Source organism: Durio zibethinus, chromosome 14 (assembly GCF_047325235.1).
Source record: "Durio zibethinus cultivar Kanyao isolate XHJ-2024 chromosome 14, ASM4732523v1, whole genome shotgun sequence".
Lineage (NCBI taxonomy): Eukaryota > Viridiplantae > Streptophyta > Magnoliopsida > Malvales > Malvaceae > Durio > Durio zibethinus.
Window position 1 is genome coordinate 22,021,233 of NC_143175.1, and position 60,222 is coordinate 22,081,454.

The 60,222-nt window shown below is 31.9% G+C and overlaps 5 protein-coding genes and 3 pseudogenes across 13 annotated transcripts; 4 read left to right on the forward strand and 4 right to left on the reverse strand.

The window, feature by feature from the left end:
• The first annotated feature begins 3,631 nt into the window (after nt 1–3,631).
• LOC111295284 (chalcone synthase 2 pseudogene) lies at nt 3,632–4,585 on the forward strand (annotated as a pseudogene).
• Nucleotides 4,586–6,195: 1,610 nt separating this feature from the next.
• On the reverse strand, nt 6,196–6,850 carry LOC111295285 (uncharacterized). The gene has a single exon (XM_022888719.2). The coding sequence runs from the start codon at nt 6,763–6,765 to the stop codon at nt 6,457–6,459; it is 309 nt and encodes a 102-aa protein (XP_022744454.1). The 5' UTR covers nt 6,766–6,850; the 3' UTR covers nt 6,196–6,456.
• A 997-nt stretch (nt 6,851–7,847) lies between these two features.
• On the reverse strand, nt 7,848–10,677 carry LOC111293833 (Pentatricopeptide repeat (PPR) superfamily protein). 2 transcript variants are annotated; one of them, XM_089743836.1, is made up of 2 exons: nt 10,053–10,677; nt 7,848–9,422 (listed from the first exon to the last, which is right to left on the reverse strand). In XM_089743836.1, the coding sequence occupies exons 1-2, from the start codon at nt 10,546–10,548 to the stop codon at nt 7,984–7,986; spliced, it is 1,935 nt and encodes a 644-aa protein (XP_089599962.1). In that variant the 5' UTR covers nt 10,549–10,677; the 3' UTR covers nt 7,848–7,983. The 2 variants fall into 2 exon arrangements, with proteins under 2 accessions (XP_089599962.1, XP_022742551.2); XM_022886816.2 differs by having other exon boundaries at nt 7,848–9,428; nt 10,053–10,675.
• Nucleotides 10,678–10,721: 44 nt separating this feature from the next.
• LOC111294877 (uncharacterized) lies at nt 10,722–14,032 on the reverse strand (annotated as a pseudogene). The gene is made up of 3 exons (XR_016327709.1): nt 13,445–14,032; nt 11,337–11,593; nt 10,722–11,274 (listed from the first exon to the last, which is right to left on the reverse strand). The product of XR_016327709.1 is annotated as an uncharacterized LOC111294877 (transcript).
• Nucleotides 14,033–14,514: 482 nt separating this feature from the next.
• Nucleotides 14,515–19,940, reverse strand: LOC111293834 (transcription factor bHLH48-like). Its single transcript, XM_022886817.2, has 7 exons — nt 19,063–19,940; nt 18,823–18,951; nt 18,669–18,734; nt 16,922–16,990; nt 16,238–16,309; nt 15,213–15,420; nt 14,515–14,839 (listed from the first exon to the last, which is right to left on the reverse strand). Exons 1-7 carry the CDS (start codon nt 19,558–19,560, stop codon nt 14,802–14,804), a joined length of 1,080 nt encoding a protein of 359 aa, XP_022742552.2. The 5' UTR covers nt 19,561–19,940; the 3' UTR covers nt 14,515–14,801.
• A 17,049-nt stretch (nt 19,941–36,989) lies between these two features.
• On the forward strand, nt 36,990–44,468 carry LOC111294954 (uncharacterized; annotated as a pseudogene). Its single transcript, XR_016327710.1, has 14 exons — nt 36,990–37,111; nt 37,901–38,004; nt 38,126–38,276; nt 38,761–38,883; nt 39,483–39,593; nt 39,816–39,878; nt 39,974–40,100; nt 40,282–40,358; nt 41,046–41,253; nt 42,283–42,410; nt 42,736–42,827; nt 42,976–43,097; nt 43,571–43,738; nt 44,072–44,468. The product of XR_016327710.1 is annotated as an uncharacterized LOC111294954 (transcript).
• A 142-nt stretch (nt 44,469–44,610) lies between these two features.
• LOC111294580 (OVARIAN TUMOR DOMAIN-containing deubiquitinating enzyme 4-like) lies at nt 44,611–48,562 on the forward strand. 6 transcript variants are annotated; one of them, XM_089743838.1, is made up of 9 exons: nt 44,644–44,788; nt 44,894–44,989; nt 45,473–45,620; nt 46,224–46,646; nt 46,724–46,822; nt 46,942–47,063; nt 47,394–47,434; nt 47,883–47,981; nt 48,224–48,562. In XM_089743838.1, the coding sequence occupies exons 4-9, from the start codon at nt 46,235–46,237 to the stop codon at nt 48,393–48,395; spliced, it is 945 nt and encodes a 314-aa protein (XP_089599964.1). In that variant the 5' UTR covers nt 44,644–44,788; nt 44,894–44,989; nt 45,473–45,620; nt 46,224–46,234; the 3' UTR covers nt 48,396–48,562. The 6 variants fall into 6 exon arrangements, with proteins under 6 accessions (XP_089599966.1, XP_089599967.1, XP_089599964.1 ...); XM_089743839.1 differs by having other exon boundaries at nt 44,748–44,788; nt 45,591–45,620; XM_089743840.1 differs by lacking the exon at nt 45,473–45,620 and having other exon boundaries at nt 44,611–44,788.
• Nucleotides 48,563–50,322: 1,760 nt separating this feature from the next.
• LOC111294579 (receptor protein kinase-like protein ZAR1) lies at nt 50,323–54,751 on the forward strand. The gene is made up of 2 exons (XM_022887971.2): nt 50,323–52,000; nt 53,955–54,751. Exons 1-2 carry the CDS (start codon nt 50,698–50,700, stop codon nt 54,590–54,592), a joined length of 1,941 nt encoding a protein of 646 aa, XP_022743706.2. The 5' UTR covers nt 50,323–50,697; the 3' UTR covers nt 54,593–54,751.
• Nucleotides 54,752–60,222: the final 5,471 nt, after the last annotated feature.

The window sequence follows — 60,222 nt, forward strand, 5'->3', positions numbered from 1 at the left end:
TTTTTTTTTAATCAATGCTGTTTGGGACCCAAGATTGAAATTCAATTCCCAACCCTTTTTTAATGAAGACAAATGCCAGTAGATCACATGCTGGAATCAAATACTAGTTCGATTTCTAATTGTGGTATTACTTTGTAAGTAATTAAAGAAACCAGAAATGGTGGGCATTAACTACTTGTCTGAACTGAAGAACAAAAACAGAATCCTTTTTAGAAGATTGCTTGCATTGAATTTCATCAAGTTTTCTTAATGAAGTGATGGCACGTTATTAGTAAATAAACACTAGCATTTAACAATTACTTTTAGTAAATAAACACTGGCATTTACGTTATTAGTAAAAATAACTTAGCATAAAATAATTAATATTTCTTTGAATTCAAGAGTAGTTATTTTTAGATAAAAATTTAATAATTTATTATAATTAAGTAGGTAATTATAATTTTTTTATATTTTTAATCCGATTTCTTTATTATATAATTACGTATTTATATTCCAATTAAGGAAGAACATAAATTAATTGTTAGTGTTTTGTCTCTTTTGAATTGTAGTTACATTTATCTTTTTATATTTACTATTTTGGTTTATTTTTTACTTTTGGTATATTAAACAAATTTCTTTTATCTTATTGTTTATAATTTAATAATAATCTCTTATATTTGAAATTAATAGAAATATATAATAGAAAAGATAAAATCTTTCTTTGTTTATTCAAAATTCAAAAATAATAAATTATCATTTTTATTTTAAATGTTTTCTTGCCAAATCGTCTCTTAGAATTTAGGTATGATAATATTGTTTATTATATGAAATATAGATAATTTTAGACCAATTAAATCTAAGAAATTTGGCTAGATAAATTTATTTCAGTTAATCAAATTAAACTAATTTGATTAAAATATAAGTTTTTTTTTTTTTTAAATTCATATTGCATGTTTGATTATTTTTAATTTGTTACTATATTTTGACCAAATTATTCACAATTTTATCTAATAGTTAAGTCATAAATCTTGATTTAAGCCTACAATCATATTACATTTTTTCTTTTAAAAAATGGAAGATAAACATTTAACATGCAATAATTTAATATATAAGTACGTAATCACAATTTAGTCGCCACTTTTATTTTGGCAAATTTGAATTTTGAATAGTATTTATGTTGGTCTTAAAATGTTAAATTTAATTATCAATAATGTGAATTTATTTGATTTTTATTAAAAAAATTGAATTCAAAATCATATAAATAATAATCTTTAACTCCATTAATTTGATGGTAAATATTAATTATTAGGCTATTTTTCTTTTACTTTCATTGAAATTTCAAATTAAAATATACGAATTTATTATTAAAAAATTTAAAAGAAAAATAAAATTAAGATTTTCGACCTATAAATAACATGTCAAATGTGTAAATTTTAATTTTTTCACAAAAATAATATATACTTTTAAGAGTTTATGTAATTGTGAATAAAATATTAATTTTTTATTGAGTTTTGTATGTAATTTTATTTTTATAATACAACAAAATTCATTAAAATTATTTTTTTTCAAAACTTGCTTAATATTTATTTGGATTCTTTCATAATAATTTATATATGGATGATTTTTTAATTTTTGATTATAAATTATAAATGATTACGAATGTTATTTATTTATTTATATATAATATAAAATTAGTATAAATTAAAATTTTAAATTATAAAAAATATAATAAAAAATTTCATGCATGACACGAATAAAAAAAACTAAATTTATTTAAAATAAGGTAATAATTAATTACAAAATTAATCAGCCAACCATAATTAAAAGACAGATTCCTCTCATATTTCGAAGCTAAGTGAAATTGGATCAATTGGTCCAACCATTATTAAAGGACCCACCATGTTTTTTTTCTACCACCGACATCATCGAAACCTTTTCCTCTCAATCATATGTTCATTTAATTGACTGATGGACGCTCTTCAAATCTTATCTCGAAGCACTATACTAAAGAATTTATGCTTATTTTAATTTAACTGAAAATAAAAAAATTAAAAAAAAAATCTTTCGGCTGCAAGTTAGATCTAAATTCCCTTTTATACTATTGTTAAGAGGCACGTTCACTTGATCACGAGCTTCTATTACCACATAATAATAATAATAATTATTATTATTATTATTATCACAAAAAAAGATTTAAAATAATTTTCGATTTTTTTTTTGAGGGTATATATATATGGTAATATAGGGGATAAATCCCCAAGCCGCAAATCATGTTATTAATGAAACATTCAATTGGTTTAATGGAACCACCTAAAATAATTCCAGCTAATTAATTTATTCCTCTTTTCTTGATTTCTTCTATTAATCGCCTATTAATTTCATTTAAAAATATCACCCAACCACTCTTTCATGCCTATTGTTATTGTTAGGATATAAATGATATATCAATACTCATAAATTATTCAGGTTCAATTTGAAAAAAATTCAAATTCGATTCGATTATTATCGAGTCGAACTTGAGCTCAAGTAGTTCGATTTATCGATCGAGTCGAATTCGAGTATTCTTATATCCGACTCCAGTAGCTCAAAGCCTAATCAAGTTTTTATATTTAAATATATTTTTATTATTTTTATTAATAAAATATTTCAAATTCAAGTTCGAACTCGAGCATAAATAATTAAATTCTTGTCAAATATATGAATCGAGTTTATTTTTACATATTAATCAAACTTAATCGAGCGAGTTCTAATAGTTCGAATTTGATTACGAATTGAGTTCAAGCTTGAAAAATAAAACTCGATCGAATTCAAGTCGAGTATCGAGCCACGAGTTTTGAGTCAAGTTCGAATTCAAACTTTTCACTATATCAACTCAACTCAACTCAACTCGATTATACCTTTACTTGCTGCTATTTCGTGCGTATTTTTTTACAATATATTTTCAAAAGATAAATTCTTTTTAGTTATAAAATATTATAACTTTCACATTATCATTTTATTAAGAAAATAACAATTTATTTGGATAGCAACCTAATAAAATTTATTTTAAAAATATAAAATATTAATTAATTTAAAAGTTTGTTTCACAAAGATACAATTATGAAAAAATAAATTTATTAAACTTTTATTATTTCTTTCCCAAACATTATTTTCTCTAATAACAAGAAACACAAAATATCATCTATCTATTGTCTCGTTTTGTAATTTTCTTTTTGACTTTTCACTGCAACCCGCAACTTGTAACGCATCTGAAGCGCACTGCATATGGGGCCCCATATTCTGCCTGCCGGAAAAACAACATGATTTGGATTCCCTTTCTGATCTGCTACACAGTGGAAAAGGCAAGCTTTCCGAAAAGGACACGAAGACATACCTTGTCTTTTAAATCAATTTATTTCCAGCACCGAAGAGCATGTTATTTATAATTATGTGTTATAGATTATAATTATGGTTTTTTATTACTATTAGTGTATTCAAATGCAACACATTGATCATAAAATACAAATCAAATTATATAATTTCATTATCTTTTCCTGAATTAATAAACTTTTTATTCAAAATAAACTTTTTATAAAATAATTTATAATTCCTGAATTATATAATTTATTTGTACTAGGAGTCCATACCAACAAGGATTTAAAAGTGAGTTCTTGGACTTAATTAGCCAATGCTTTGATTAATATGTGCTTTAGATGTAGCTAATCTAGTTGACATATTAAAAGGAAATTCATATGGGTAGTGTGGAGATTAAATTCATATAAATTAAAGTAATGGTTTTGGTTGGTTATTCATATAAACATTACTTCTACACGATGACAGAAGAAATATTGAAGGAAAATCCAAGCATGTGTACCTACATCGCAAGACTCTCGCCAAGAAATGACCGTGGTGGATGTACCTGAACTATAGGCAAACAAGCAGCAGAAAAAGCTATCAAAGAATGGGAGCAGCCTAAATCCAAGTTTAGATCACGATTTATCAACAAGCTTGCTTTACTGATGGCACAGCACTTCGTCTCGCCAAGGACTTTAGCTAAGAACAACAAATCAGCCCTTGTTCATGTGGTCTGTTCCGAACTCATAGCTCTCTAGCTATTTCCATGCCGTACGAACCTGGGCTATGTGGTTGCGTCAGCGCTTTTTGCTGATGGCGCTGGAGCTGCTATCGTGGGCCTGATCCGGACACGGTCATTGAACGTCCATATTCCAACTTGTTTCCGCTTGTTAGACAACTCTACCTGATTCAGAGGGATATATTTACGTGGAGTTGGCCTAACTTAACAGTTATCTAAAGATATACCCACATTGATCTCAAACAAGGTAGAGAAGAGCATTGCTGAAGCATTTTCCCCAGTTGGGGTGGTCCCCATGTTGGGACTCAATCTGCTATGTTAATCACCCTGGTGGCCGGGCTATTCTTGACCAATTGGAAGCAAGACTAAGTCTCAAAAAACACAACCTGAGGGCATCTCGTCAAGTGCCGAGTATAGCAACATGTCAAGTGCGAGCTTTTTCTGTATCGGAAGAGATGAGAAACAAGTCTGTCAAGAAGGAAAACCCACCACAGCTGAGGGGTTAGAGTGGGGTGTTCTTTGGGGTTCAAGCCAGGCCTTACAGTCGACTGTTTAGACTGTTGTGCTGCATAGTATCCACATAAAACCATCTCATTCAGTCAAGGGAGAGAGGATGCATGCTTCAAATGTTATGTTTATGGTCAAACTGAAGCGTTTGACGATTAAATAATCACTTAGCCTTCATTTTAGGTTACTTTTCATCTTCCTTTTCTCCTCCTCGTTCCTTGTTAATTATATCTTTATGAACTTTCCTTCGTATGGCTCGGAATTACTCAGACATCTTCGCACATGCTTTATTCAATGAATTCTGCTTCACCGAGAGAGGAACAAAAACTAAAAAGGGGAGCAAGTGGATTAAACAAGGGGCGGGGAGAAGAATTTGGGCGGTGGCCTCGGCCTGAGCACCATGTTGTAGGAGCAGAACCCTATATTGCTTGGGTTGGTGCTCGTTAAAACACTCTAGGGAAAATTATGGGCTCCAGGACAGTGGCCTAACACTAGCTAATACTACCACTTGAGTTGTTTCCCATATATCTTACTCATATTATTATTCACAGGAAAAAGCATATATCAGCCACATGTTTGCCGACGATAAACAGGGCAAAAATATCTGCAATAAAATAACTGAAAGGCGCAAATGTTCCGTTGATTTTACAAACATAAACAGGGACGATACTTTACTTGGGATAATACATATATCAAAAACATGTACCAATGATCTCAAGCAAGGAGAGGTCTCAATGACAACTGCGTTAAGAATTGGTATCAACAACTATGAGTAAAACCTAGGTTATGTGATGAAAAATAAAGAAAATACCTTAGCTGCAGGACCATACTTAAAGAAAATTGAAAAATTGGCCAAAACGGGCTGTAGTTGTTAAGTGCTACTTGATTCCCCACTGCAACAGATTTGCAATGGTGCTGGAAACGAATCTGTAGTTTTCTAAACCAGATGGCAAGTGAAAAATGGTTTTAGCCTAGAACATGCAACTTAATCTAGCGAGGTTCCTTCAAAAAATTCAATAGATCCATGTTAAAGCATATTACAATATACCAATTCAAAATTTTCCCTGCTCCCATATTCTCAATCACAATTCTATCAAGAAATAAAGTCTTTTCCTCTGAAAAAGACTTACAGCCATGGCATTAACTATCAGAAATCAGACAAATATGCATAAATTGTTACAAGCGGATGGTTAATGAGAAAATGTTTTAGCCTAGACGATGAACCTTGGCCAAATGGCAAGGATGAGACTGAAGTTTGAGTGTCCTAGACTTTCATCACTAAGCAAACAGTGTTAAAGATGATAGACAATGTGGAAAAGAAACTATAAAACTCACAAGAAAAGGTTGCATTCGAGAAATATTAATCGATTAACAACATCCCCGCTCGCAGAAATAAGATCCTTGGTCAAAACTTTATCAATCAATACAGTCCTTCATTCTGCAATTGAATTGCAATCCTTATACTAACTGTTACATGCTCAACTAATACACAGACAAAGATATAACAATAAAAAGAATCGTGGTTTTTTTGCCCCTACTTTCTGACATAAGCATCACTCACAAAAACCATGGAGAAAGCAGCATACATACTTTCTCAATCTACTAAACAGAGACATCTTAGCACATCACACAATTGGTTAAGCAAACTAAATTCAAAATCCATTAAAGCTCGATAAGTAAATATTAGACTGTAATCCCAAATAAGCCAATGACTTCATCATCATCGATAGCATAAATCCAATTAAAAACCCATAAAATTTAACAACTATAAATCCTTCAACAATTAAAAAAAAACCCATTTTTTATTTGAACTACACATTTTATTAACAACAGAAAAACAAGAGAGTTCCCACAGTCCACACCCAATAGACCCAGATTAAAGTGGATCACCAAACATCTCAGTCAGAAGAAGACGATTCGGCGGCGAGCTTTTCAAGGGCTTTTTGGTGGGCCCAAGTCTCGATAGAAAGATCGGGCTTGGCGTTGAGGCCGACACCAAGGATGACGATGGTGAGGAAGCTTGTGATGTAGCTAGGTAACTCCCAATCTTCCCATTTGCGAGACTGGCCTGGAGGTGGTGGGTTCCTGTTGAAGAGGTAACCATTGGGTCGCTCCTGGTGACCTGGCGTCGCCCATCGGCTGGGACCTGCGTGGGTTGAGAAGGTCCGGGAGAAGAGGCGTTGGCGTAGCGTGCTGGTCAAGGCCATCGTGGTGGCTGAAGCCTTGAAGGTCAGGGAAAGTGAATTTAGGGACTGCGAAAGGTTGGGGGTTTTATTTGGCTAGTGGAAGAACTTCAGCTACACAACGTCGTGTTACTTTGCGGCCTTTTTTTTAACAACAATGCTCCATGTTGGCACTTGGGCTTGCATAGGATGGTCCACGCCAGAGCAGCAGCCCACCGGGCTCATGGGTCCAATTTGATTCAAGGTTAGCCTTTTACATGAATTTTTATTTTTAAAATCCAAGCTTAAGTTGGAGATATTATTATATTGATAAAGATTATATTTTTATTTACTTATAAATATATTTTAAAATATTAATATAATTTTTAATAAAAACATAATATAAATGTTTTTATTGAACTCAGATGAATTCAGTTTTGAACTTAGGTCTCGTCGATCAATTGGGTTCAGTTACAAATGTATCTAACTTCTATCATGTAATCATGTTTTAAGTGACGTAAAATTTTGAATGGTCATAAGTTCAAGTTATTTATATTTTGTTCATCAACTTTTGAGTTCAAGTAATTCTATATTAATAATTTGATAAATATGCTTTATTTATATTTTAATTAAAATTTACAGTGAAAATGAAATAAAAGATATTCAAAGTTCCAAATATTGTGCATAGAATTTGGTGTTGCCTCTCTTCTGATTTTGTTCACAACCATAAGTATCCTCAGGTCACTACCCAAACCAAAACAAGGTTAGCCCTTCTAGTACATCAAACTGTTTTATAGGGCACTCAAACCTTTGATATATGTGGCCATCTCTATATTTGTCACTAGAAAGAATTGCCATCGATTTATAGATGATCTCCACACTACCAGAGTTAGGAAAGGGTATTTGCAATTCTGTAATCTTCTCTAGTTCATTCAACAGAATAGTCGGTCAGTGTTTTTCGATCTCCACGGCTGAAACAATCTTTCCAAGCGCCACGAAGTTGGGAGTTGTTTCCTACTTTTGTTTTGAACATTGTGACCTATTCAACCTGTCTTTCATTTGGTTTTGAATATGGACACTCCTTCAACTATTCTTTCATTGAGAACAGTCTTAAGGTTTTCAAAGTAGGAAGTAGCACTAGAAACCTTTCCAGCGGCTTCTTTTGTACCCAAAAAAAAAAGGAAGTAGCAGCTTAGCAGGGAAGGACACTTATATTGAACGCAGTTGGACAAAAGTGTATTTCCAGTTTTAAACTTTCAGACTTCACCAGTAGTCTCCACAGGAACAAACTCCCCTAAAAATATGGTGGAACCGGTTCTTATCCCTCAAAGACACTTCTCTCAGATAAATCTTGGAAACAAACTTGGCAAAATTATGGCAATCAACACAAATCCGGAGGTTCTTAATCACACGGAGTGGCTCTCCATCAGAAGTAGATATCAGCCCAAAAGTCAAAGCCAATTTCTCGCTGTGGCCTAGGAGTATCTTCTCCTTCTGCTCTTCATCCACATCATGTAAAACACAACTCAAGTCAGGAACATAGCCAGCTTCCTTCAATTTGATTGATAACTCTTTCAGCTTTACAAATACCTCTTCCCTTCTTGGATGTGAACGATCACTTGCATGGAAGGAATGAAGGGTTTGGTCAAACTCAATCCAACTTCTTCCTGGCTCTTTTTTCACAGCTTTCTCCATCATCAAATCCCTCATCATTCTTACATCTTCCCATCTCCCTGCAGAAGCATATAAATTAGATAGAATAACATAGTTCCCAGCATTCTCAGGCTCAATTTCTAGCAGACAACGACCTACAAATTCACCAATGTCAATATTTGAGTGAACCCTACAAGCACCTAGAAGTGAACCCCATAAAGCAGCAGTTGGTTCAAAAGGCATATTTTTTATAAATTCAAAAGCCTCTTCTACTCTACCAGCACGCCCAAGCAAATCTACAACACACCCATAGTGCTCAATGTCAGGCTTGACTCCATCTTTCCCATTAACCATTTGATCAAAGATTTCCAACCCCACATCTTCCATCCCTCCATGGCTGCAACCAGACAGAACCCCTAACAGAGTGACACTGTCAGGTTTGACTTTATTTTCATTTCTCATCAATCTGTAAAGCTCCACTACCTCTCTTCCCATCCCATGTTTGCTGTACCCTACAAGCATTGCATTCCATGAGATAACAGTTCTCTCAGGCATGTTATCAAATATCCGTCTTGAGTAAATGAGGTTCCCACACTTTGAGTACATATCAATCAAAGAATTCTGAATTACCACATAGAAGGGCAGTTTACATCGCAGGACATGGTTGTGAACTTGCTTACCAAGATCTAATGCTGCAAGCCCAGATAATGCAGTTAGAACACTAGCATAAGTAACATAATTTGAACTCATTCCTTCTAAATTCAATCTTCGGAATAGTTCTAATGCCTCTTCATCTAATCCTAATTGAGTGTACCCTGAAATTATGGCAGTGCATGAAACAACATCCCTTTCTGGCAGGCATTCAAAAACCTCTCTAGCTTCATGAATTCTACCAGCTTTGGCATACATGTCAAGAAGTGAGCTCCCAACAAATATATGGGTGTCAAGAGTTCTCTTGATTATAATGGAGTGGATTTGCCTTCCCAGCTCAAAACCACAAGTATCCGTACAAGAAGAAAGTACAGTGGCAAAAGTGAATTCATTCGGTTCTGTATCTGTAGCAATGTTATGCTATAATGAGTAACAAGAAACCAATTCAAAATAAGGTGCCAATCTATTTTAATGCCTCGTAATTGAAAAAAGTTGAACCGTGCCACGTAGAGGAAATAAAAAATCAGCTTCAGTCCAACTCTAAGCCATCACCTATCTACAGGTCATCTTGGCATAATGTCTAAAATTCTCCAAAATAAAAGGTGATTCACAAACAGCAGAAAATAAGTTATATGACCTTTTTTTTTTCATAACTTTTGGAAGGACCCTATTTCTTAAAATATTTGAAGCATATATCTTTTGACAATGTCATCCGGTTTTGAATAGACTTTTGGTGCTTCAGAGGTTGTTAGTACACCCTACAACTGTTTTAGCGACAACTACAAAATATTTTCTACGACAAACCAAATCTTAAACAAGCAGAACAAGAGTTTCAAGACTGTAAATGTTATTGCATATTTGACACTACAAATTTTATAAATCATGTTGTTTCAACAGATTGTAGAGTTTAGTTCCGTATTGCAAAACAAGTCTACATCATGAACATCCCATTTTCTAAAAGTATAGAAGAACTTGCAGAGTAGCAATGCACCTTAAAAAAAGTATAGAATCATGTTAGCCAAAAGTACCTGATCTTAACATCTGTACAAAAAGATCCAACGCTTTAGAGGCAAACCCTCTTTGAGAATAAGCAGAAATCATAGCAGTCCAAGAAACCACATTCCTCTCAGGCATTTCATCAAGCACATGCCTCGCCTCCCTCAAGCAATCACATTTACCATAAAAAATTATCAGCCTAGTTCTGAGGTAAACAGGCGGCAAATATCGAGTTTTGATCATATGGGCATGGACCCTTTGGCCTTCTCTAAACGCCCTTTTGTTTATACAAGCGTTTAATAACATATCATAGCTTTCAAACTTCATTTCAAGGCCTTGAACCGCCATTTCTAGCAAAGCTTCTTTCAGTTGACCGTTGGAGCATAAGGTAGTTAAAAGAATTTGTGGGTCTGGCGGAAAGGTAGTGAGAGTTAGTCGGCGGGTGGTATAGGAGTTGAATAAAAATGAAAATGATGATTTTCTGGGGTAGTAATGGGAAAGGAAGTTGATTTTTTTGAGTAACTTCATCTTCCAAAACTATACGTTGTTAGTAAACTCTTCAATGGAATTTAGTATTGTTTTAAACATAAATAAGATGGGCTTGATTGGCTCAAGCCATGTTCGGTTGGTTTTTTTTTTTTTTAAAACTATCCGTTCCACTCAAAAATTTTAAAATATATATATTAAATAATATTTTTAAATTAAAATTAAATTAAATTATTTTTATTAATTAATTAAATCAAGCCAACTCAGAAAACTTTGAGCAAAAAGGAATTCCCCTCCAATCTTCCTGTCACCGTCTGTAGAAACCACAACGAAATTTGAGCAAAAGAAATATTATACACAGTTGAAGGCCTGAAGTCCCAAGGATTATCCCATTGCACGGTTCTCCAACGAACCATCTCAGATTTACATTCTCAGCATCCAAACCATCAATATGCTCCATGATAACCCCAGCTGTACTGTGATTAACTAGCCCCTGGCATCCAGGCTGATAGTCAACCAACCCGCCAACATAATTTGTCCATCTTTTTTAAGTTAGATTCATTTTAATGAATCTCAAATTACTTAGCAGTCCGTCTTCAGAATTTGCAGTGATGTTTATCAAGTTTAAATTAGAGATCGAAGTCTCTGCCGAGTTTGAGTCTCGCGGGCAGGTTGTCATGTAAATTGGCTCTGCCCTCCCCGACCATGACAGATCATAGTATCTTGTGCTGATGTTTCTGTTTGAGAAAGTAATATCGCTTACATTTCCTGCACAAGATAAATCCCAAGTCAGTGCAGAAACTAGAAAACCAAAAACCAGATAAAATTACCTCAATCATATATCTGAAATCCAAGCCCTCTGTGTGAATCTACAATCGTAATGTTGTCAAAGAACAAATTCTTGAACTCAAACCAACTAGCACTTCCAAGTTTAATTGCTGAAGATTTTGTTCGAATCCAGCGGTTTGTGGCTGTCAAGTTATATAGAAGGGAAGTGTATGTCTTGGGACATATAGCATCATCTCCTCTATCAATTAATATTGAAACATCATGTATTGATGTGTTTTCACATCGAACCATGTGCAAGCTGCATTTATCCAAATTGTTCATCACAATACATTGACAAAGTTAAAAAGCACATGAAGAGATAGACAAACACAATTGATCAAGATGGTTGGTTTTTATAACAAAATTAAATGGATCAATATAGGGCTAGCATGATTGAAAGACAGCAATCAAAGTCTATAACTCTATATACTCCACTAACTAATTAAACAATTAACTAACACATGGTTGTTAGCAACTAATCTGCTGCTATGCTAGCCAGTAGCCACCCTTTAAATCATTCAAATTGTAACTTGGAACCGTGTCTTCAATTGCAAGATGTTTTCCATGGAAAAAATGATAAATATCAGACAAATGATCAATATTCTTTTAAAAAATACTAGTACTACTAACAAAAAGGGTGTAAATTATAGTAGAAAATGCCAATAGGAAAGGAGAAACAGAAACTTCAAGCTTGTATGCCAAGGAAAGTCCAAAGTGAAGTTGCCATCCAGACAAGCAAAAATGGGAAAGCCAGCAGTCATCATCCTTTAGTGGGGTTCTTTCAGAAAAGAGCCATTACTTTGAGGACAATAAGCTAAAATGCGAACACGTGCAATGACAAAACTCTCCCTCTCTCTCTCTCTTTTACTAAAAACCATGGTGTATTTATCTGTATATATATTTATAAAAGGTCTCACATGCATTGTGTCACTGTCAGTCATGGATAGCGAGTACCCATCAAATGGAAGTCTAAGTTGAAATTGAAGAAAATGGATTGGTCCAAAATCATGTAAAGGGAAATGGGAAAACGATAAGCTTCAAAGCCAATATGTTTCTGACACATATGTAAACGTATAAACAGAATGGAGATTGACCCTACATTTAATTAATGGAGTTCGAAAAGATACCCTTTGTTCTTATAATATACTAGTGTTTTTTTGGTTGATAAGATCAAGTCTTAACATTAAGGACAACCACGCTTAATTTTGGTACAATATTTACTTCTACAGAGTATTCAATCCCTAACCCTAACCAAGACAGCCTCATTAACATAGAGAATATTAAATTGTATCTTTGAAGCAGTTTATTATAGTTTTAATTAACACCAATTAGGGACATATATTTTGTAAGTTAGAACATTTTTTTGGGTATAATGTAAAGTTGGTACTTTGCTTTGTGATAAGCAATTATCAACAAAATAAAAGAAAAAATAAAATAGATTCACTTTTATGGAAGTAATCAAATTTTACTTTGTTATAATGTATTAATGCAAGCAATCACTTAATCTTTATCCAGTTTTTTATTTTATTTTCCTCCTAAACACCTTTTTTCTTCATTCTCTATAAAAATATAGTACTACTTAAAGGTACTTTAATAAATTCAAATCCAATTCGACCAAAAAAAATTATAATTTAGAACTCAAAAATATTTAAATTCGAAATGATGCAAATATAAAAAATTTAAACCCTAACTCAATCTCAAACTTGAATAACATTTTAAAATGAATCTAAGAAATAACTTGGCTAAACTGAACTAAACCAATTCCAAATTTAAAAAAAAAAAAAAAATCCTAAATGATTTGAACAAGAATGCAAAATAATCTGATCGAAATTGTCCTATTACCACCTCTAATATTACTAATGCTTTACATAATTACGCTCAATATTGCTATTACTTTGGAACATAAGGGAAAAAAGTGCAATTATATGAATAAAAAAATTAAAAACTTAAAATTTGATTTGCATTGATAACAAGAAGATATTAGTGACTACTGAGACTCAATAAAATCCTATTTGAAATTTTTTAACAGATCAATTAAAAAAAAAGTTGACTAAAAAGAAAACAGCAGGAAAGCAAATTAGAAACAGTTAAGTACAGATTAGAGACTAACCACCGATAAGCCGGCCGCGTGAAGGTAACATTCCAAACTTTAACGTTGGTAGAGTCAAGAAAACCAACCAACCTCGGCCTACGCTCATCGCCCGAGCAAGCCCGTCTGATTCCAACTCACCATCACATTCTTCCTTTGATTAAAATTCACCACAAACTCCAATCCTTCCACCCTCTACCCCTACATTGCTAGCATTCTCAGCCAATATCACATATCATTTGTCCCACTTTTTGGGTAGTCTTCCAATTTGGTCCCACTCAAGACGGTGGAGCCTTTTGTGATGTTGAAAACGACGTTGGATGTGAGGAAGATGGTGGCTATTAGGTAGGTGCCTAGTGGGAAGGTTACGTAGCATCGTTTATTAGTGGAGGTGTGGCAGCTGTCGATAGCTGATTGGATGGCGGATGTATCGTAGTGTTTCCGTCTCCGGTGGCTCCGAAGCCGGTTGCGGACATGGCAGAGTAGGTGGGAGGAATAGGAAAGCGATCAATGTTGTTAGCTGGGGATTTGGAGCTGCTGGAGCACCCATATATTATTTTTTGGGTTGCTTTTTGCTATGGTTAACTGATTACAAAACAACAAGAAATTTGTTTTAAAAAGCTGAAATCTAGTACAAGTAGTTCCATCTTCTCAACATGTAATGCCTAACACAACTATGAAGTTCTCTATTCTTTGGGGCTTTTAATGGGATTAGGAATGGTTTTCAAACTGCCTTTTCATTTCATATTAAACACAACATAAATATATAAATTATTAATATTTCACAAGAGAGGAATTGTCAGATCAGTCACAGCTAAATTCAGCCAAATATAGCAGACTGACTTTTCAACATAACAATAAAGATGGTTGAAATGGAGAGTCAGGTGAGAAGGAATACTTAAGGTTCTACAATCAACAAAAGCCTCTTTATGTCTTCAACATATATAAAAATTAAAAAGATGACAGACAGCATATATACTGAACAAAAGAAGCCGACTTCCATAATAGTTTAATCATACTTTCATTCTATGATTTTACTATATGAATCAACTCAACCTCGCAACTGAAGTATTAGATTGAATGACTCTGAGTTAGTATATATATATATATATATATATATATTTAATAACAGCATACTGACATTTCTTGTCTCCAGTCCTGAGAAATCAAAGGTTTCCTTTGATTTCCAACTGACTGGGGTAAATAGAAGACATGGAAACCCAAAGATAAATGGTGAGGCCTCTCCTCTACTTCCTGCTAATTTCTAATATTTGATATATACAATACTAGCTACCACTTTAACAGTTTTTCCATAAATCTAACCGTTGGAACTTATTCGAACTTCATAGCTCCATTTTCATTTGATTTGAGTGACGTTTCATAGCTCCATTTTCATTTGATTTGAGTGCAACGTCGCTGCAACAAAGTTGCAATAGAAGTTAGTCTCCTTCTCAGTTTAATTGGCATTAGAAGAAAGATACAACTCACGATATGAATCGAAACGGTATGAATTATATCAAACTCGATAAGACGTTTCATGTAGCAGACATCTGGATGCTGACAACAAGACTGAACTTAAAATTTATCAACAGCAGCCTAAAAGCCTGAACTCAAAATTTGTTGGTTGTCCATTGACCATTTGAACTTGAACTAAGGGAATAATTCAATCACTGCTATTTCTTGTTTAAGTTGAAACTTGAAAGTTATCAGTGATTCAAAATGTTGTGGTTTTGCATATTTTCTAATTATATGAAAATTTAAGAAGCATACAAACTCATTTCTCATCTACCTGAATTTGCCGAGGAGTCATAACTTAAAAGAGAGTTCTCTGGAGTAATGTAATTATTGCAGACTTCTTCTCTCCCCCAAACAGCCTGCTGAAGTGCATCAAAATGCCATTGCTGCTGATACTGTTGTCTGTTTCCATTGACCTGAACCTCAGGCCACACCAGAGGCATAACCATGCTGGGGAAATTACTATCCATTAGAGATCCACTCTACACGTATCAAAAGATGATCAGACATGTTAGTGGAAAATTTCAGGTAACTAAAATCAATAGCTATTCTCTTGCCCTAAGAAGAGAAACTTTATGGGTTACCATGTAGATGCTTATAACCAACAAAATCTATTGTACAGTTAGTTTACGGGCTTCTTCTAATTAACAATTTACATGACAAGAAATAGTTCTCAATGGGGTATGTAGTCATTTCACTACAAAAGGGTGATTTAGTAGCAGCATTTTATTACTTTTCATTCAACACATTCTGCTAGCCACTATCGCTAACCATATGAAGACCCATGAGTTTCAATAATTTCTTGGAATCATTGGCCTTCATGGATGGGCCCACTATTCTGATTTTGCATTGAAATGACTACATTTACATTCATCTGACTGGCAACCATTTTTCCCAATCACACAAACAAATGATTGAAAGCATAAATAGGCAGATGGAAGATGGTGGTCCAGACATGATCCACTGCCCTCCAAATATTAATGAGAAGCAGTCCTTTAAGATCCTGGGTAGGAATCGAGTGGAAGAAGCCATAAAATAAAGTGTACACTGATTTAGGCTTTACCAATCCATACTGCCGAGTTCATAAACAACAATCTTGGAACGAAAAAGAAATTTTCACGAAATGTCTGCCAAAAAAGTCCTCTAGAGGAATATAGCTGTAGCTTACTTCCACCAAAGCTATAAAAAGCTAACAACTTTGCAGAGCTACTTGTCACATGAACTGGGAGAATCACCAGAAGAGCTTTCAATTTCCAACGTTAGACTAGACATGTGAGACACTAGGTGTCTGATACTTACTTCTGTTGTGAATATACTATCAAGGTCGAAATCAATTCTTGGGTTCACTGTTGCAAGTCTCATTGATAAGATCTGCAACCAAAGAAACATATTACCAGAATCAGACCACGGGGATGGAAGATACTGCAAGCAAAACCACAGCACAAAGCATACAACAAGACATGCCAGCCTACTGGGATATTTGTTAATTTTGCAAAATTTTCCTAAATGGTTGAGAGGCAATACAAATGCTTCCATTTAGCCAGCAAAGGAAGTTTACAACAAGAACAAAGAGCAAAAAATAACATTGTAACAGGTGCAGAATGCAGAAAATCTCTACTACAGCAAGGGCCCTCCTACAAATTCGTGAAAGCCACCTAAAACTCTTGAGAAAATACATAAGATGATTAATCTCAGGCGCTCTTGACATCAATGATAATTTGAAAGTGATTTTGATGCAAAAACACTAAAAATTTTAAAATCCAATATGATAAAGAATTATTTAAAATTTTGGATGGCAATTTCAATAGGGGCCCATCCAGTGAACAAGTCCTCTGTCAGTGCCTACACTACACCCTATTAGTCCATTTGCAAGGCTTAAGAACACGTCTTGAATTCACAAATGTCATACATGTTCAAACCTTCTGGCATCTAAGAAAAAAAAAAAAAAACTGATGCTTGAGAATTGAGATGCACAATTCTCACCTCCACTTGACGTTGTAGGAACTGCACATGATTGATGATTTCATCCAATACCAATGCCGTACCAGAAATCTGCGACGCATGGTATTTCTCAGATTGCAAAAAGTCTTCAACATATTTGAATTCATACGCATTCTATAAAGAAATTCAAGCTACAAGGGCTTTCGAAAGCAGTCAACTTCTTGAGCCTAATGCCTTTGAAAACAAAATGCAGTTGCCAAAAGCTCTTGATGGCTCCTTATAAAATATTTTTATTACAAACAAACAAGAAGAAGGCACTACCATTTTAACTTTTCATTTATTGTCCTTATTTGAAACTACAGAAAACAATTTGTATAGGCCACAACAAAGAGCTTTACTTTGTCTACATCAATGCATTGAGTGAAAAGAAAGTCTAAATCCAAAATTTTAATCTCAGTTAATTCAAATATTGTAAATACATGGCCTGAGTAACAGGCCCAAGGGCAAGAAGTCAATGAGAAACACAAAGTTTCAGGTTTAATATAAGGGCATCCACCTAGAATCTGAGTGTTTGAGATTTGAGAACTCTGACTTCAATTTTCACAATAGCCACATAAATTTAACTTGGCTACATACCAAAAACCATGAAACAGACATGAAACAAAGGAACAATTCATGGCAAGCAGATAGATGGCTTAATCATGTTCTCGTCATAACATAAGTTCCAAAGCGACATCCTCTAAAACAGAAAGATACAGCTATTTGGAAGCCTATAGATCAGTCTCCCAAAGGATACAATGTAACTGCCTCAATTTGAAAGCAAAAAAACCATCAAATCTTTTCCCAACAATTAGGCATCTCTCATCCTTTCAAATTTTAAGGAGATCATGACTTGTGGTCCTCGAAAAGAAAGGTTATTCACCGATTAGCTAATCTAGTCTCAGCTGAATTGTGGTCACTTCATGAAGAAAAGGCACCAGAAAATGACTCAGATCTCAATTCTTTTATTAAAAACATCTTGTGAAATGTTAAGGCATAAATCAAGATTATATTTTGAACCATTAAAATAACTTGCCATGGACTATCACATCATGCCCCCATGTAGTTAGGCAGGCATTTGGCATATAAAAGGCATTTTCTTTTGTCATCCTTTTTATACTTTTCCCATAGAGGATGGATACTGAACTTGTAAGAGAAGTTGGTAACCATTCTACATCAATAAAATGGGACCCCATAGAGACATTTAATCTAACAAGCCACTAGACATGTCTACCGAGCACTTCATGGTAATGTCCAGCTAGCATTTCCAGATGACTAAAATTTCCTTCCACCGTTGTCAACGGCTAGAATTGTCATTTTGCTGATAATTATCCTTTCCATAGTTAATTCAAAGTCCAAAACATCAATTCAAAAGATTTTATTAAAGCTAGAATATCCGGCCTTTCAAATTTACTACCTTCACTCAAACAGCAATGAAATTGCACTTGATATTTGAAAAGACGAGATTAACCTCAAAAAGAAGTTCCAACAAACCCTCCCCACGAAGGAAAAAAAAAAGCTTAAAACATTAAAAATACCAAAGTGCCATCAGGCCACCAGATCTGCACTTTTCTTGTTACAAAAGTAATCCACTTTTGTGCAAAAGGTGACAAGGACAAAACCGTTAGTAAACAATAATAATCAAAATACGTAATCACACTTTAAGTACCCCGTTTAGACAGATATTCTTAATTTAATCAAAAAATCACAATCAAATCATTAATCAACCAATTAATTCAATTGAACTGACCTTACTGCATCCAGGTACCAATTCCTGTAGTAGCTTCATTCGTGCATTAATTTTCTCTCTCCTGGCCTGTATTTAACACCAAAATCAGCTTAATTAAAACAATTTCTAATAAGCAAACTAATTAAGGAGTTAATCATGAAAATTAGTAAATTACTCTCTCTGCTAAGCTATGGCTGTCAGTTGCTTGTCCGCGACGAGCTCTGACATGAACGTAAGGTAGCTTCTCGGCGTCCTCTGAGCTCTCATTCATCGCGGTTTTGCTTTTCTTGGTTGACCCTTTAACCTAAGAACCCTCAAAAATAAATTAATCAGCTAACTTGTCAAAATCATGCCATAAATGGAAAACCCCAGAAACCCTAGATCAAAAAATTTGTTTTTGTTTTTGGTTTTCCACCTTCTTTTCTCGGTCCTTTCTCTTGATACACCGCTTCTCCACCGTTGGATCAGAAACCAACGGCTCAGATGACTCGGTCTCCGCCGGCTCACTCTTCACTGCCTTCTGAGGAGTCGCGCTTGGATTGTTCGACGGCGTTTCGGGCGAGTTGCTCGTATTATTGTTGTTGTTACCCACCCCAGCAAACAAAGAGAACCTCGCAGCTCGTTCAATCAAACCACTATTAGAAGGAAAATGAAAGCTGGCTTTGAAATCTTCAATATTCGGAGCCGGAGCCGCCATAAGCTTAGCCGATTCAGGAGAGTGAAGAAGCTCAACCGCTTCCGGAGCCGGGAGTTCAAGCAGAGCCGTGAAGGAACTCGCATTATTGGTTGTCGTAGCCGAGATCAAACGGTGGATTTCGTCTGTAAATTGGAGCGATTCGAGCGCCGCAACGTCGTCCCCATCCGACGCCGTTCCATTAGATCTGGTTTCCGCCGTCCCTGTGTTTGGCTCCATAGGGGAAAAAAACTAGCCAAGTTCGAAATTCTGAAAAATACCGAGTTCAATTTCTTGAAAATAATAAGTACCCACTTAGTTAATCAACCCAATTTTAAGTCTAACAGGCTCAGAAATTTTCAGAGAAACATTGGTTAGTTTCTTCCATGGTGATCAGGTCAAGCTTACAAAACTGAGTTAAAGTTTTTCGAGAGAGAGTTTGTTGCTCTGCAAAAGAGAGAACTTCTCAACCAGATGAAGTATAGGGAAAGCAACGTTGGCGCAGTTGTGTGGTTTAATTATAAAAAGGGAATTTTTAAAAAAAAATATTTTTTTATTTCTATTTTTGCCAAGAGAGAAGGGAACGTAGCGTCTGGGTCGGTCTCACATAAAAATTGTACAGTTCCAACTGTACTGTTGTTTGAGATTATTAGAAAAGAAATTTGTTAGGTTGGGTTGGTACGGTCCCACCAGGCATTTTGCTTTTCATGTTTTTTATTTTTTATTATTTTATTTTCCTTTATAAAATACTTACTAAAAAAACTAAAAATAAAGTGTTTTTAAATTATTTTTCAATTATGGTTTTCCATAGAGGATGGATCATGGATCTCGTTAAATTAAATATAATTAAAAGCAAAAATCTGCTATAATCAAAGTTGATTTTTGCATTTTTTTTTTTTGTGATTTGGTTCTGACCTTTTAATGATTTTCTTTTGTTTTTCGAACGTTCATTTGCAGTGTATTGACATTGTTATTTCAACGTGCTCCTTCCACTTTTTGTGATTTGGCAATCATCAAAGGAAACTAATAAAACAACCACAATCCTTGGGAAAAAAATACAAATAAATAAAACAACCATAATCTCATAAAAATATTGTACAATAAATTAATATTATACATTGTTAATTAATATATAATAAACTTTCATTAATGATTTTTTATCAAATTTTAATTAGTGATTAAAATTTAAAAAATCAAATGTCTAAAAATAAATTACCTTAATAATTAATTAAATTTAAATTTATCAATTTTTTGAATAACAAATTTATTAATATTTATTTTTATAAATTTAATTATTTTTAATTTATTAATATTAACTCATAAATAAATACCATAAAATGACTGAAAGTGACGCGGTGGAAAATGGGAAGCAGAGGGAGAGGGTTGGAAGGACGAGCCTGGGCCATAAGACACTGAGCCACGCCGATGGGGTGGGGGGGGGGGGGGGGGACCGGCCACAAACCAAGCCCCGACACTGTTTTTAATCGCAGAAGATGACCCGTCATTTTCTTGCATTTATTTAACCACCGTATATCAATACAAAACCAAATTATTATATTTTAGTAAATATTTATACCACCTTTACTAGTAAATTTAATGAATTGGTATGGTGGTCAAAGTTTTTGTGAATTGAGGAGATTTTGACTTCCCAATTTGGATATCTTCGACGCATTTCTTTTCAATTTTTACATGGGATTATAAACCTCAAGTCTCTCTTTAATAGAAATAAATTTAAGTACGTGGTACAAATCTTTGTCTTCAATTTTATATTTTTTTAAGAAAATTATTTTATATATGCATTGAAATAATTTTTTTATATTACAAGTAAAAATTTTAATTATAATAAAAAACTTTAATATATATCAAATATTACATTTATAGAAAATTAAAAACCAATCATATATATATATAAATAATCTTAAATTTATTTAAATATTAAAAATATTCAAATTATAATTGAAAGTCAAATCAATTAAAGATATGTTTTTTTTTAAATTACAAAATTTACTATAGATTTTATCTTCATAATAAACAATTTTAGTTATTTATCAAATAACTTTATTTAAAAATTATTTAATTATTAAAATCTTTTAACGTGTTTAAAAATCACAAAAATTAAATTTATCCAAATCTTTCAACAACCTTTTTTATCTTGATTTAAATTAATAAAAAAGTTATTGTTTCAAAAATTTACGTATGATATTGAAAATTTTAAAAAAATTTACATTAGATTTTTAAATAATAAGATTATCAAAAAATTTATATTAATCTCAACCCTAATTATCAAATTTATCTTTCAAATATATAAAAATTTTGATTTTATCTTTATCACTTATTATATCTATTATAAATTTAAAAAGTTTTAATTTAAAAATTATATATTCAATCTTAATTGCCACTCAATAGTTCTTGTACAAATTTAAGACTATAAATATAATGTCTTATGTCCCTTTTTTTTTATTTTTTCAGTTTGCAACTCATTTTCAAAGTATATTTTATTATTATTGTAACTAGTACTAGACCCTCGCTTCATCCGGTGTATTAAATTAATTTTTAGTCTTTCATTTTCTTAATATTTGATTGAATTAGAATTTAAAATAATTTAATATAAATCTAGTATTATTAAGTGTAGAAAATTTTATTAAAATAATTGGTAATAGAAAATTAATATAAACCCAAATAGAAAATGTTAGGTGTTGCAGCTAAATAACTTAGCACACATTTTTATCAATATCAGATTTTTTTTCTTTACGACAGCATTACCCAGAAGCACCTCAAAGCCACGGCTTGGTTTCTTTAAAACTGAACATTTGCTCTAATAGCCTACATGAACATATAATTTAGCTAGTAACTATTCACCAAAAGATAGATTACCATGCATCTATGAAAGGATTAACAACATACAATTGTTGTTAAAGGTGGAATAATTGGGCAAGCATTTGCGTCTCCACTCTACCCTAAGATGGTATGACTTTTTCTCATTGACATTGAGACACCATTCACATCAGGCTTAAAAAGGAATTTTTTTTATTTTTTGCCAATGAAAATTCCAATAATACTGCTTACGAACTTTAATGATTCCTCTTTATGTTAAGTAAAAGCAAGTTGCACAATTATCTTATCAGGTTCCCTTATACCACCATCTATGATTTCAATTCTATCATTTGTAATTTTCAAGTGTGTAAGAGTCTTAGGAGGTAACACTTTAGCAATCTTATTAACAGATACATATTTTTCTGATGCTTGCATATTAGAAATCTTATAGTCATCTCACAAACAGTAATTATAAAATTAAACAATTTTTCAACCCATTCTTGCAACTAATAGAGTTTCTAATTCAATAAGATTTTATTAGATTTCACACATAATTGCATGAATTAATTGGTAAATTCTTCACTTCTGTAGTTTTAATAGACGATTGTATGATGAACATTATAAGTTAACTTGGTTGCCTTTGTTATTTATGATAAATGAATAGCTTTTTACAACTCACAATGTTGTCTATTATTTTTAGACAATAATCACAACCCATTTGAGGTCTGAAAGAAATATGAAATAAAAACATAAATAGAATAGATTAACGAAATACAATAACAAAGTATCAAGATTTAGGATTTTTAAATTAGTGTAATGAGTCTTACTTTTAGCACATGCCTCATTCTAAGTTATTGAGCAGCAGCTTTAAATGCAACAGCTTTTTACATAGAATGCTTGATGATAATAACAACTGCATAAAGATTTTGCTCCACATATGAGTGTTTAGATTTCAACAATCAACATAACTTGCTAGTAGTTACAAGCATCTACTTGGCTTTTATCAATAGGAAAAATAAGAACTTAAGTAAAAAATACCAATTAGCAGGAAAAAAAAAAAAGATATATTGGAAGTGAAGTAAAAAATAACAAAAGTAGTACAAAAAGTAAGATTAGAAAATTGATCAAAAATTGAAAAGTTCCTATCGATTTCAAGAAGGATTTTGTCTGGCAATACATGACTAGTACTTTTGATTGTTACTTAAGTGCTTTCATCGTCTGGTAAAACTAGTACTTTTATCATTTGATCAGGGAGTATGGAGATTGTTAATACCTTAAAAAAACCCTCAGACAAAAAAAATAATCTAAAACAAAATCATAACTTCATTCAAACAATATCCAAAACAAAAACCTCCCAAACAGGATACAAATTATGTTTTTATAAATAACAATTCAATTTTCATCCAAAACAGAACATGAAAAGAGAAATAATTAAAAAAACATATTCATAATAACATGCAAACCTAATAAGCACAAAACCTAAACCTCATTTAACATATAAAGGCTTAACACCCAAATCATCTGAAAAAAGAAACAAAAAAAAAAAACCTACATTTTGTTAAACAACAAAAAATAAACCATAGATTTTACCCAAAAACACTAAAGAAAAAAAATAAGGAAAAAAATAACGATTAACAATCACAAACCACATAATACTTTCTTTCACACCAAAGTTACATTCTTTGATGCAATAATGAAAACCTAAAAATAAAAGTTTCAAAATTCAAGTTTAAACACACCTGTCGAAGTCAAAACCCAAATTTCAAACATAAAACAACAAAAGTAAATAGCTATAAGCAATGAAGAAATTTCTCTTTTTTGGCCCAAGCAAAACAACTCACTTGACCCCACTAAAATGGCAAAACACTGTAAAAAAGAAAAACCTAAAAAAGAAAAAAATATACATGGTAGGCTAAGATCCCTTAAAGGATACTTTTTATATAAGAGTGTATTGATTTATTTTTTTGGTTTACAACTTTTTTTTCAAGATATATTTTATTGCATAAGAGTGTATTGATTTATTTTTTTGGTTTACAACTTTTTTTTCAAGATATATTTTATTGCTATTATAATTTTGTTCTTATGACAAAACATTTTTTTCAATTTATTTTTTTCCCCATATCTCTTAATATTTTTCATATTTTGTGCAACAATTGGATCATGATTATAAAAGTGAAAGTATTTAATCCTTCTTTTATTGTTTAATTCATCATTCAATAATATATATGTTTTTTTTTTTATTTTTAAGAAAGAAATCATTTATTTTTATTTAATAAAATTTTGCATATGTATAAACATTACTGTAGATAAAAAATGGTTCAAAGGGAAAATATGTCATTTTTTTCTTATTTTTGATAAAATATTTATTGTCTACAACAAGTCAGTAAATATGATTTTTATATATGTTATAAATTTTTTTAAAAAATTAATTTATATGCATATACCCATATTAAATAGGTAAAATTATTCCATACATTACACGAATCGCAATTTAGTGAATGTGTATACCAATCAACTAGACTAACAAAAAATTAGATCTATTGGTGTGTCTAATAATAAATTAATTAATAATATTTTTATTTGAATGACATGAAATTTTGATATTATTTAGCTAATTCAGTTTTCCATAATTTTTGGGTGATTGGGAGTTAATACTTATAATAATTAATATAAATGTAACTTATTTTAACAAGAGAGTTAAAGATTCTAAAAATATAGAGCAAAGTTTGTGCCTTTTTTTTTTTAAATTGGATTAATATTGGAAGATTGGATTGGATAAAATTCTTATATATATATATATATTATATTCATATAATTAATTATTATATTACTAAATAATTAATTAATAAACTATAATTTAACTAAACAACCAAACCTATACACTATAAAACTTTAAATCTAAAGCTAAGGTTCTAAAACTTTCTTTTTACCACTAAACTAAGATCTCGTTGGCATCCTCTTATATTTGTTTAAGTTCCTTTCAAAAAAAAGAAAACTAACCTTATTGTAATCATGATGATAAAATTTAAATATTTTTAATTGAAGTTACACTATTAAAAATTAAATTCTGATTATCAAAATTAAAAATTTAATATTCTAAAAACAAATCATGTAAATCTAAATTTGCTGAGACCGAAAATTCATTTTTATACAATATTTATATTACATGATCAAATTATGTAGTCCTATTTTTACTCCAAAACTTGGGGAATTTGACGCATATATGTATATGTGTGTGTATATATATATATATATATATATATATTTATTTATATATAAAACTTCTAGCTTGGTGGATAGTTACTCCTTTTTCAGAAGGGTGCATGATTCAAATTGAGGTGAAAATTCGAGTTCAGATCAGGAAAAAAATAAAAGCTAAACGAAATCAAATTGAATAAATTTTGGTCGTGTGTGTTCTATATATATTGTCTTTTTACAAGGATTAATAAATTTTAGCTACGCACTCTGGCTATTCATGCGAAGAGTTCATTGCAACAATTGATAATATTTATCAACTGTATTTTAACTCTAGTTAAAAAAAATATGATTAATCAGTCAAGCAATTAAGGATATAATTTAGAAGATTTTGACGGTGATGGATTAAGATCATATGGCTAAAAAAAAAAAAATGAGCATGCCAATTTGTAGAAGAATCCTAAATTAAGGGAGAAATTAAAATACATATGTTTCAACATGATAAGATTTTTTTTTTTTTTACAAATGAGAAAAAATTAACAAATAATTCAAATTTAATTCAAATTTGATGAGTGTCATTTATAATTAAAAATAATTGTACGGGCTAATTTTATTAAACTTCAATTTCAATCGTAGTTAATGAATTAAGATGTAAGATGAGGTTGGAAAAAAATCATTATTAGATTGTAGAGTAACTATAGCTTAGAATTTAAGTTAGAAATTATACTTTTAGTAGAATTATTTTTTGATTCATGTGATTCCCAATTGTAAAATTAAAGATAGTCATTTTTTTTTTTCATTTCATTTCATTGTAGTCTTATTTCAACCTACAACATCAACTTTGATTATTTTGATGAAAACTTTTACTATTTAAATAGTAATAATAATTATACTATTTATTATTTACATCTTGTTTTATGATAATGAAGTTGTGGTGAGGTACTATTAGGGATGTAAATCAATCATATTCAATGGAGAATATAAATTTTTATCTAAATAAAAAAAAGAATAAATATTATATTTTGAAGATGAAAATAAGAATGAGTATAATTTTAAATTTTTATTAGATACGTAAATAGGAATGGATAGTATAATACCTATTTGTATTCGTATATTACATGTATATTTAGTTAATAGATTTTTTATTAAATAATATAAATTATTATTTTAAATTACTGAAATTAATATATATTTCTATTTAAAAAATATATTAATATTATATAAAAAAATTACATATAGCTTTTATTTTTTAAAAAAAGTCATACTTACAAGAATAGAGATAAAGATAAATTTAAAATACCGTTTAATATAAATTTGAAGATGAATATAATATAAAAATATAAAAATAAAAATAAAAAATGTTTTATCCATTCCATTTCTTATCCATTAACATTTTTAATTAGTTTGTTAGGCAACATTTTAGGTTAGAAAAAAAGTCATTTAAATAATATCAACAAAGAAGAAGATATAAGATCTTAAAATGCACAAAAACTTAAAGTCAAACGTTACCATTTTTTTCCCAACTTTTCACAATAATAAAATATGTGAATCTTGTCACCCATTTCATTACTTTTTTGGTAAAATTTTTGTTTTTGTTAAAAACATTAAAATTTTGATTTGAAATATAGGATGAAAATCTACATTCAAATTACGATATATTATCCATTTTATTTCAAAGGTCTCATGTTTTTATCTCACAAAAAATGTCGTACATGTTTGGGTGTAAATCTCTACATATATATCATACTAAATCCTCATAATCTTTCAATATGGGATTAGAGTATCATAAACTTTTATCTTAAAATTTGATGTCTTTGTTAAGCCTAATACATCGCACACACAAAACCACAAAACCAAAATCATACCAAACGTTAAGATTTTAGCGGAGATTTTCACCATGTAACATTTCACTCCTTCAAGATTCTAAAGATAACTTTTATGATGTAACACTTAGTTTTTATCTTATTGGTGTCTGTCATGATATCATTTATGGAGACCCGTACCAACATGTGAAGTATTAACCATTTTGACCTAAATGTTTTATTATTTTATCCCACAAAAAATATCTTATAAGTTTAAATTTAGATATTTACATATATATCATAACAAATTTTCACAATCTATTGATGTGAAATTAGGATGTCGCATATGGTTCATGTTAAAAGTAAGCAAGGGCAGATCAACAATGGGTCAGTGGGGGTAGCCGCCCCACTAAGATCTTAATATCCTTAGAAGTTATCACTTAAGCCCTTAAAAATTTTAATTCTTTTATAATTTGGCCCCACTAAAAATGAAAAAAAAACTAAACTATATATATGACACTTTTATAAATGTTTGAAGAAACAAAACTATAATTGTAATATAAATAACTTATTTTACAAAAATAATAGGGTCATATGTATAAATATAAATATAATAAATATTTATAAATAATTTTTTATTCAAAGATCAACATTTCATTTAAAAAAATAAAAATAAAATGAAAAATGATATTCTTACTACTCCATCTATAATTTTTCTCTTGGTCCAAACCCATAAAAATTACAATAAATAGAGAATAGAAGTAGAGAAATAACAAATGGACAAAGAAAAGCCAATAAACCAAAGAAACAAATTAATGAGTGAACATTTTTTTTCTTCCATCAATATATTTAAGTAAGTAATTACTTTTTTTTTTTTTTGGATTTTTTCCTTGTATTTATTATCATTTGTTTATGTGATAGAATATTTGTTTATTATATAATTTTTTTATATTGGTAAAATAATTTGATTTGGTGCTTAATTTATGATTTATTTATATTTAAATTTTTATTATAAGTGGATTAAGATCGAAGAATGTTGTAGTTTCTTAAGTTGATCAATGAAATAATTTAATTTTTATGAAATTATATATATAATTATATTATTTAATTAAAATTCAAAATACATAATAAAATATGCAAGTTGATTTTGATTGCATAATTACATTTCAATATCTTATACAAACTACAACATTATCTTCTTATTTCTTAGAAATTATATAAACTAAATTATCTAATTTAATTAGATTTTTAAAAAATCTTATTAAAATAAAATCAATTGTAAAGGAATCATCCAAAATCAATAATAGTGACACACAATATTTTACAAAACAAGTTCATATTAATTAGATTTGGATGATTTTCATTGAATCTAAAGCTATGAAAAAAAATTTTAGACTATCATCCCAATGAAGGGATAATGTTTAAATTCAAACTGATTTTAAAATCATGGTCGAATAGTTTTAAATTCAAATTATTAAAATTAAAATTAATTTAATTTTAAATTAATTTGAATTAATCTTTTGGATATTTGAGTATGAATAATTTTATATTTAAATTAGTTTAGATTTATATCGTTTCGGTTTCAAGTATGAGATGTTAACTATTTTTATCAAATTAAATTGAGCCGAATTCAAATTCAAATGGATTGGATAAAATTTTCATATTTGGGTAAGTTTTATGAAATCCAATTCTCACAAATAACAAAAGCGAAACGGTGTTGATGATCAAAAAAAATTTTAAAAATAAAGTTTAATGAAAAAAAGAAATCTTATGATCTAATGACTGCAAGTTTACCAGCTGTTGAATATATATATGTATATATATATATATATTCGCTCATACTAGTGTAACTTTTAAAATTTATTGAATCATTATATCAAAATTAAATTTATATGAAAATAATATTTTTAAATTTAGTAATTTTAATTTAAGGATCTAAAAAATGTAAAAATTATATTAATGTTAGTAAATCCATACTCTCTATATATAAAAAATCAACTTATATAATACAAAATTAAAAAGTTTTATAAAATTTTTTTTTAACAATTGATTTTTCATAGTTTTAATTAACACTTTACAGTGTGTTTGCAAAAGGGATTTGAATAGGGTAATTCATTTTGAACAGGACTTTCAAAAATCTAAAAGCCAAATCTTTTGTTTGGATAACAAAAATGGCATTTGAAAATTTTTGAGAAAATTTTAAACGAGTTGCTCAAATCGCCGCTTCAAAACCTGCTTAATTAAGTGCTCATTTGGATTTAAAAGGTCCTTCGGTACGGTAAGATTAGAGGGGTTAATCTCACCGTAAACATGTTTGGATCGCAAAAGACAGCACAATGAAAACACTTTGATCGTGCTACACCTCCGGTTAGAGATCGGACTTTCATGGGTACGGTGAAAGCAATCACAGCAATTTTTCTATAATTATGCTTTTTTTTTTTTAAGTGAAGACAATCACAGCTCGTTTAAAAGGTAACTTTTGTTTACATTTTCTATCTTATCAGTTTTTTTTTTTTTTTTTTTGGCTTTTTCATTTTATTTTATTTTTAAATTTTTTACTTAAAAGTTTTCAAATGATTTACTTTTTATAAAATTAATTTTTTATTTTTATTTTTAATAAATTATTATTGGATATGAAAATAATTGAATGATTTTAAATTATTTATTAATTTCGTAAATATTAAATAATTTAAAATTTTTATTATATATAATTTTTAATCTAATATATTTAATGATCATTTTTTTTCTCATCACAATACATCTTATTGCTACTATGCTACTTTTACATCCATATATATATATATATATATATATATATATATATCTTATCATTAATTTTAATCTCATTATTTCAGTAATCAATTTTACTATTATAATAACTAATGACATCTTTATTGTAGTTTTTAATTTCACAAAAATCAATCTTGTAATCTATCAAAATGGACTCTAAGTGGGTGTTGCCCACCTTGTCCCACCATAAATTTTTTAAATAAAATATTAGTACCTTTAACTTTAATTTTTTTCTATATTTTTAATAAGATTTATACATTTTGTCAAATATAATGATATCCTTATTATATATTTTCATATGTATATTATTTTAATTTTTACTATCATTATATTTTTATATTAATTTTTTTATTTCATCAAATTTCTATTCTTTAAATCTCTTATAACAAATATTTATCCAAATAAAATAATTAAAAATATTAATATTTTGAAATGATGAATTTTAAAATACTTCCATTTCAAATTTCTTTAAAATTTCAAAATTTTCATTCAAACACACTTAAAATATTGCTTTCACTATCATAATTTGAATTTGATGATCAAACTTTTTCAATTTTGGCTTCAATTTATTTTAAAAATATTACTAATTGAAATATTTGAAACATTTTTCAAAAGCTTTGAATTAAAAGGTTTTAAAATATATTTTCATAAACATTTAGCTTAATAAAATATTTAAAATAAAATGATCAAAAAACCCTTTTTTTTTTAAATTAACTACAAAAATTCAACCCAAACATTATTTATGGGTCCTAAGTATTAACTTTTATTAAAAAAGATAGGCACGTGATTATAAATAAAGTTTACATAGAATCATCTTCTAAATTAAAATTTATTTTTTTTGCTTTATTTTTTATATAAGAGGTCATGGCTTGAGAATAGAGGTAAAGATTGTTAATATTGAAATTTAAATATCAATTTGTTGGATATTATATCTTAAAAATAATTATATAAACTAAATAAAATAATATCCGGATTCATTGTTTTATTACTTTGCATATAAAAAATTGCAAAGTTTCATTATTCGATTCAATAACAAACATGTGTGCGGCGTGTATATATATATATATATATATATATATATATATATATATATATTCTTTTATTCAAATATTTATGTTTGAAGGAAGATTCTAGGCAATCAAAAAAGAAAAATATAGCTGGACCTAAGATTGTTACTAAAAAATTTTCTCTTGGAAATTATACATAAATGGGAGAAAAACAAATATAAAGTGAATTACTAAAGGAAGCGAAAGTTTTGAGGGAATAATAGGAATGTGGGATCGTGGGATAATGGGTTGGTGGTGGATAAATGGGCATCATTATGGATGGCCACGATGAATGGCTTAAGACTACAGTTCATAGTTGGGGGTCCTTCACCACTTCTCTTTTTATCTTTATACGCTTATTGTACTACTAGTAAAGCTCACACAGTTGGGGTCCCGAACAGCATCTTGGAGAAGGGATGCCTGCAACACATCCCCCATGGCTCGCTGAGCTTTGTCCAAGTTCAACCGAGCCAGCAAGCACAAAAGACCTCAATTGGGAGTACATTTCTAAACTTTTTTTTTTTCCATTAGACTCATGACCACAATGCTTACCTGTAGTTCCATTAATGGATCCTTGCATCTTGGGGTACCCTTAAATTAAACCATGACCTTCCTTAGGGTTCAACATGCCACACTGTCCCTCCACACTTTGCTATCACCATTAAAGAAAAGGGTTTTATTTTTATTTTTTAACAATAAAATCTTATAGCAGACATTGAACTAAAGACAACATTTCCAGATCAATCAGTTCCAGGCTTTCATAGTACAATCCCCATCTTACCATGGATTCCAATTGTAGGCAATTTTCCAGACAACTCCTTAATATCTGTTTGGGTTTGAAATGTGCTTCATATGCTCTTTCTATCATTCTTGGCTCATCGTAGCTGGTTGCATGAGTTTCTGCTAAAACGTAATTTAGGGTGGGTCTGATTTTGTGTTTGATCCTCCACACTCTATAGTCGTTTGTTTCAGAACAAGATAATAAGTTTTACTTTTTTCACCACAGGTTTTTTAGCATCTACAGATTCTCAACCCAATGGGTCAGGTTGAAAAATTGAAAACTTGCTAAGAAGAAAATGGTTAAACCAGAAGTTGTAGTATCAGTTAAACAATCATGAGATGAAGGAAGGATCTTTGTAATAAATGCCGCTTGAAACCCATAAAATCAATTCAGTTGTACTCTCTGACAAAAGGGGTTGGCCACAGCCTACATGTGAATTGGAGTCTGTCCAAAAAAAGGCCACTCTCTATCGTGTTCCAGAACCTATGCTCTGTGGTCCATCCATGGCTGAGCTTTTTTACATTATTGAAGTCTAACAAGCATTGGTTGGGGGTTCAATTCATGCACCTTTCCAACTGGCTGCTCTATCTGACCTGTCTGCGACTTGACTCTCAAATTTGGCCCATTTAGCTCCACCTTGTATAGGTGAGAAATAAACTCTAATCTGCTTCTTTTACACCCCTTTTTTTTCATTATTGTTTTTCAGATGTTGTCAATAAAACTGCTCATCTATTATTGTATAAGTTTCTGCTGTAACTAACAGCAATAATAAACTTCAATGATACATAATTTAATTGCATTTAGATAAAGAAATTAATGGCATAAAGTGAAGGGTCAGTATTGAATAAATAATAGCATGAATTACAGTGTGCAGAAGCATCTTTTTATGGTACTCCATCTATTTTCTTAGCAGTCAATCTTTGGAAGAAAGTGAAGATTTCTGTATACTAAAGTAGGCCAAAGTTCTGAGAAAAAAGAACTATCGAAAGGAGGAAAACTAGGGTTGCAAAGCAATAGGGCAGATTTGTTAATGCATAACTCAGAATTAACTCAACAATTAGCTCCTTTTAGCTTGTTTGTTTAATACAAATTTTAACCAAAATCAAGCTCCATTAACGAAGCTTGTTTTACATACAAATTAAGCTTAGCTCAAATATTTTTCATGTTCAGTTTTGAATGGAAAAATTACATGACAGAACTTGGCTGCAGCCTTTAAAGATAGTGCAGTAAAGTCAAGAAAAAAGGGAAGTTTCACCGAGGAAACATCTAGGAAAAAGGCATTTGATATGTATTGGAAAATTGGGTTGCTTAAATCAAGTTGGAAAAAGTTTGCTATTTTCATGAAAGTCTTTAAATGCATCATCTATGGGTGTGAAACACCAAACACAGGATTGAGCTTTATTGCTGTGTGTCTCATTTTCACTTTTTCTTTTGTAGCTTTATTGTTATGCAATTCCAAATTGCAGAAGGAAAATGAAAATATAACTGCAAAAAAGCTATGATATTTAAGCTATGAATTCAGTTTTCAAAATCAGCTGCGGAAAAAGATAGGCCAGGGCCAATATTTAATCCATTAAAATATTCTTGATTACCTATTTATGAAGTAGTAGTAGTAGTAAGAGATGGGACAACTTAAATAATGAAAACAACAAGTCAACAACAGCAAATAGCTGGCAGAAGAGATAGGAAATTTATTGTTTGGAAAATACCACAGCAGTGATAAAGAGAGAATGGGGGACAACAAAGCAGAACGCTGACAACTTGATTGTGGCAATTGTACCCAATGTCTTCATCAAATGAGATGACAATCTGAAGGGTTCACCCAGTTTTGGACTTTCCAATTGGGTATGGAGCAAAAACTTTGTTGGAACTTGGAACTGTTCCTTCTTTCCCCACTGTGATCAATAAAATTACCACAGCCTTTCTTTGTTGTAGTGGCAGAAAAAGAAAACTCCACCAAAAAGAAAATGATTTACTTATTGTTCTTAGATTCATTTTGAAGTGGATAGCCCACAATCACTCAAATTGAGCTTCAAACATCAATCAACCAAAAATCTATTGTGCTTGAGTAAATAACAAGATATCCTGAGAATCATGGATTCTTAAAAACATTAACCAAATTCATCTTTGAATGTTGACCCCATTTTTAGTCTCATAAAAGACATGATTGGAATCAAAATTAGTTGTCTGTCAAATTTTACTAATCTTCTTTGGTTCTGGCATCTTCTTGGCAGCCGATCATTCTTCTCCTGTAGCAGTTCCACATCCCAAATCTTCAAAAATAATGACAATAACAATTTCTATAGAAGGTCATGCTTTGAGAGTATTAGATTGGCAAGAGAATTTTTGAAAATGATTCTTGCCAATTATGAATAGACAGCTGGATTGGTAGCCTACTTTAGCTGCATTATTACATCCCCTGCCTGCAATCTCCTCCAAAATTAAAAATCTAAAACTCAAGAATTGGTAAATGTAACCTTCACAATTGCTGGCATTTGGGTAAGGTTAACTTTCAAAACCATTACTTGGTTATGACTATCTCATGCACAGATAGGAAATCTACTGTACTCTAATCTTGTTATGGCCACACACTTTATTAGCTCTTTTCTAAAGGTGTAAAGAATAGAAAATACGATAAACAAACATACTTGATTTTTTTCATTAATATTTACTTATTAAATTTAATAAATAATTATAAATAATATTTTAAAATTCATTAATTAAATAAAAATTATAAATATAATATAATTCGTTCATGTTACATTTATTTTAAATTCAAGTGCAAACAAATAAAACATTGGGTGAATTATTTATTTATATTTATTTATCAAATTAAATAAATAATCATTAACAATATAAAATATTTTAAGATTTTTTAATTAAATCAATAACTTATCACATTTTCGTAGTAACATACAAAATATGGTAAGCTTTTCTTGTTCACTCAATTAGACATACAATGTTCAGTAACATACAATTTTATTTTCACAGGTTGGCATAGTTTTTCTTGATGTTTTTTTTAGCAACAAATTTGCTATTCATTTAGAAAAATTAAACTAAGCTAGCAATGACCCATATTTTTTTAATATTAAATCCAATTGACTTATAAAAAATAAAAAATAAAAAATAAAAGATAGCTAAACGTACAAATGTCCTTAAGAATTTGACAATACATGTTTGTCCACTCTCTTATGTAAAATTGCAGGAATTGTCGTCTTCAGCTCCACGGAAACCCCCAAAGCTCACATCTAATCTTTCACTTCCTTGAATGATTGTAGATCAATCTTGGCTAGCTGTATATTTCATGTCTATTCAGGTAAGAACAATAATTATTATTATTATTATTATTCTGGACCTCTGGTTTGAGAGATTGGTGATTATAAGTAGGACGGCGATCTAACCTATCCACGATGAATTTTGATTTGATCCGATTTTAAGGAGTTAATTTTTTTTTTTGAAATTTGAGTTTCGAATTAGGTCAGATAAAATTAAAAAACAATTGAGATCGGGTCGTGTTTGGGTTTATCTAAAATCCGATCCGATATTATATAAAAAATTATTTTTAATTAATTATTAATTATATATATAATGATATTGTCGAATATTTATATTTTAAAAATAATATTTTATTAATTTTAGGTCGGATCGTGTACGGTTTATATAATATTGATGTCAGATCGAATCGAGTATGAAAAAAATTAAAAAAATTTCGAGTAGGGTCGGATTCGAGGCGAGCAAAACCCACCCCGAACCCGACCTGATACCAATCCTAATTATAAGTCATGTCAAGCCCAAAATTTCATAATTTTACTTGGAATTAGAGCATAACAAAATGTTTATTTTTCTGACCTTAAAAATATATTAAAAAAATTAAATGAAAGAAATGCATCAGTGATGACATAAGAAATAAGATTGTCACAAAGGAGTATAAATTAGTCGGTGCAATTGGATATAAATGGAATATTTAATTTGGGGAGAAATATGGTACAATTTGTTGATTTTAACAGATTTGCATAAATCAATTTGCTAGATTTTGTGACCACTAAAAGGATTTTCTCTCTATCAACATATAATACCAAGACAAGGAGAATGTCCACCTTTTCATGAAATAAATCTAATATTAATATATAACTATTAAATCCTTTGATAAAAAAAATAATTGTCATGAAAATTCTAATGTTATGACTCTAAAAAAAAATTCATAATAATTCTACATCAATTTAGTACTAAATTTTAATTTAAAATTTAAGTATTTACATCATTCTTATTTATAAAAATTTTTTTTATATGATATAAAAACGTGAGTCACAATAAATTAAAATAAATAATATCTTATAAATTGATGAAAATTATTACGTTAATTCTTTAATATTTGAAGATTATAAATCCATTAAATTATTATTTTATTATTTTTTATTTTTTTGACACTTGAAAATCATAAATTAATGAAATTATCTTATTATTTTAAACTTTTACAACGATGTAGTATTAATTGATTATTATTTCTAAATTAAGTCATTATGTAGAACTAAAAGATAAAAAAATTTATTAGAAGTTAGACATTTGTATGTTGTTCTTAAAAAAATTGAACAATATAAACCCGGCCTTTACCAAAGGTGGGCCCCGAAAGTGGTGGGGAGAGAGGAACAGGAAGACAACTCGAGTCCAGACCAAGAATCGGAAAATGACCCAACATGCTGGCATAAGGTCACGCGGGCGCACCGAAATTCTTTTTTTTTTTCTGAAAGGTGAAAATATTCGGTGGTTAGAAATTTACCATTGGATATGGGCCCTGATGGTTGCTTTCAAGTGGGCCCAATCCTCAATTATAAGTAATTTTTATTTTGATTTTATTATAGAATGAAAGCCGAGCTGTTTTGAAGCTGCTTACAGCATGTCGAGCACACGACAGTCGTGGGGGAGACATAGTCCATTTTGGATATTATTTGGGCTTTGATGGAAATATTTACAAAACCCACAAGCTTAATAATCCATAAAAAAAACCCATAAGCTTAATCCTGGTCTTTTCCCGTTAAAAGACAGCTTTGGTCCTTGGGACTTTAAACAGTTTGTTAATGGGTGCTTCTTCGATTTTTTATTCAAGGACCCATGAACAAAGCCCGAAGAGTTCATGTGAAACTTAGTCCAACTCCAATCAGACGAACAAAATTCAAAACGTAGTCACCTGAATCTTCTACAACAGCTGAGGCTTTCGAACTGACAATTTTGTTGGCAGAAACCATGAAGCTGGTGTCTCTGAACTATGGACACAAAACCCTGGCACTTAAATCCATTCGCTCTTCCAAAACACAACCATTCAAGCTTGCTCTCCCAGACAGGATCTCAAAGGCCGGACTATTGCTGTAAGAACTTCATATCTTACTACTTTTTTTTCTTCTTCTTTGTGTCACATTGTTCATTTTTATCTCCAAATCGTCACTTCTATCACTAAGCAATTAATCAAAATTCAAAGAAGAGGTATTTGCACCTAATCTTGATGCCACATTATCATTGACATTAGCTTTAGGCAGCTAAAAGCTTAAATTTTGGTTGAAGGAGCTACAATGTAGAAAAGGAAGAGAAAGAGGGTTTGGATTTAGATTAATGGATCATTTTTCCTAGCAGAAATAGTTGCCTAAAACGTGCTTGGGTATTTACAGAGGAAGCAATATCTTTTATATTCAAAGGTTTCCACTACAATTCATATTTAGTAAGTATGTTCACTCTTTCCAGTTTTGTTGATTTCATTTCTCATGAATTGTTTCAATTTGGAATTTCAATCTATCATAATGTCCTTAAGGAGTATTCCTGAAGTCCCACTTCCTTGATATAGGAATAAGTGAAGACATATGAAATGATTTATAAACTGTAGAATAACAGTGATAAGCATCGTTCAGATGGTGATGTAACATTGTGCATTTCAGAATCAAAAGCAAAATTATGCAATTTGAATGTTGTCTTATATCTGAAGCTGTTAGGGAAATTGGCATAAAAAATTCAATTTAATTCTTTTTTTTTTTAATTATGAAATCTCTATCCAATTTAATGTTGGTTAAGTACTTCCGGTCATCTTTTTGTGGCTTTGTCAAATTGGCATGGCAATGTGTTCTTGAAGGATTTCTTTTCATGCAAAAGTGACTGTTGGATTGCAGGTAGTGGGCTTGGGAAAATCTGGAAGAGCTGCAGCAAGGCTTTCTCTTGCTTGAGGTGCTTCAGTTATCGTTATTGACCAGAATGAGAATTTGAGTTTGTTGGAGTTATAGCATTGTCTATCCCTTTATGTTCTGAAATTTATTGTGGTCACGTAAAATCTCTATACATGTGCATGTTTGCACTGGTTCCTTGTGCCCATTTTAATTCCTAACTATTGATAGCAGCAAGATACTTCCTTTTGTGGCGCTGACACATACTGGGTTAAGGACAATCCTTGGACACTTTGATTGGAAGCTGCTTAATGATGCAGATGCGGTGGTTGTTTCTCCTGGAGTTCCCCTAGAAAAGTATGGTCTTTGATATTTGTTACAGTCAGTAAGTTCATGTCTTAGTTTAAGCATCTATTTACACGAGAAATAAGAGTTGGCAGGCCTAATTCTTGTTTGTGAACAACAGATAAACTGATGATAGCCCTCTTCACTATAGCTAACAAAAATAAATTTTCAAGTACTTGGTAATTCTCATGAACATCAGTTCATAAAATTTTATGAATTATAGAATGGGGTTAAAAAATGGTACCTTTTATGGATTCTGCTTATTTGATGCTGTGGTATGTTTATTTACAATTCATTCACATTAAGAACCTCACGTAAGTGAAGATACAATAGGACTTTTGCATTTTGGCACCTTCATTCCTACAAAAATATGGAGGATGAGACTGTGAGTTCCATCTTGCACGACTGCCTAAGTTTATTTGCAAAGTGAACAAAATGGACTGTAACTATGCTTCGATAAACTCTTTCCTTCCTGCTATTCTTAAGTTAATAGTTTTGTCATAATATTTTCTGACTATATGCAGGGAAAACAGGTCTTGGTCTTGTCTGAGTTGGATTATGCAGCAGAAGATCTCCCAAAAAATGTCAGAATTTTGGCAGTGGCAGGAACCAATGGGAAATCCACTGTTGTAACTTTTACTGGACAGGTTTCTGTACTATTTGATCATATTATTTTTGTATCTTTTTTTGTATTAATGCATTACTTGTTATGTATTCTTGATATTAAAAGGTCTCATTTTGCTAGATGTCTAAGATAAGTTGCTATAGAAAGAAGACCTGTGAGACATATGACAACTCTTAGTGGAACCTGAAAAGTAGGATTTAAAATGAAGTAACATGCCTTTGGAAAACAGGTCCTGTTAGTATTAGTGGAATACTGCCTCAAACATTTATTTTCTTTAATTGACACCTACTTAGCTTTGTTGTCTACAGAAGCAGCATTATCCATGTAACAGTCACTTGCTGTAGAATAAGGGTTCTTCTCCCCCTCCCATTTCCCTTTCTTTTTTGTATAAGAATTAATCCATGGACCAAAGGTCAATTGAACCCATGACTTCTTCCTCCATCCTGTTTTTATGGGGGAAGAGATGTCGTTTGAACCAATGACCATGGCATTATTAACAAGATAAAAGCAATAGTCAATGGGTAGCTTTATATTCCTGTCATTTCTAACCATTACATTTTGTGATATGAGCTCTCTACACTCTTCCTGCAATTTATTATTATCTTGATCATTTGATGGCAGATGTTTAGTCATTTTGGTATTGATACATTTGTGGGAGGAAACCTTGGAAATCCACTCTCCGAGGTGGCATTTCAGCATTTCCAATTGCCTCCAATAGAATTCAAGCTTAAGGTGAGTCTAATTGATGTTCTCTCTCTCTCTTTTTTTTTTTTTTTTGGTTTTGTATATTTTATGGTTTGATTTACTTATTTTCTCAGTCTGCTTTTTTGGAATGTGTATGTCATAAATGATTCGATCATCTCCTTGAAGTCAATGTCAACTTTGAGTTTCTATTTTTTTTTTTTTTTGAATATATAGATAACCCTATAGACTGTACATTTCTACATTTTCCAGGTTGCAGTAGAGGAAGTGAGCAGCTATCAAATGGGAGTTCCCTGTGTGTACTTCTGCCTTTCTGTGAGTAGACTTGGGAAGTTCGCTTGACAACTGCTGAAGTGCTTTTTATTTATTAATTTTTAACTTTTACTTGGTGATATGAAAAATTTTTGTAGGTTGCTGTGGTATTAAATCTTACCCTTGATCACCTGGAAAGACACAAGACAATGCTGTGTTATGCAGCAACTAAGTGTCATTTATTTTCTCACATGATCAACACGAAGCTGGGACTTCTTTCATTTGGTATGCTCCTTTTTGACACTGTATCAGGAAGTAGCACATGTCTATCTTATTTCCCTTTCTTCCACCCCATTCCATAGGCTTGAGTTGTGGACTTGTAACTTCCTGATGTGTCTAAGGGTACTTTATCATGCGGATTGCAGTTGTTCTTTCTTTTAGCAGCCAATCACATAATTACTTCTAGGGAACCAGCACTTGGATGAAGCAATTAGGAAATAATGGAACAAATTTAATCTTGCTTGGATAGGAGCTTTTCCTAATGTGAAATTAAGAAATACTACTTTACTTGTAGTTATTGAGAAAAAGTTTTTTTTTTTTTTTTTTAAAAATTTATTCATATTTTAGCCTTTTCAAATGCCATCTTCTTAACTCTAGTTGAAGTCACTAAAAGGTATATTGGAGGCCCTAATACATAGATGGTTGAATATCTGGTATTCTGATTATAGGGCCAAGCCTTAGGAAATTAAGTTGCTCCAAGCTGTTGTAACATTGACATTTCTAGGTCATTTTTTCACTTAATAAATAAATTGAAAATTTCCAAGAAAAAGCTTATAAAATTATTTGTTGAGAATCACATTCATTTGCTTGGAAGCGCTTGCAATTGAAATATTGGTGTGGAAAGTATCATTTTTGTTATCAGTTTTCATTCATTTGCATGTGATGTTGATGGTAATTACTTGTTTGGAAAAGATTGATATGAAGGCAAAAATTGCCAGCTTCAAGATTCCTGATATAGGTGTTGCGTCACAACTGCAACTAGGTCCTTTTTTCACTCAATAAATAAATTGAAAATTTCCCAGAAAAAGCTCATGAAATTATTTGTTGAGAATCACATTCATTTGCTTGGAAGCGCCTGCAATTGAAAAATTGGTATGGAAAGTATCATTTTTGTTATCGGTTTTCATTCATTTGCATGTAATGTTGATGGTAATTACTTGTTTGGAAAAGATTGATATGGAGGCAAAAATTGCCAGCGTCAAGATTCCTGATATAGGTGTTGCATCACAACTGCAACTTGGTGGCATGAGAGCTATAGGGAAACACAACTATTATAATGCTGCAGTGGCTGGACTGGATGTTGGAGTGGATGTTGAAGCCATCAATCCAACAATTGAAAAACTGAGGACATTACCACATCGAATGCAATTTGTTAAGCGTCAATTTATTGTAATACTTGGACAGAGTTGGGGTACTATTGATGGTTTTGCATAACTGAATTAGAAAGGGGTCTTAAATTGTTAAATTAATTACGAGTTACCATTCTCTTGTGCTGAATTGGACTAAATAGAATTGGCAAATTTGCACCTTTGCTGAAATGCATCTTGCATCAATCATGCTGTGGCTAGATCTAGTCTTGATAGAAACCTTTTGAACCTTGGACTTCTACCTTCTTAGGAAGGGTAAAATTGCTAAGCCAAGCTTAAGCTGTTTCCACTAATAGAAACTTTTTTGGAGGTACATCCGGAAATTGGAATAGTTCACCTTCTAGACAGAGTTGAAGAAGTTCTTAATAAAATATGAAGACTAAAACTGGTGCTTTAGCTGAAGGCATTAGCTCTGATAACTCTAGCAAAGAAATTACCTTGTCTTTCTTTGACTTTCTATTTTTTTTTCCTTTTCTGCTTTTCTTTAATGATACCAGACTCGATAGAATCTATCGTGCTTCTACTATTTTTCTAGTCCTGTTATTCTCGTAAAATCCCTCATCAATTTATCTGCATTTTAGATAGAAGAATATAAAGTTGTAATTTTTTCTCCCATGCAAGATTTAATATCTTAATGTTCTTGTATTGGGAACAATAATTAAGAAAAAGCTTCTACTATTATGTGCTATTGCTAAAACGATATTAAGCTTACCTGTAATTTGGTGTTTATATTAGAGCATAACACATGTCCAATTGAAGAAAAAAATGGCCACCTAAGCATAATTGCTGCTATTTACAACTTAAGCTGTTGTCAAATACTTCTGTCACTGTCTTTTAACTATAACCCAAGCAGGTAGATCTTTGTATCTGTGGAATGATTTACATGTAGATGCAGAATTTAATATAGTTAATTCCACTTGTTATGTTGAGTTTGAGAATTTAAACTGCTAATTTTTTCCAAGCTAATCTCAGATTGTTTGCCTTCCTGAGCTTTTAGCAGGATTACTACTCCTTTCTGATTCTTGGCACTCATCATGTAGTATGCAAGGATATTCAAGGTGTTACATGGGTGGATGACAGTAAGGCAACAAACCTTGAAGCTACATATGCCGGACTTATGGGTCTGAATGGACAAAAGTCAGTGATTCTACTCGGTGGTGTTGCTAAGGTTGGATATTTATCTTGTCTTCTGAATATAATTTTTTTGTAACTGCTTGATGCCTTTGGTGTTTGGCTTGCATGCAAATCTTAGCAAAAGGTGGTGTTTGTTCCCCCTTCTTCTGCATCATAAAAATTGAATTAGAGCTTTGGATATGGCTGAACTTGGACTTTGCTTACCATCCAAAACATGTTATTAATTGAGTCATGAGATAATATCTTCTTTACATTTTTTTTTTTTGTTTCTTTAATTCTCTCTAAGACTTTCATAGGCATTTGGTCATACTATAACCATGTTAAGCATTGGTAGATTGTTTTTATTGTTTACTTTGCAGGTCTTAAATTGGCCAGCATCAAATGGTTTTGAACAATTGATAGGGCCACTGAAGGGCCATAGATGTGTAATAACTGTATCTGAGATTTTCCTGTTGATATGTGCTAGATTGCTATGTGTTGATGCTTGGATTCAGATTTATATGCAAGTTTCCAATGTAAAATTCTTACTTACTGCATTTACTCCTCTTCTTTTATTTTTATGGCTTGTTTCTAAATTGCTTTTGTATGAATTGCCAAAGTTTTGGGTATTCAGGAACTCTGATTCATGACACATTGACCAATAATGGTCTTAGCATTCCTTGTATTCAAGCCTCAAATCAGAAGGATGCGGTCAAACATGCTAGGATGATGGCAAAACATGGTTTGTTTGCTTCACAGATGGATTGTGGTTTATTATGTTCTTTTACTCATGTAGTACTATTTCCATTTTTAGATCAGCTAATTGTCTATCATACAGTTGTGCCGGGTTGTAATCATTATGTTTATTTAGTTTAGATGTATGATCCTTCTTAGAAAGTACTATTTTGCATTTCAATCTGTTTGCCGTGTAATTTGTAGCACATACTCTTGAGAAAGTTAAAGGCAAAAATATCATAATAAATGATAATAGTTGCTATTACTTTTGAAACATTTTTGAGCATAATATCAGAAGATGAACACTGCATGAGAAGTCTGAATAAGTGGAAGAGAGAGCGAAGAGGTGGTTAAAATATCTAGCTTCTAATTCTAACAGCAAACACTGCCTTCCAGTGCTTCATTATTGCCCGGTTTTTGGTGGTGCTGTCGGTAGTGATGACAACATTATGTTATTCACATATTTTGGCATTGACACAGGTGATGCCATTGTGCTAAATCCAGGTTGTGCTAGCTTTGATGAATTCATAAACTTTGAGCACCGAGGGATGGTTTTCCAGGAGTTGGCCTTATCCGTGTAATACTTATTCAATGGCTTGGATATGAACTGTGAATTAGATAATCAAATCTTGCAGGTTGTGAGAACAGGTTAGTGATGGATGTTTGTGTTTTAATCACTAATTTTCATGCTTGCATTGGCATTTTGGAGAACATATTTATTTATATATATATATATATATTAAGTTTTCCATAAAATGAAGCATTTCAAATCACCAATTACCATAGGGGATCATGTTTCTTCAACATATTTCTGTTTCAAACTTCTTGTTCGACATGAGTGTCTAGCCTTCGAATATGGCAATTTGGTATCTTTGATTTGTTTTTTGGTTGCTAAATTGTATGATCATATGCTCTTTGTGATGGCAAAACACAATTTGAGGATCTCAGGCTGACTTCTTTTTTATTTTCTATAAACTGCAGGTTGAGAACCGAAGAAGGTCCTTAATCATTCATTATTGGTACAATTTCATAAATCCAGGGAGAGCTTTGATGTTTGTTTAGAAGTTGCCTGTTATTGTTTCATGCAGCAAGGACATAAAGTGACAAGCTAATGCTTTTTGTATTTACATGGAGAGTTCCTGTTAGGGTTGTGTGGCTTAATATCAGGGCAAAGATATTCTGATGGTTTGTATAATTATTTTAACCGACTGAAATTCATTTGACAAATCTGTACCTCCTAATATGTAATCAAAAGCTATTTTCATGCTAAAATGAAAATTTTAGATTCTTTTTTACAAAAAAAAAGGAAATTGGTGGTAATTAAATTCTTGGAAGTGATGAAAATTTAATCTCAAATAATAATAGCAATTAATTTTTCAAAGATTAAAAAAAAAAAAAAAAAAAACTTAACAAGAGTAATTTGATCAAACTCAAGCAAAATTTTTTTGTGTAATAAAACGACGCCGTGCAGTTGACTCAGTTTGGGTCAAAGTCAAAAAGTTTGGGCTTTGAGTTATTCCAGAATTTAAAACAAAAAAAAAAAAACAAGAAGCGGTGGTGTGTATCCATGTAGGAGCTTCAAGTAGCAGAATCAGCAGAAGAGAAGAGAAGAGAAACGTGAGCGTATCTCAGAATCGAAAAGGCAAATTAGAAAGAGAAAATCGATTGCTTGTATCTACTGAAAAGTGAAATTTGCAGGTGATTCTTTCCTTAAAGATGTTTCTTTTCTCATTTACAATCCAATCACTTTACCCTTTCTTTCCTTTTCTTTTACTATCATTTTCCCTTTTCTCATTTCAACAGGTTTGCATTTCCCCTTTCTCTTTCCATTTTCATCATTGAGCTTTGCAGTTACTGTTTGGATGACAGAGTAGGAAACCCGGTTGTTTAGTTGTTGAGGTAATAGTTTCATTGATTTTAAATCTGCAATAACAGAATCAGCATTGATAATCATAAGAGAATCGTATTGCTCTGGCTTGTAGTTGTTTTCATTTAAAGGTGCTAAAGAGTTTGGCTTTTTATGTAAGAAAGCAATAAGCAAGGATGATCATATCCATATATGATTTTCAAATTGAATAAAATTTTGGGGCAAAATTTTTGTATGATATGTTGTTTTAAAGCTGTCCATCTCTAGCCCTAGGATTCTGACTTGAAGAAACTTTTGGGGTTGAAACTTGGGAAAAAAATGACATGATTATTCTGTTCTTTGTTTTGTATCTTGATATTTTTGCTCATTGTTTGGGATCTTAACTTTCTCTTAATAATCACTTTTTTTTTTTTGGGGGGGGGGGGAGGGGGGGTTTCTTTAGTTATTCTAACATGGTATTGAGTGGTAGAAAGGAGTCTCGAGTTGACAATGAACCTAATCTGATTTTTGGTCAGGGTAATCAGGTTGACATGAAATTTCAAAGCTAACCTTGAGTTCGGAGTTTCAAACTGGGAATTGAACATTCCAAACTCAGCAGTCAACCTGATTCATTCTTTGGCTTGGACTGTTCAGGTTGCCATGAAAAGCACGCCCGAAAATGAGGTTAGGAATCAATTCAACAATTGAGCTAACCAACCTGATGTTGATTCATTTTATTCAAGAGAACTCTGTTGTCTTTATGTAAGAAGATAAAGCAGTCTCTTATACCGTCCTGGTATGTATAGTTATAAGAATAATTATTGTTGTGATTTGTTAAGTTGGGGGTGGGAAAGGGATTAACACTTGGGAATCCCCCCTATGGAGGTAGGTGTGACTTGTATTAGGCTATTGTCTCAGCCACTATAGGTGCAAGTATATGAACAACTTTTCATGAAGTAATAGGCATCAATGGTGCGAGTACTGTTGACCAATCCATTTTCCCCAATTGCAAAGTATAAAACTGCAAGTTGAGGTATTGAAATACTAATAGTTCTTACTTATTAAGCCTGCATGCACCCATGCATGATGCTTTGAGTATGGTTACTCTATAATTTGTACCTACTTATAATCTCTATAAATTGACTGATATGTAATCGAAAAAATGCAGCTTGATTTGTGAATTGGTGATTATTTTATGAGTCAGATAATTGTTTGGTCACATAATTTTGACATTTATGCCTGTGGATTATTGGGCATTTAGCTCTCTGCACTGTACTTGTGCGTCAGGTTTTGCCAACATGATGGTTTGTTCTCCCATCATCACGTGTGCAAAGAATGTTGTCCACTTGAGGGGCTGGAGGAGCAGCAGTCTCTGCAGCGTCATTTCCCTTGGACCATCCAGTTCATGCAGTTATTGTTTGTACTCCAGACCCAAGACAAAATATACTGATCTTTCTGTTTCCAATACAATATCCGGTTCACCTACTATTGGCTACCAAGAATTCCTAGCAGGCTGCTTTCACTCATCCAGGCAAAGTGGCAAATTCCAGTCACTAACAGTTAAGAAGTCAATTAGTTATAAAGGAAAACAGAAAAGACAGCTTGAAATTTCTTGCACCAGCCAAAGTATGAAAATGAGGCTTTGGCTGCCCAAACAAGGAACACTTAAAAAATTCAAATGCATTGGAGGACCTATATCCTGGCCTCCAGGTTATGTTTCTGTTGGCTTAGTTTTTGGTCTGTTGGTTTGTTGGTTTGTTATTCAAGTTCTGAACCGTTACATGCAGAGGCTGCTGGCGAAAAGGAGGGTAAGACAGATGACGGCGAGTCTTCTCATGCTAAATTCTCTCATGGGAAAAAAGTCTACACCGACTATTCTGTCATTGGTGAGTGGCAGATTATTCCCTATCCTTATACAGCCTAGTCAGAAAATGCTCGCGCTTAGTTATTGAATTTAAATTGGAGGTATCAGTTAAATCACTTCCCTAAGCCGTACATTGTGCAGGAATACCTGGAGATGGAAGATGTATGTTTCGGTCTGTGGCTCATGGCGCTTGTTTAAGATCTGGGAAATCAGCTCCCAGTGAACAAGTTCAGAAAGAATTAGCAGATGACTTAAGGGCTAAAGTATAATCTTAATTTGCTTCCATAACCATTTTCCCTTTTTTTTTTGGGTTTTGTTTTATAAAAATGCATATTTTACTTCTGATTGATTTCCTGATTTTATATATCCCTTTTTTATAACTTTCAATTGCTAAGTTTGCAGTTTTTGTAGATCTCTCTATAAAAAACTTTTACTGAATCAAAAGAGATACTGGTTTGTTTGCAAAATAAATCTTCTGTTACAATTCTTTATATAGTGATGCTGGCAGTTTTGATGCATAATGAAGGGTTGTCTCTTCTGCAATGTTTGTAATTTAGCCCTTGATTTTTCTGATGTTCTATTAAATTTTTCAGGTTGCAGATGAATTCATCAAAAGAAGAAAAGAAACAGAATGGTAAGTCTTCTGAGTTGTCTGTTTGATTTTGTCAACTTTTATACTCATTTCGTTGTCCCTTTCGCTGTCAGCTATTTTGTTGCCAGAAGAATCTTCCATCTATTATTAAAAACTATGAAATGAAAGCAAGACATCAGTGACAGGAGTTATATAGTCAACTCATTAATGTTAATTTTCAGTTTGTAGATGCCATTTCTGAGATGAAGGACTCCAAAGTATTTTTAGTATTGTCTTGTTTGTGATGCAACCTTTCGTACCGAATTTGAATATAGCATCCAAGCAGGTTCTTCTGAAGAGGATGAATTAATTAACTCTCTACATGAAAAATACCTGTTATTCACATTGGGCAAAATCATAACATTTATCTTTTCAAGAGAAGATATTACTTCACTTAGGTTGAATCTTTTTTCTTCGAAACATGTATCTGATGGCTTAACAATGCCAACAGGTTTGTTGAGGGAGATTTTGACACCTATGTATCACAAATAAGGAAGCCACATGTGTGGGGAGGTGAACCTGAACTGTTCATGGCTTCTCATGTTCTCCAGTAAGTCTTTATCTGTCTCTGTTTATTGAGCGTGGTGTAAACAGGTTTGGGTTTTCTTGACCAAGAGAGCTTAATTCATAGAATTGTGATCGTTATTATTTGTACATCTATTTTTTATTAGTATATACTAGCATTAAAATAAACCTTTTTGTGATGCACTGGATAGCCAATTTTTCTTTCCATCCCTCCTTTCATAAATCAATTAATGAATAAATAAATATATCAATAATTGATGATTACAGGATGCCAATCACAGTCTACATGTACGACACGGATGCTGGTGGCTTGATTGCCATTGCAGAGTATGGCCAAGAATATGGCTCGGAAAATCCTATCAGAGTTCTCTATCATGGTTTCGGTCATTATGATGCACTGCAGATGCCTGGAAGGAAGCCTGGTAAATCAAAACCCTAGCTTTAGATTCTGACACGAACTAAGCATCAATGTTCAATTTCTAGAACATATGCATAGTGTTTTATATTTGTATCATCAATTTCAAACATGTAACCATTTAGTTGCAAATGATTATTCAAGATTATTTGTGTTTCTTTGTTTGACATAATAAATTACTTTTCGTTCCATTACACGACCAATCATCACCTTATCAACTCCTTTGACATTGAAACTAAGGAGGAACTGAATATTTGCACAAGAGGAATAGTTGACAATGAAGAAAGTTATGCCATAAAACTTTTGTCCAAGTTAAACTGACCAAGAGTTTGACAATGTTGGCAAGTTCATTTTCTTTTTAGTAATATTTTGTAACACATCAATTTTCAGTTCTAATTAAGTTGGGATACTTATTTCTCAGCACGTGAATCTTACATGATTTTATTAAGGTTATAAAGCTACAATAACTTTAATTTTCTGGTATGTTAGTACAATATTAAATTTTTAATTTTAATAATCAAATTCAAAATTTGACAACTTTTAAGTAAGAAACATGGAAAAGTAGATTGTTTTTCTGAATGCTTTGGATATTGTTTAGGTTGGCTGGATTTTATTCCATAGAGATTGCTTAGGTAACTTTCTTTCTACTTCAAAATAGTGAACAATTCGTTGCTTCATGTGCTTTTTGTTATGATCTTAGAAAGAATTCATGAATTTTATATCAATTATATATTAGAATCGATAGTAAAATATAAATGTTCACATAATATTCAACTCATGGGATGGCTGTTTAAAATAAAATCGTTAACTTGAAGAATCCAAGTGGACGATATCTTAAAAATTGGTGTGGGTTGAAATGCTGTTGATGTATCTTTTTGGCTAAATTTCAAATTAGGTAAACAGGTTGGGTGGCATTGGTGGTCTCAATACTCAATCTCTCTCTCTCTATCTCTCTCTCTCTCTCTCTCTCTCTCTCTCTCTCTCTCTCTCTCTCTCTCAATCTTTGAAAGCTGCACTGCTTCTTGCATGCGGCAGCCTTCCTTTACTTTTGGATTGTTGATATCACCTTTTGCTGCCAGATTTTATAAAATTAAAAAGTCCTGTAACATCAACATATCAAATTTGAATGTTACTAACGCTAAACAGCCCAACAATACCACAATTCTCTGTTCAAATCCTAATCTTTTAAACTGGTTCCCGGAATTTGAATTTGGATTCTACTATATTTTCCACGCTCAAATTTGGTTTATTATTGTTTTTTCTTGAATTTGATGAAATAATTTTTTAAATAATATTTTACCCATGCTCATAATCATCCGGACCTTTGAAAAAATCAAAGACAAACGTATACTCCGAAGTATTGGAGTATATAAACAGAATTGGAGCAAACAAATTTCTACGTTTGTTATGGCGCATGTCGTATGCTTTGGAATTTTTTGAATATCAAATTCAAGTTACGTAAAAGACCTTTGTTTCAGGTGGAAACTGAAAAAAGTTACACATGGGCCCTGCCTGCCTCAAGACATAAACAAATGTCGGAAAACCTGAAAACAAATTACACAGCAGGGAGCTCAGCTCACCCACTTTAAAATTGGAATCTTCGATCAAGCGTAAATTTGCTGAATAATAATCCAATCTCCCAATTGCCATTGCCATTCATAACTCCCTTAAGCACAGCAAAGCCAATATTTGCAGAAACATTAAAAAAGACATAGTTTTTCAAGTTAATATATGATAGCAGTAGCAGCCATTGAAACAAGTTGCATGATTTTCAACAGGAATATTGTTAGCTTTGACCTCCATAGTACTTCTACCTGCCTTTTTTATGAAAAAAAACATAAATAATACTATTGCTATTACATTAAAATATTCAATTTAATGATTAATGTATGGAGTATTTTTTATTTAAAAAAAAAACTGAATTTGAATTTTTAGTTTTTTGACAAAAGCATCAAAAACTAGAATTCTAGGAACAAGACAACTACTCAAAATGTTTTCAAACTAGTTGTATTTGTGAGGCAATCAAGAACAGATGGAACAACTTTCCATGTAATCACAGAATTAATATTCCAATGTCTCATCTGATTAATAATGTCTTTGTCAGTGTTTTGGATAATACCAGCCTGACTGCCTGAGCCTCGTTCCTCTCTACTCTCTACCTCGACAACTTCACACTTACTTTCAAACGCATCAAGGGACTCTCCTTTTCCTCTTCTTCCTTCTTGCTCTCTTCTTCTGCAACTTCTCGTTGCATGAAACCGAAATTTGATTATGCTCCAATGAAGCCTTAGAAAGACTGACATTAGCAAAATCACGAAGAAAAAGGATGCTACTTTTACTTTTCAAAGTTGCTTCGTTTCTATTTTTCTTAACTTCACTGGTTTCCTCTCTCAATTTGGATGGTCTTTCTCTTCTTGCTTTCAAGGCAGCCATAGAGTCCGACCCAACTCGTTCCCTTGACAAATGGTCTGAGTCGGATTCAAACCCATGCCAATGGCCAGGAATCGCCTGCACTTGCAACCGAGTCACCTCAATATTCCTTCCTAACAAAAGGTTAACCGGTTACATCCCATCAGAACTCGGCCTCCTTGACTCGCTAACTCGCCTGAGTGTCTCTCAAAACAACTTTTCAAAACCCATTCCTTCTCGTCTCTTCAACGCTACAAACCTTATCTACATTGACCTTTCTCATAACTCACTCTCTGGCCCAGTTCCTCCACAAATAAAATCCCTCAAGAACTTAACCCACCTCGACCTTTCCGCCAACTCACTCAATGGGTCACTCCTTGAGTCACTCGTTGAGCTTAAAAGCTTGACAGGAACCCTCAACTTGTCTTACAACAAGTTTTCAGGTGAAATTCCAGCTTCTTATGGAGAGTTTCCGGTTCTGATAAGCTTGGATCTAAGGCACAATAATTTAACAGGGAAAGTGCCTCAAGTTGGTTCTTTGTTAAACCAAGGGCCCACCGCATTTTCAGGAAACCCTAATCTTTGTGGGTTTCCGTTGGGGAATCTTTGTCCTGACGCTCAAAACCCTAGAGCTATTTTAAACCCGGAAGAAAACCCAGATAATCCCAAGGGTTTAAGGCCGATTTTTAATGATGGGAATGTAGAGAAACGCAAGGAAAAAATTGGTTCGGTGGTTGTTCCTTTGATCTCAGGCGTTTTTGTATTGATCGGGGCGGTTTCGGGGTTTGCGTGGCTGTTTCGGATAAAATGGAAGTCTGGGGACCGTAAAATGGGGAAAGAGAAAAAGAGTGAGGAGGTTGACGAGGAAGGACGAAATGGTAAATTCGTGGTGGTTGATGAAGGGTTTAATTTGGAATTAGAGGATTTGTTGAGGGCATCTGCGTATGTAGTGGGGAAGAGTAGGAGTGGGATTGTGTACAAAGTGAAAGTGGTGGCAGGGAGGGGATCCAGCACGGTGGGCACTACGGTTGTTGCTGTGAGGAGGTTGAGTGAGGGTGATGCGACGTGGAAGTTGAAGGAGTTCGAGGCTGAAATAGAGGCAATTGGGAGGGTTAATCATCCCAATGTTGTAAGGTTGAGAGCTTATTATTATGCAACTGATGAGAAGTTGCTGGTTACTGATTTCATCTGCAATGGAAGCTTGTATGCTGCATTACATGGTAACTTTCCTCTCCTTGCATTGGCTTTTTTTTTTTTTTTCCTTCAAAGTTCTACTAATTGTTAAGCAAGTCTTCAGTAGTTAGTGGCATTTTTTTTAATGTCTTAAAGATTGTTAAACGAGACCCTAGAAAACGGTGGCATTGGACATTGATTTGTTGGGTCCCGTTCTCACTAACTGTATTTTGTCATAAAACAGAAGTCAATTGGCTTGAACGTACTTAGAAGTTCAATCTTGGTTTTGTTTTGATTTTTGCTATGAGTTTACTTGCAATGTGTGTAGAATGATGACATTGTATTCCATTTTAGCCCTGTTGATGGTCAAACAATCTGAATTGGATGGATGAAATTGTTGGTTGTTTGTAGTTTATAACCGTAGAATGAAGAGGACCATTAGTGCTTCAATTTCAATTTTCTGCTCATGATATATCTAGATGGAAAGAAAAAAACCCACGGTTATGATCATGTTAAAGTATTGATGGGAGTATTTGTGTATGATAATGTTTTTGAGATACTTTCATTATGTAATTTCCTCTGAATACACAACAACTCTTGGTTTTCAACCGAAGTACTTAAAAGTCTAGAACATACATGTACACTTTTTTCTAGTATACGATCTCTTTACTATAGATTACATGATTGAATTCGATACTTACAAATCTGATGAATTAGGTATATTGGTTCATTTAGAAGCATTATTGCTTAAAGCTTTCACTTGTTGAAATCTGTTTGTTGTTATCTTCTGCTTGTTTTCCTCTTCCATTCATGATTCATGAGTTTCTATACTTTGTACTGACATTTATTAGCATAAACAGTCATTATTTTCTTGGCCTTTTGACCCTGCCACTGCCTCACAAGTTTCGCACTACCTATCATTTTCAAGACAGCTTCTGTCTTGGACAATGATTGAAAAATACTTGACAACGAAGGTAAAGGAGACTCAAGCTGTTTTCAAGCACCTAAATTCTTGAGCTACTTTACAGTTTGGTGGATTTTGCTGATCTTTTGTTATGAATTTTGTTGGTCATTCTTGGAAATTTCCTATATGTATTTTAACTAGATAAACAAGAGAAAAGCACCGACATTATGATGATACAATATAAGCTTTAATGCTTTACCTACTTTGATGATAGGTAGGTGATATTCTTTGTCACAGGTTTTTTTTTTTTTTTCTTTTCTAATTTTTCAGTTGAGGGTGTAAGCTGAAAACTGCAATTGAGCTAATTTTAACAATTTGTAACAATCAGAGTGTTTTTCCATTCCTAGCCTATACACGCTCACGCCAAAGTAGACAATAAGTAGAGAATATGATATAAGCCTTTTGGTATTACTTCTTTCAAATCACTTGCTGGGTACTTTTAGAGACTTTTTTTGTCTGAATTGGCCCTGTACTAACTCAGCCTTGGTTCACCTGTGACATATTTCTTTTGGTTTTCTCTTTTCCAACAGAGATTTTTCTCTCGCTTGTCTTTTATCCTTGTCATTTCACTACAAGTATGCTTATTAAGTTTAGAACATATCTGACCATATTGGTCCTGCTGATGTGCTGCTCATACAAATTAAAGGACCAAAATTTATTGAATGGACCCCATGAAGGTAAGTGCATTGTTTTTTTATGCATTGAAATTTTAGTTGATGACATTTAACAAAAAGTGGATCATTGACACAATAGTTGCCTTGTTATTATCTGAAGTGCATTTGCATGTCTCAGGTTTTGCTCTAAAGAAATTTCCATGAAATTATCATTCTTCATAGATTGTTTGGTATAACTCTGCAATCAGTTTGCATATGACTTGTTGTATGCAAAATGAGAAAAATAAGATATTAAGAAAAACATTTTTCTGTATTGTCCGCCAACACATGTTTCCATTGTGCTTTTTGTTTGATTGTGGTAAATTCTCTGATAACATAAGATGTGAATCGTAGCCATTTTAATATGATATTTTAATTATGCAGGAGGGCCATCCAATAATCTGCCATCGCTTTCCTGGGCTGAAAGGTTGAGGATTGTTCAGGGGACTGCGAGGGGTTTAGTGTACATACATGAATACAGCCCTAGAAAATATGTTCATGGCAACTTAAAATCAACAAAAATCCTTCTTGACCATGAACTCCAGCCTTACATCTCCGGTTTTGGACTCACTCATCTTGTTTCAGGGACTCCAAAATATGCCAGTTCAATAACCAAAAAGCTGAACTCAACCGAAACAAATGCAACCTCTGCAGTGGGTTCAAGAATTTCAACTCCTAATTCTTACCTGGCACCTGAGGCCCGAGTATCCGGTAACAAGTTCACTCAGAAATGTGATGTATACTCATTTGGAATTGTGCTATTGGAGATTTTAACTGGTCGGCTGCCTGATGCTGGACAAGAAATTGGTGAAAAGGGATTGGAAGGTCTCGTGAGGAAAGCATTCCGAGAGAAGCGCCCCTTGTCTGAAATAATAGACCCAACACTTATACCGCAAGTTTATGCGAAGAAACAAGTGGTTGCAGCATTCCACATTGCACTCAATTGCACAGAACTGAATCCAGAATTGCGGCCTAGGATGAGAAGTGTCTCGCAGAGTCTTGATCGCATCAAATCGCAGTGAAAATATATCTGGCAAGAATCTTGTAAAGTTCCATCATTGTCGCTAACTCCTGACTCCTGCTGAAGCTGTTTTGGTTTCAGAAATCCTTGGATACAGGGTCACTTTGATGTATGACTTTGTGTTAGATTATTGTTGCAAATGCATTATCTTTGAATGTTTTGATCTGTCTATATTTGAATGTCGATCATATAACTTAAGGATATCCAGATCATATGCAAAAGGAACAGATACTTGAAACAGGGCAAAATTGTTATGAAATCCTCAAGCCAACCTCTTGTGACTCTGATTCCTAATGCATGGACGCTGGACAGCATTATCAAAAAAGCCCAGATCAGGCAAATTTTCAATTTTATTTAAAAACAGGTGGAAGAAACATCAAACTCAGTATCAAACAGGAAACAATGGAATTCTTTGAATCTTTCTTTTGGAACACTGAATTTTTTTGGGGGTTGCATGAAACGCTGATTTTTTTACTGCCACTAAATGCTACGTGGAGCTGAAAATTAAAACTTATAAACTTTAAAATATAATATTTATACACTAACATTATTAAATATTATATATTTATATATACTAGAGAATAGAATTTATTTATAAATGAATGGCAATTAATACGTATAAGTTATTATTTTTAGTTTAAAGGTTTTCTAATACACATCATAAAATAAGTGAGATTTATATGATGAAAGAGAATTATTTTTTATTGTATAATTCAAAATTAAATGTAAAAGAAAAATTAATCATTAATTTCCATAAAGACGTTTTGTTAGAAAGCAAGTGGAGCATGATGCATTATTAATCATTCTTCATGAACTTTAAAAAATAGAGACATTTAGGAGTCCAACTCAATTAACATTTTCTAAAATTTGTTCAAAATTTAATTTTATGGGTTAATTAAAATTCATTTAGACTCGTGACTGTTAAAAATAGTATTAGAATAGTAAAAAACTTTATATTTATATTTATATTTTAATATTTTTAAATATATATTTAAAAATTAAATTAAATTAAAATAATATTTTAAACCAAACTCGACTTTGAAAAATCCTACTCAAGAGTTAACTCATAGGCTTAGTGTGTTGTCTAACCCATGTGTCACGGACTTAAGGAGGAGTCCTGAATCTCACATCGAACATAATAGGAGGGTCATTGGGGTATAAAAGGGTTCACACCACCTCTTCCTTATGAGGCACCTTTTGTAGGACAAAACCGTGAGGTCAGGAAAGCCAGAGCGAATAATACCTCACAAGGGTGTGAACCGTGGCAGGAAGGCTGATCCGAGACGCCGGAAGGGTGAATGCTCGGGTCCCAGAGCCGCGCGGATTCGGAGCTTAAGTCTCGATCCATGACAAGTGGTATCAGAGCCAACCCTAAACCGTTCGATCCACGCCGAACGTCTTGAGGGAGGTAGGCAGGGTAGCCAGCCTCCGTGACGAAAGCGTCAAGAGGTTGGGTGCAGGAGAATATCACGGACCTAAGAAGGAGTCCTGAATTCCACATCGAACATAATAGGAAGGTCACTGGGGTATAAAAGGGTTCACATCACCTTTTCCTTGTGAGGCGCCTTTTGTAAGATAAAATCGTGAGGCCAGGAGAGCCAGAGCGGATAATACCTCACAAGGGTGTGAACCGTGATCAAAAGACTGATCCGAGATGCCGAAAGGGTGAATGCCCAAGTCCTGAAATCACGTAAATTCGAAGCTTAAATCTCGATCCGTGACACATGCAGTAGCCTGCTAAAGAAGTTGAAGGAACACTCAACTATGGGAGTCTATTTGAATCCTTGTTGTTGTAAACTTATGATATGTTTTAGGTTAAATATTTAATTTAAGATTAAACATGTGGATGGTTATTTAATTTAAAATTAAATATTTTAATTTATACAAATAAAAATAAATTATTATTTAATATTTATAATTAAAGATATATCTAAATAAAAAAATTTATGTATGTATCTTACACGTTATTTATTTGTGTGATTTAGTTATATATTGATAGAGATTTATTTCCACAACCCCCCGAAAAAAAAAAAAATCAGTTTCATAAGAACACAACTTTTCTGTCTTCTTTCTTTCCACAAATTTTTTGTCCTAATTTCATATTTTTCTCCCCTCAACTTTTGTTTTTCTATAATACCTCCCATTGTTCTATTCTTACAAAGGGTTTTTTTTTTATTTAATTTTTTTTCTTTATTCGACTCCCTCTCTTAACCGAAATCGAAATCGCTGCCGCTCAATTTGCGAACTAGGCGCCTCTTGGGACCCATTTAGAGCAGTCCACCTCTGGGTTTCAAGCGGAGTCTCCATGACTATTGATTTCAAACGGATTAGTACAGTTCAGATTAGAGATTTTCGGATATTTTGACAATGGGTTGGGTTTGGGTAATTGGGACTTTTGACAATAGTTTTGACAGATGCAGCAGACTCTGTAATAGCAGATACAGACAGATGCACAGGGCTTGATTTCAAACGGGTCGTTTCTAGATATTTTGACAATGGGTTTAGGTAATTACGATTCAAATTATGGAATATTGGTGAATTTCTAATGGGTTTATGATCTTTGGGCTTTATAACTGGGTTGATGCTAGATCATTGGTTTCAATTTTCTGTTTTTTTATGCATGTTTTAATTTAAAATTTTTGGATAAACAAAAATTTATGTGGTTTAATTGTGAATTTTTTAATTTCGTAGGTATCATAGTATTGATTGGTACCTTTTTTTTTATATATATTAATATTGAGTAATTTAAAATTTTAATAATTGTGTTGCGTAAAAAAATTTCAGAACTTTTAATTTTTATTTTCTTACTTTGTATTTTTAAATTGTATTTAAAATAGTAAAAATAAATAAAAATGATTTTTTTCTAAAAAATAAATCTCGATTTTTGAATTATTTTTAATTTTTATTTAAAATAAAACTTAACCATTAAAAAAATGACACATGACTGCATTTTTCATTTAATTGTTATTTTTATTAGATTAACGGCATGTGTGAAATAAGCATAAATTTTTATTTAAATATATTTTTAATTGTAAATATTCGATAATGTTTAATTTTTATTTATGTAAATTAAAATATTTAATTTTGAATTGAGTAATAACCAAAATATTTAATTTTAAATTGAGTACTTAGCTTATGTTTTAATTGGATGATACGTTTCTAATGTTGACAAGTCTTTTTTTTTTTTAATGAATTATCTTAATACAAAAGCACATTTTCAAGAATTAAACCCAGATCACATGCGTGGAAAAGGTTGTTACTCGACTAATGTGCTATTTGATAAATTTACCAAATTTAATACTAAAAAACTGTATATTAAATTTATGATATAAAATTTGTTTGATATATGTTTAAAAAATAAATATTTAATAGTTTTTATTAAATTTTTTAAATTGAAATGTTCATTTCATGCTAACAACAATTAAAAATGTTTATACATTAAATTGGATCGAATCAAGCTTATTTAACTTGTTAAAGGCTTGCGCAAAGTCCAACTCTAGTTCCTCAACTCTCTCACTTAAGCATATTTAATTTAAATTTATTGTTAAATATTTAAATAAATGACAGGACCTAAAGTTTGAAATTAGCAGAGTACTATCTTGCTATAATAGTGAATACCAAATGTGTTAAGAGATCCTAAGACCACTAAAAAAAAGGAAAAGAACAAGAAAATCAAAGAGTTCGATTTTTGGGAGGTGCCTATTAGACAAAGTAGCAGTTAGAGGATAAAAAAATTATTACAAATGAGGAGACATGCCACTCGATTTTTGGTGCAATCAAAGGAAGGCATGCAATGGAATGTGAGAGGAACTGGAAACTCGATTACAATTATATGGAAAGTGTCATAACGTCTAGATCTGGAGATTTATCGTTAGACATTAATTTAAGGGAGTCGTCATCAATCTTTTTTATTTAGGTGCGATTGGTCACCTAAAGAATCTGTCTTTTAAGGGAACACCTAAGTTTAAGGGTCCCTTAAAGAATAGGTTCAGGTCTACTAATCAGAACAGGGTTCGGGAGTTCGGTTACGTGTGAAGAAGGTTATAACACCCTCACAACGCCCATCAAAAGATAGTATCAGCATAATTTTGTGTTATCCAATAAGCCTTAAAATTTTACCAAGTGATTAATTATTAAAAATTATTCTCAATTGACTCTAATACTTTTAGCAGAAAATTGAAAAAATTCCCTCACCTCAAGAGTATGCAAGAAAAACTACTGTTTCACTTGCAGAGGCTCCGTCATCAGATTATTTAAAGAAAAAAAATCAAAATCAAAATCAAAATAAAAAGAAAGAAAAGAATGATTTTTTTTTTTGTGTAGGAAAAATTGATACTTTTAACTTTTCCCCAAAAATCGATTTTTGTGAAATTTATTTTTTAAGAAAAATTGATACTTTCAACTTTTTCCCAAAAAATATTTTTTTCTTTTGAAACTTTGATTTTCAAGGAAAATTGATACTTTTAACTTTTCCTCAAAAAAACATTTTTTTGATTTCAACTTTTCCTCAAAAAAACTTTTTTTTGAAATTTTATTTTCAAGAAAAATTGATACTTTCAACTTTTTCTCAAAAAAACCCCTTTTTTGAAATTTTATTTTTAAGAAAAATTGATACTTTCAACTTTTTTCCAAAAATATTTTTGAAAACTTTGATTTTTAAGAAAAATTGATACTTTCAACTTTTTTCCAAAAATATTTTTGAAAACTTTGATTTTTAAAGAAAATTGATACTTTCAACTTTTTTTCAAAAAAACTTTTTTTTGAAATTTTATTTTTAAGAAAAATTGATACTTTCAACTTTTTCTCAAAAATATTTTTGGAAACTTTGATTTTCAAGAAAAATTGATACTTTCAACTTTTCCCCAAAAATATTTTTTTTGATTTTTTTTGAAGAAAATAAAATAATAACACAAAATAAAAGTGGAAAAAAAATAATAATGAAATAAAATAAAGAAAAGTAAAACAAAAATTAAAAAAAATAAAATAAAGGTAAAAAGAATACTAAATAAACATAATCTAATAAATAAACAAAAAATAAACAAAATTCAAAAAAATAAAAAAAACTGGGCGACTCAGAATACGGCTCGACTCGGCTCAAGGAAGAGAAAACGGCTCGAAGAAGCGGCTTGAAAACCTGGCTCGGCTCGACTATCGACTCGGACGGGGGTACACGCGCGGGTCAGGAAAGGGGGTACACGCGCGGATCGGATCGGATCTCGGTAAAACGCGCGGATCCTCTAGGTCACTTAAGGCCAAAACGACGTCGTTTTGAGAGGGTATATAAGGCAGTCATCTCCTCTCTCTCTCTCTTCTTTCCCTTTTCTCCTGCTTCTCTCTAAACTGCTCAAGAACTCCGGTTGAATATTCACCGGATTCTGGGACTTGTGACCGGAATCTGGATTTTTCGCCGGAAGTTGGTCGAAAGTTGGTCGGTTTCTGGGATTCTTCACCGAAAACTAGGCAGCTCGCCGGAAACTTCAAAGTTGATCGAAATTATCGTCGAAAAATTCAACCTTCGTCGAAAAAATCATCGAAATCTGGAAATTTTCCAGAAATTTCCAGAAAAATTTTAGCCAAAAATCTCTAAAAAAAATTATTTCCGATTCCCACAGCTATTCTAACACTTCTCAA

Coding starts and splice junctions, on each gene's coding strand:
- LOC111295285 (XM_022888719.2), bottom strand. CDS start 6,765: ATGGCCTTGACCAGCACGCTACGCCAACGCCTCTTCTCCCGGACCTTC.
- LOC111293833 (XM_022886816.2), bottom strand. CDS start 10,548: ATGAAGTTACTCAAAAAAATCAACTTCCTTTCCCATTACTACCCCAGA. Junction 9,429..10,052: donor TGTACAGATGTTAAGATCAG/GTACTTTTGGCT, acceptor ACATTGCTACAG/ATACAGAACCGAATGAATTC.
- LOC111293834 (XM_022886817.2), bottom strand. CDS start 19,560: ATGGAGCCAAACACAGGGACGGCGGAAACCAGATCTAATGGAACGGCG. Junction 18,735..18,822: donor GCCATAGCTTAGCAGAGAGA/GTAATTTACTAA, acceptor TGTTAAATACAG/GCCAGGAGAGAGAAAATTAA. Junction 16,310..16,921: donor TCCTACAACGTCAAGTGGAG/GTGAGAATTGTG, acceptor CTTTGGTTGCAG/ATCTTATCAATGAGACTTGC.
- LOC111294580 (XM_089743840.1), top strand. CDS start 46,235: ATGATGGTTTGTTCTCCCATCATCACGTGTGCAAAGAATGTTGTCCAC. Junction 47,064..47,393: donor CAGATGACTTAAGGGCTAAA/GTATAATCTTAA, acceptor TAAATTTTTCAG/GTTGCAGATGAATTCATCAA. Junction 47,982..48,223: donor ATGGCTTCTCATGTTCTCCA/GTAAGTCTTTAT, acceptor TGATGATTACAG/GATGCCAATCACAGTCTACA.
- LOC111294579 (XM_022887971.2), top strand. CDS start 50,698: ATGCTACTTTTACTTTTCAAAGTTGCTTCGTTTCTATTTTTCTTAACT. Junction 52,001..53,954: donor CTTGTATGCTGCATTACATG/GTAACTTTCCTC, acceptor TTAATTATGCAG/GAGGGCCATCCAATAATCTG.